Source organism: Thermobia domestica, chromosome 1 (assembly GCF_964235325.1).
Source record: "Thermobia domestica chromosome 1, izTheDome1.hap1.1, whole genome shotgun sequence".
In the NCBI taxonomy this organism is placed as follows: Eukaryota; Metazoa; Arthropoda; class Insecta; order Zygentoma; family Lepismatidae; genus Thermobia; species Thermobia domestica.
In genome coordinates this window covers 227819455-227891543 of record NC_137454.1, presented here as the reverse complement: position 1 = coordinate 227891543, position 72089 = coordinate 227819455, and the positions used below count along the sequence as shown (strand labels likewise).

Below are 72089 nucleotides of genomic sequence, written 5' to 3'. Positions count from 1 at the left end.
TTTAGTAGAGATGTGTTTTTTTAATACTTACAGAGAAATGGAAAATTAATTGATTCAGTTACAAGAAAATAAACTTATTTCGGTCTAATATCAAGTCATTTCACAACAAAATTTTATTCAGTTTTCCAGTAGTTCATCTCCAACATTCTAAGGCTCGCAGTACGTAATAGGTGCTACAGTTCACATCCTCAAAATATATTTGGCCATATATTAAACAAACAATGCAAGAAGATGCATAATTCGGTCTCTTTTCTTTTTCTGGGATATAGTTCTGTTATTAGCAGGGTTGTTTGCATCTACTTTAGTAAATATGAATATTATTTCTTTTTAATTCCTACAGGAAAATGGAAAATTGATTCAGTTGAAAAAAAAAAAAAAAAAAAACAGTTTGACATTGAAACTGAAACGAAAACGAACATAAAACGAAGTTTCTTCGGTCTAATATCAAGTCATTTCACAAAAAAAATTTATTCGGTTTTCCAGTATTTCATCTCCAACGTGCTACGACTCATAGTACGTAAAATGTGCCACAGTTCACATCCTTAAGACATGTTTGATGGCCATATATTAAACAAATAGGGCTAATGCAACAGGATGCATAAGGGGGCCCTTAAGAAAGGGTCTTAGTCTCCTACATTAAAATTACTTTTTCGGCATCACCTTATCAGCTGATTTGTCTTCTATACGTGATTCTATACTATATGCCATAATATCATACATACTTCTATTTTCATATTTATATTGTCAATGTAAATAGCAGGAATACAAAATACAAATATCATAATTGAATGTTTTTGTAGAGTTTCAACTCAAATCAAAAGGTCAGATAATCGGGGAGGGAAAGGGATTTATAAGATTTTGTTTCAGTTTGGTACTCTTGAAGGTGATTGGCTACTGTGTTCACCGGTAGCCAATCAGCGTTCAGAACACCTGACGGCTTCGAAAAGTGAAAGTTCTGAGATCGAGACAGTAATCTGTATAAAATTCAATTCAAATTTTTAATCTGTCACTTTATAAGTATCAATAGGAATAGTAAGCAGCACAGAATGGCAGAATTTGTCAGTTCGAAATACGGGGGGAAAGTGCTCGCGTACGAAGGGTTCTTATACCGGATTAATAGACGTAGTAAAGAAAAGACATATTGGAAATGTACACGTGGGTGCAAAGCGACAGTTGTTGTTTTGGGTGACGATGTTTTATCAAAGAGTGGAGTACACTCTCATGAAACAGAAAGGAGCAAAATTGAAGCAAGATGCTTAATAGACAGGATGAAGTGTAAAGTGTCCGAGAATCCTGTAGATGCAGTTCCAAAAGTTTACAGGTAAGACTAAATTTTCTTTTTAAATGAGTAGTTATTTTATTGGTTAGTTCTATCTTCTAGTTAAAAATTAACTACTTTTTTCTTTCGTTTTTTAACATTACGTTAAGAGACACCAAATAGTTGATCTCGGTAAACTGAAGTCAGTTTCTTGAAGGTAGTGGCCTAGTATCTGTCATACAATGTCTAACATTCTTGCAACTGAGTCAACCAATTTTCCATGTATGATGAAACTTGTAGTGGTGGTGGTTGTTTTTACAGAAGCTTTTAGAAATACTAAAGAAATATTCCCTACAAAAATTCCTCCCTGCACATAATTCCCCGTCTCGAAAGAGTAGGCACAACGGGAAGTAGGCACAACGGGAATTACCGTTCTGCCTAGAGATAAGATAATTAAAAATATTTTCTTTAAAGTGCTGGAGGGTCTGTAGGCACAACGGGAATGAACCGTAAAAATCACACCATGCTCAGGTATCTCATTAGCTTTCAATTTTAATTGTATTTCAGTTTCAGTTTTACGTCCAACGTTTTGCCCGCTAGACTAAAGGGCATAATTGTATTTCAATTTGCAATTTTATTGCGTTTGTATTTTTGTGGTATTTCGATATGCATTTCTCATTAGTTTCATATCGTACCTCTTTTATTCAAATTGATTTTTAAACAACTCTGCACGTGTTAAAAATGTTTAATAAACCTATTTTTTGTTGTTCTCAACCGTATGTATAAAAGTAAAAGTATTCCTATCAGAAAAAAATTCAAAATAATAGGGTCTATTTAGAAATATTTTCCGGTATTAGATTCTACTTATATTTACCTCTTCTGCTTATCTTTTCAACCCTCCTAGGGAGTCACGACTCCCAGGTTGAGAAACCCTGCCTTACAGAATTATAGAAGAAAGAAGCCAGCCATGTTTCCCTTGCTGTAGTCTACTAGTTTAGTGACTTGCCAACAGTGTTGGGTAAGTTACTTGTAAAAATGTAACGCGTTACAAGTTACTTTACTTTCTCTTAAAATGTAACGCGTTAGTAACGCGTTACTTGCCCCCAGAAAGTAACTGTTACTTTACTTCGAAAGTAACGCGTTACTTTTAGGTCCGAAACTTTAAAAATGTGAAAAAAATTATGACTTCAATTTTCCGTACTACTATTACTACCGCTATTATTATTATTATTATTATTATTATTATTATTATTATTATTATTATTATTAATAATAATAATAATAACACTGTATATAAAAAGCAAGGTAGGCGGTTTGTATTTGAATACTAAAAAGATAGTTGATTGCCAACCTCGGTAGTCGTGAAGTCTGGGAGTCAAGGACATTGTTCACGAGCTTTTGAATTTGGGTTGAGGGTCTAGGTTGAGTATTCGGGCTCGAGCCGAACACTGTTAAAAGTTATAGGGCACTGGCCAAATATCTTCAAAACTGCTCGGCCCGGGTTTATAATTGTCAACGACTCGAGCAGCTCGGCTCACAACTCATTCTCTATCGACCAGAACAGAGAAGTAAGCCGAGCCAACAGCTCACCCAACCGACTCGGCTAGAGCCCTCGGCTCATTGAGCCGAACCGAGCAAATGGCTCATCCCTACAAAGCCGAGCCAGCTCGAGCCATCTCAGTTGAGCCGAGCCGAGCTGAGTTTGTTATAAAAAATCTTTTGTGGTCTCGTTATCGAGACGAGACGAGATGCAAGTAGTGTCCCATCTCGTGAGCAACACTAAAAGTATTCCATATTACTGTTTAGCTTACATTTCTCATGGCTTTCGTTTTCCAGTGTAATCAGGGCATGATTTCAAGACGACTTAAAACGAACGAGCCATTTATCAAACTCGACTGGACTCGAAACTCGACGCAAAAAAAAAAACTGAATCGGCTCGGAATTCGACTCGAGGATATTACCGTTGACTTGACTCGAAACTCGACTTGAATTCGAGTCGAGTCGAATTTTAGCTTGACTCGTGCTCATCCCTATGCGTTAGAAAAAATGGTTGCTTATAATTATTCTCCTAACTAATTATATAATAATAAAACAATGTTGTTATGTAAAATTAAAAATAAAGAATATAGAGAAACATTACACTACTCTATAATCAACGGGACTCTAGGATAAGCAAACTGATCTGAAAGAACTCCAATATTACATATCATCAGCAAACTATTGTCTAGTAATAAAGTAGATCTGCTCATCAAAACAGTTTATTCATATTAACCCCTTACTATATTACTGTAAATCGTTAATTATGGCACCCTAGTTGTTGATAAATATTTTCTGCCGGGGCACTTCAGACACTTTACTTTTAAATTCTGTCCACCATCATTCTCAACTCTTAAGAAAAAAGTATTCTTTCAAATGTTCGCATAGTAAAATATTTTCGTTCTCCATCTTTATAAAAATAACACGAATTAAAGTAAAATAGACTACCGGTATCATTGCACTCCTAGTTCACTCACTGAATGCATTGATTTTGAGCTGTCAAAATCTACAAAATCTTCCAGGTGCTTGCAATTAGTACACGTGATTTCCCAAAGGCTGTCCTCATCTTCAAAAAACAGCAAGTGGCACTACAAATTTATCTGTTTCTCTGTGTGTCTCTGACTGTCGGTCACTGACATACGTAGTTCATGCTCGATTGTTTCATTCTGAGAAATTCACTTACATCATGTGGTTCGGATTCCACGTTAATCAGTAGGTCCACGTCTCATATAGCCTCGCTGCTGAAAGGGACGCTAAACTAAAATCAACAACAACAAATTCACTTACCGGAAAGAAACATTTGTTTCCGAAAAAAAATATACATATATTGTAGTTACTCATCCGAAATGTAACGCGAAAAAAGTAACGCAAATAGGTACGTTACTTAAAAATTTGTAACGCGTTACCGTTACAGTTACTTTGGAAAAAATGTAACGCGTTACTAGGAAACGTTACTTAAAAAGTAACGCGTTACAAGTAACGCGTTACTTGCGTTACGTTACTTCCCAACACTGCTTGCCAACAATGTTAGTAACAGATGGAATCTGCTTTCTGGAAGATCACCTAGCCAACATGTTCAGTTACAGTTTTTTGCTTCTTTTATTCCAAAGGGATTCACTCGTGTTTCGCGTACAGTCCTTCTAGTAATTTAACCCTTATCCGGGCAAGCTATTTTTGTAACGTAGACTGCAACTGGGGCCAACTCTATTAGCCTTACCAACTCAATATGTTCATAACTTTAACTTCGACCAAAGATAGAAGAATTCAGAATTTTATGACATCGAAATTGTATTGCTCCCTTTTGTTCACGCAACGGTTTGATAGTATTTGTAATGCCACGCTATCTATAGTGATCATTATGACCGGCGATAGGTGACACTTACTAAAGCCCTTGAGTCGCCACTAGAAACATTGTTCTAGAAAAATATACTTCAACGCATCCAGATTCGTTGAACGAGTTGACCTTACCCCCCCCCCCAGAAAGTCGACGTAACCCAAGATTTTCCAGACCTTTGCATATGAAGGTAATAGATTTAAAATTGTAATATAAGAAAACAACTATTTCTGCACAAACACTACTTAAACATGTAAACAACAACTGGATTCTAATTTATTATGGTTTATATTTTCTTCAAAATAGATGTGTCAAACAATCAATAACAACAAACAAATTATTCTTTGCGTTAACGAAGATTTTACATATGATGGTATAATTGCATTATCATAATCGATCTTCAATTTGCTAAGATGCTGGTCGTGACAATAGTTGATTTTATTTTATTGAACTTCTCTCGTTGATTACAACTGTTTTAGGTAGTAATATACTCCAGGAGAATCCGGCTGTATTATACAGTGGGTGGCTTTAAGACCATAAAATATATTGTAGGAATCAAATAATAGAAACAGTGGATTATATATATGCATATCATTCAGCTAGTCTTTGTAATTAATTATGAATTATAATTGCGCTGGTTAGATTGTAGCCTAATATATATTATTTAGATTATTTGTTTACTCACTTCTATGATTCTCTTATTTATGTATTCATTTTTTCATACCTAGCTCCATTATTTATTTATTTATTTATTTCATATGAAATATTTATTATTTTATTTTATACTTATTCATAAACGTCGCCTTTCATACCTCATTTATGGCTATAAAATCGCACCAAGCAATTAAACTCATCTTCATTTCTTCCAAAAAATTCATTAAAATCCACATTAAAGTCGTACCATCGATCCACAATATTGAGTGTTGATTCTCCTGTTATCGATTACCTTAACGATCATTACACATAAACTATGAGTAACGCCGGATACAAACATCTACGCATTTAATGAACTGATTATCGAAATTTTAATATTTGGATTACTAAAACACAATTAAACGTTCCAGATTTGATAACTGATTTTACACAAGAATTTAGATTTGGCTTCAAGATGATTTAACACATTATACAGAACATTTGGGAGAATTTAGCTGTGGCAGGATAATCCTGCCGGAGATGCTTAGTTACTCATGCATCATTATTACTTCTATTTATACCAACAAATACTGAAGTACATTTTGCTTTAATTATCTTAAATACTTATTCACAGTTCTGTTCGTTTTCTGGCTGCAAGAAACTTCTCAAAATCAAGGCAATTTGATCGAAAATTAAGTCGTTAAATTTCCTTTCCTTGTAGGAGACTTCACATATATTATCAATTACAACTTCTTCTTTTTAACAAATATACATTGGCACCAAAATTATTACACAATGCCAATCACTATTCTGTAACCTTCGGTGCAGGTTCAGATTACCTCAACTAATACAAAATATATTTAAACTAACAAATAACATTGAAACACAAATAATAAACATAACTGTACAGGTCAAATATGCATATAAGCACCATTAAACATCAGTGACCTGAAAAATTGGGATGTAAAAGCGAAAGCTGGAGCATCACAAAATATTTATGGTTATTAAGAAATTCGAAGAAAAATATGAAGCTACTGGGTCTGGGAGGCCCCGGTTGCCCGGATGGAAACTGATAAGAATATCACTAGCAATTTGGGACATTGGATATAATAACAAAAAAAAAAAAAAAATCAACTAGAGTCTTTGTATTTTAAGTGTGCCCTCGGAAAATAGGTGAAACATATTTCGACCCCACCCCCCGCCAACGTTTTACGGAGGAAACCTTTCCTTTGCTTTGGGGGAAAACGTCTGTCCGCATCCAACTATTGAAGAATCTCGACCGCAGCAACTTATTCCTTCTCTTTTGAGGGAGATACGGAAAAAAAAAACATCGACAGCAGCGCAGCAGGGGCACAGTTGAAATAGAAAGGCTTTACCTATGACCTTATTCTAAAATTACCACCAGCTAAATGCTCAATATTAGAAAAAACAGCTACAGTTTATTAATGTTTTTGTTACAGTAGGTAAAACGGCGATATTGCAAGTATCTAAAGGTAACATGACCACTTACAACCCAATGTTAGAAAAAAAGAAAACATAATCGGGAACACAATAAAGAAGTCTATAGCAAATACTACTCAATAAGCCACTAACTGTAATCTACACCCAGTGAGCATTAAAAATATAAGCCTACTTTGTGGATTCACACATCGCAGATTAAAATATATGTATATATATATATATATATATATATATATATATATATATATATATATATATATATATATATATATATATATATACAACAATGCGCAGCCGTCTTCATACTTAGTCCAGCAACTAGCATAAAATGTCCTGATTCACAGTTTTCATGAAATCATATCTTGCGTTCCACACACTAAGTTAGGGATCTTTTGTCTTGTTCTTAATAAAACTTCCCATAATCATCACAGAAATGTTTTACTCGTATATGCCCACTGGTTCGTTAACGACCCACCCCGAAAATCCGGGAAAATAAATGTTTTGGAGCAAATAAAGCATATTTCTTTTATGTAGGCCATATTTGAAATGTTCACTCAAAATATGAACGAAATTGCGAACAAAAAATACTTATGGGCACATGTGGGCTAATAGTGCCTCTTCTTTGTAATAAGCTGATTTTGGGTCTCACACAGCTTCATTGACGAACATTTTTTTTCAGCTTGTCTGCCTGATCCAGCCGTATTTTATCCCATCTTTATCAACCGTAGAACATGGGAAATATTTTAATATACATAATCCTAGAAAGTTGAGTACCTCTGAGCCCGAAAGATTACACAGAACAGAAGGCAAAACAGGAATTCAAGTTTCCTTTACGTATGAGATTAGATAGTTATGTAAATTGCCAGCAGAGCTGTAGGCGAAACACGAATAGACCAAACAGGAAGACAGGCCTATCCTTCGGAGGTATTGATATGCTTATGGCAATAATTCATTAATAATTTGTTCTGTTTGACACAGTCTATTATTATAGTCTTACTGTACTATTCAGGCATAGGAGTAAAACATATATGGAAGAAAAACAATCATATTTAAAAGGGACAAAATAAAAATTAAGTTATATTTGAAGGGTAAGGGGAAAAAACAAGGAATGTCCATGTATGTGCTTTTTCGGGTGCTTTGCCCTATCTGTTGGTGACTCTTGGTTCTATTTGACTATATATGCCATGCATGCGTAGATGTAGAAATGTCCATATAAAATGGGCAAAATATTTAACTAACCCTATTCTTCTTACGCGGTTTGCAATATTAAAACGCCGTTTTCTCGAAAATGCAGTTTTGTGACATTCCTTCTTTTTTTCCCTTACCCTTCATTTCATAATAAAAGGTATTTGCTTGCAATAGTAATTGAAACATGACAAGTTGTACAGAAAAAATATCCACTCAAACATGTTATCTTTTTTATGCATTTTGTTGTTCATGTGAACACACAGTATGAAGAACGTACTGTATCTGTTGTTCCAAAAACAAGATAAGATTTAAAATATAAATCTATTCAAGAAACAAATAGATATTTTTAACCGTAAGTAATTGTTTTCTATGATTACTAGTTCAGGGGACAGAGAAACCTAAAAGTGAATTGACAGCATAGCGTTAGAAAGTTAAACATCACAATATACGCGCTATCAAGTAAAATCAAGGTGAAAAAAAAATTAAAAACAAAGAAAAGAAAATACTAAACTTCCTTATACGTATTTCACATTACTTTCCATAAAATTACTGGTAAATTCACCTTTGGCTATGTTGTTAGCCTTTGAGTTCGATTCCCGCTGGGAGATTATGTGGATATGATTACATGTGGAACTGTAGATCTACGTCTCATATGACCTCGATACTGAAAGGGAAGTTAAACCTCAAAATCAAGCAACCAAGATCTGTTGGTAGTTACTGAACTAATTACCAACATATAATTTATTTGGGCTCTTGTATTTTAGTGTTCCTTTTCTGTACCAAGACTGTCTGAATAATGGGCCTACAGTTTAACATGGAATCCGAATTTTCTCGTATTTACTCCCACAATCTAGTGATAGTGTATCTTCAGCACAAAATGCAAAACGTAAATCGTTTAACACAAGGGAGCTCTGTCCACAGAGTTCTGCTTCTATCAATAATCATATGCCATTGTTTAATCGTAGCTATACAGGGTGTTTCAAAACAACACCGACAACGTTTGTAAAATGATTTCTGAAACCAAGATAAGACAAAAAGTATAGACCAACCTGTGTGCACAAATGCTTCCTTTCGGAGTTATAGGCTGCCGAAAACATGGGAAAATGAACTTTAAAGGTCCACAGTCCAAAACTATGGGCCCTACCGTAGTCGGGTACTTACGGTACTTACGTAACAATTTATATAGAGGCAGTTTGGATACGAACATGTCATTTAAAGTACTCGACAACTACCTCTATAAAAATGTTGGGGAAGTACCGCAGGGTTCTGAAACGTGGATATTTGAATAATTCCTCAATGAAATCTTGACCTGCCTACCGTAAGGTCCCATAGTTTTGGAACTATGGACCTTTAAAGTTGATTTTCTCATGTTTTCGGCAGCCTATAACTCCGAAAGGAAGCATTTGTGCACCCTGGTTGATCTATACTTCTCATCTTACGTTGGTGCCAGGAATCAGCTCCCAAACGTTGTCGGTGTTGTTTTGAAACATCCTGTATATATATTTCTTGCTTCTCATGCGGAAGGTCCGTTCCTATTACAATAGCTTCAAGTTTTAAACTCAAGGAAACGGGAAGGAGTCTTGGCGTTGAAAAGGGATTTTAAACAGGAATCAATCACAAATGATAGTTATTTTATTTTTGCATTAATTGTGTTAAGTTCTGATATCTATAAAACATAATCGACTTTGCGGTTAAAGTGAAGGTTTAATTTCAATAGAAACTCGGAGTAAAGCATTTTATTTTAGATGCTAATCAGCTCTCCCCGCTTTGGTACACGTGATCAAAGGTCCAATTCTCGGTGGGAGATCACTGAACGCATTAGGGTGGTTCGGATTTCTGCGTAAACTGTAGGTCCACGTTTGATATAGCCTTGGTGCTAAAAACTCACACAAACAAACATACAAACATTTTAGATGTTGATTAATCGGCTACAGGATTTGGAAGAAAACTATCAGAGTTTCTATTCAACATAGCATACGACACTTTACCCAATGATATTACTGAAAGAAATACTCGCATGTTCGGTAATTTTGTTTACTTTGATTAACGAAGTTATAATGTGTTGAAAGCTAAGACTTATCTTTATTACTATTATTACTATTTTTTTCTTCTTTTAATAACAACAACCATAGCAAATACTGCACTTGTGAAACTTTCACTCGTCGGTGAATGTTCTTCCTGAATAGTGAAGCCAACATCTTATGCTTTGATGGAAATCATATTCACTTTCACGATTTGTGCTGCGTCATTTCTTTTTAAGTGTTTGAATTGCCAACTGGAACAACAATTTAAGAATGAAGTACTGGAATAATAATGATAGACTGATATTAAAAAAAAAAAGAAAAAAAATCAGAACAAGTACTTTGAAAAATATTTGTTTATATATGTGGACCGTCTTACAGAAAGTAGATGCCTGTTTCAAGTGTACTTTGAATTGCGAAAACCTCTTTAATTAATATGAGCAATTCGAAAATGACTCATACACATTATTTTTTTCTTAAGTCTGCAAATTACATTTTAAATGTTAATGTACATAAAATGTGTATAGTAATCTGGTATTATGTCATGTTTTGGACCATAATGGCGAATATAGAACGAATAAATTACAGTTAAATGTGGGATCCTAATCACATAAACTCTCACTGGGAATTGAGTCTGATCTTCTGGACAGAAGGAGAGACCAAAAGAACGATAAAAAGTAGCGATGTATACTGATGAGCTAAAGTAAAGAAAAAAGCAAAAGTGAACATGACTGTGCATATGGGATGAAATATCCTTGATACAAGAAAAGAACACTAAAATAATCGATACAGAACATATACAGATAAACAAACGAGAAATGTTGAAAAGTAAAAATTTCATATACACAGGGAACAAGTGTGTCTAGAAAGAAAAGGGAAGGGGATATGACCAAAAAAAAAAAAAAAGTCTCCTGTTAGTTGAACTTAGTACTTTATACGGCATTGTATGGAGTGAAGACTGGTTTTTAAAGGCGAGATGTGTGACATTCCACAATCCTCAAGGTATGGAATACGAGACTGGGTGTTTCAAAACAACAGCGACATTTGGGAGGTGATTCCTGACACTAAGATAAGACAAAAATTATAGATCAACCTGGGTGCACAAATGCTTTCTTTCGGAGTTATAGGCTGTTGAAAACATGAAAAAATGAACTTTAAAGATCCATAGCTCCAACACTATGGGACCTACCGTAGTCGGGTCAAGACTTCACTTAGGAACTAATATGTGCCCTATCCAAAAACACATGTTTCAGATTCGTGCGGTACTCACGCAACAATTTTTATAGAGGGAGTTTGGCTAAGGGCATATAGTTTGAAGTACTCACCAACTACCTCTGTAAAAACTGCTGCAGAAGTACCCCAGGATTCTGAAACATGGATATTTGGATAGGGCACATACTAGTTCTTAAGTGAAGTTTTGACCCGATTACAGTAGGCCCCATAGTTTTGGAGCTATGGAACTTCTTAGTTATGGAGTTATGGAAGTTCATTTATTCTTGTTTTCGGCAGCCTATAACTCCAAAAGGAAGCGTTTGTGCTCCTAGGTTGGTCTATACTTTTTGTCTTATCTTGGTGTCAGGAATCACGTCCAAACGTTGTCGGTGTTGTTTTGAAACACCCTGAAACATCCTAAGAAGTAGTTCGCTCATGCCTAGTGACTTTAGTCTTAATCCCATGGCATGAGCGAACTACTTCACTAATACGCATGGAAAATTTTAGTTCTCCGTCTTAGAAAGAGCGCACAATAGTTTTAGTATTAGTTCAATTTCTTCATTTTACCCCAACAAAAGAAATTATTCTTTTCTAGTGTACCTTTTAAAAACTTTTGTTAATAAGTTTCCTCCTTTTTAGAGCAATTTTATAAAAGAATAGTTTTAAAATGCTGTTTGTAGGTTTACTCTACTCTCTTACTTTCTTCTCCTAATTATCATGTTCTCAAATAATAATTTTACCAGTTATTACTTTTTGCTTTTGGTTTCCATAAAGTTACAATCTTTCTCTCTCTAATTTCGAACCTATGGTCATTGTTTTCCTCCAGTTAATTTTCTTCACTCAATATCCACATTTCTAATATTTATTTCTGTTACAATGTTGTCAACAGAACGAATATCTCTAGTAATGAGTCCAGTTGATGTAATCTGTGAAATTATTACCTTTTGCTGTAGGGTATAATGTAATTACATGAATTATTTTCATGATCAAAATACAACTTTTATGCTAAACTTAAAAGTGAATTTATTACTTATTGGAGTTTAAGTTTTTGTTTTAAAGAATCCATGGGTAAAAATCATGAACATCTGCAAATGACGAACTCGAGGAAATTAAATTTTCAAAAGTCAAAATTCTGCTGCAGATCCTTAATGTGTTTAGCAATCTCTGATGATTGGTAAACATTCTAAATGGTTTAAATAGCTATTATTTCGTATCTTAGTTTCAACAAAAATAGGACCTCATGGTTTTATACTTTGTTCATAATTTATGTTTTGTGTATAAATTATTCGTAATTTTGTTTTGGGGAAAACAAAAATGTGTTTCTAACATGTTTTAACTTCGAAAACCATACAAACTAAAATTTATTAGACTATACAGGTGGTTCCAGAGGAAATGTTGAAGTGAAAACATGGTAGTATATACGACGTGAGACAAGTGCAAATTGGTTAAAGACACAGATAGAGGTGGGCCATCATTTACGTGTGTTTATAAGGCCTATGTTTTTTGTGTAGATATTGAAAGACTTTGTGATATTCTTAACTTTCAAAATATGATTGTACCGTACGTGTGTTTTGGTAAAAGCAAAGGTGTATGTTTTCATTTTATTAAATTTGTGTGAGCTATAAAGTGCGGAGAAAGCATATCAGTTTCTCTACGTTGATTTTTAATTACGAGGTTCAGCATGCATCAAGATTAAATTTACTTTGTGTACTTATGTTAGAATCATAGATGAATTTACGTATTAAGCAGTTAGTACTCGACTTAAGGTTCTTGAGGTCTTATTTGATTTATTGTGCATCGCATACGATCCCAACAAAGGTATTTCCAATAGCTTTTGGCCTGATACTGAAATATCAGGCAATCGTAACAAGCTATTTTTCATATACCGTATTGCGATCTACGGGAGAAATAATGTATGAGTTTTAATCGTTTAGCGGCGTTAGTTCGTTGGAGACAGTTAATCGCTAATCATCCCCATAATTAGCGAATACTACTTACCTATCCTTATCCCTAACTACTAAAGTAACAGGAACATTGTCGTAAGCAATAAGCGCTAGTCATACCATTGCAAAAACTAACACGGATTCTTCATGAACACAATTACATGACATCATACCGTGCAAATAACAAGAGATATTACATAATAGTACAGACTATAAATACGGTACGCGTATCTTTTACATGTGTATTATAATTAGGTATTGTGTGAGAAAAGCAAAACTGTATTTTAGAATTTCTATGGTGGTAATGAACTTACAGAATTAGTAATACGAGGTATAGTTCAATACAAAATAAACAATAATTACTTTTCCTTAAAATAGAATATTTCCTAGGTTATTTAATTGTTTCATTTGATATGTAATATATACATTAAATTAACTGTTCTTTAAAACTTATATTAATACAGTTCATTATTTTACACTTAACGTTGCGTTTATAAGTGAACTTTCCTTCCTTTTGTGATTACTTTATGAATGAAGTGTAATTAATCACAGTATGATTTTTCTTTACATAAAATTAAATTTATCTGTACATTCCAGACCTGTACATTAACTCATCCGTTATGAAGTTATTCCGAAAAATTCTATTATATAAAATTGAATTTACAGTGTAAATAGGCAATAGATAATCTTCAAAAGCAAAAGTGGAATGAGTTTTGTACTATTTTCCCTGGTAACTATTTCTTAGTATGTCAATTACACTTTAAAAAAATAGGCAATCATATGCACATTGCAAAACTGAATAAATTAAAATGTCCAGTTCTTAAACTTCAACAATGATTTCAGATTCTAAACAAATAGTTTAGCGTACTATCAACATGTTGCTCACATGGTGAACAGATTTTGTAAAACATTAGGATGGGTTTTGTGCTCCTAATGTATGGAATATTTTTGAATTTTTATTAGTAAAAAAGTAAGGATTTTCTTCTGTTGGACAACTAAAACGGATGAATTCTTTTTCCCAGACTTTGGTCTTGTTGCCTACTGGTTCCAACAAATTATTCCACAAGGAATTAGCGGCTGCAATTAGAAGAAAAAAAATAAATTAGACTCCTTGAATAACTCTTAAGTAGGCTCACATAAAGTTGTTCACGAGACGAGACAACTGCGAAACAAGATGGAGCTTTTTTTTTTTTAAATAGTAAAAGAGATACACTTTCCGAGACCAGATTTCGCTTTCACAACAACATTTCGAGATAAGACAGCTTCAAATTTTGTCTCATAAGCAAACCTAAAGGTGTATATGCTATAATAGCTAAATAAACAAAGAAACAGAACATGTAGTTGCTCTCGAAATTCTACTTTCTACCTCAGAATGCCATTTTGAATTTAAAACATTGCATAGTAGAAATCTAGTTTTCCACAAAAGCAAGGAAAATCTTAGAATTTAAATTCACTCAAGGATAAAAAGGAAAATTGTCTGTATACATGTAATATTCGAGGGAAATTTAAAAGTTTGAGTACATAATTTTGTTTTAAGATGATTTACATATAACTAGATTGTATGATTTGAAACATATTCAACATTTTGTCATTTTATTGGTTTAAAGTAAAAACTTAATCATTAAAATTATTTGCATACTGCTAATCAAAAACATTATTCTTCTTTAATAATATTTTAAAGGTGAACTTTCACATATAATATTGGTACTAATTTACACTGGAATCAGATCAACAATCTACAATAATAATTAGTAATACCAACAGGTACGAAACTAGAAGGAGTTTGGCCAGGGTATAGGTATTTTTATAGGTACGACTCCGGCATAATATTAGTGAAATTGAATTAAAGTTCCAATCAAAATGATTGAGGCTTGTTCTAATCGCCGACTCCTGAATACATTATACCTCACTTCCTAAGTATATTTTGTCGGAGCATCGTTTTTCAGTTTAATGTAACACTTATTACTGTTTGGAATGTTAAAGCTAGTTTTGTCATACTTTATAGTTGCTAAATATAGTGTGGAACTCTGATGGGCCTGAAGAGAAATGTTGGAGAGAAAAATATATGTATTTTCAACGTCAAAATTATTCCACATCAACGGAATTTTTATAAAAAGGGAAATGTTCTTAATTTCTTTCCTGTGGAACCGCACATGATTATAAATAGACCAAATAGATAACAATTTCGTTCTTGTAGGTGTAGGTATATGGATACTGTTTATACGACATAATTCCGTAGATAATTTCGTAAATAAAACATGAATTTCTATAAACTTCAGGTCTATGAAAAAAAAAAAAAACTTCCTATGCCTCAATTATTGTGTTCCTACAAGTTTCTTTCTTTCTTTCTTTTTTTCTTTTTTGCTGCAAAGAGGGTTAATTTCATTATTTCCTTACTCGTTAACCCCCTCCTAGTATATAGGTTTATATCGTCAACTATTTGACGAACGGACGAAAATCTCATTTTTTCAGACATAAAGAAAGAAATATAATTCCATAGAAGAGAAAAAAGTACAATAATTGATCAATAATTCCACATAATTATTATCTGGAATAGGTGACGAGTTATTCAATTGCTTTTTCTGACCACGTTATTATTATTTCTTTCTTTATGTTTGAAAATAGAGATACGACTCTTAGCCAAATAGTTGACAATATGTATTCACGAGGTACACTTCCTTCATCTTACTTTATGATTGAAAATGTGTAGTAATTTAAGTAAACGCGTACTTAATAAAGAGGTATAACAACATTCCAGGAACTTTTTGATTGCCCGTCGTGTATTCATGAGATATTAAATAAAGTGATTTATTAACTTTAAGTTCCTACGAAATTTCTCTTTAGGATGATTGAGACCCAGATAAGGACTAATAGTATGCTTAATCGCCTTCCAAGCGGGGACCTTCGGAGCACATCTTTGCTCCACCGCTCCTGCTATTGCTGGAAACACCGACAAAAGTCCTCGTCTGGTATCTTCCGAAGTTCTTCCAGCAAGTTAGTTTTGATATCTTCTATAGTGCCGCAACGTGTACCTTTGAAGCCCATTTTTTTTAGCTATTTAGATTTAAAATCCGATAGTGCTAAACTATTTTTAAGGATATCAAAGTCTCAGAAGCAGATTTCAGCAATTTATACATGAACTGGATGTTTGCCCGTTGCTCGAACTTCGACATTGTGCAAATGGCGTCTTCCTGTTCTGCCTAATGACCCTCCAGTACTTTGTAACACATTTTCTATCTAATCTTATCTTTAGGTAGAACAGGAATTGCTGTTCTGCCTAATTCAGTTTCTCAGAAAGGCAGAAATCTTTAGATTTAAGGGAAATTTAATACTAATTATTTTCTCGTCAATTGCACTTGCTTTCAGGACTTCTGAATTTTCTTATATCATTTCGTTTTCTCTGAAATTAAATTAACAACCATAGAAAATCATTATTTTACTACGAGTATATTTACACACTTTGTTACGTATTCAAAGCATTAACGTTGTAGGGGGAGGAAGTACTTGAAACATATTACTTACACGTGACGATAACTTACTGATTGCAAAGTTTTTAACTTCTATTTACAGCACTAAGGCTATATGAGACAGTTACTAAAGTGGAATCCAAACTAATATTTGAGGTAGAATCTAAATCTTGTATCCAAGGCAGTTATACCTACTGGGGATCCATCCAAAGATTACGTATACTAGCCACTCAGGCAAGAAAGAAATATAATGTTTCAAAACGTATGACTATTACCTATACATTACAGAAGGGTTAGGGAAATATATAATATACCATTGCATTTCCTGGATTAAATTTCTAGGATTATAACAATTTATGTTCTAGTGCCATTAGATATTTGTAATACCCGAACAAAAACTTAAATATAAACGTGTTCACCAAAGGATCCAATCCTTACAGAGTCGATTGGAATCAGGTCATTTGGATTTGATTTCGTATGTAGATGCTGTCGCATACTGCTTACGTTTAGAACAATGAAGGTTGTGTGTAAGCAGGTATGTCAAAACATGTGTCAATTTAATGTGTACATTAGTACGATTCTTAAAGTTTCAAGGTTCTGTTATGCTTCGAATTGACAAGATATACGTGAATCCTTTAAAAAATTAAAACTGTGGTTCCTGATGCGATATTTTAATTTGTTATTGTAGTGCAAGCTTTGTTCTTGTAAAGCTTTCTGTTGAAGATATTTGAAAGTATTTATCTGAAATAAATTAAGTAATGACTTTACTCGATTTAATTGAAGAGTTTTGCTTTTCACATTATACTGGAGACTTCCACTAGATTTGTTATACTAAAAATTATTTTTAGGGATGTTTAATCATATAAAACATTTCGTTTCACTCATGAGTTCAATGTAACTAACAAAACTGGACGTTCAATTTATGCAACTCATTCATGCGTTCAAATTTAATTTAAAAATTCTGGAATGATATTTGAAAATCAATTGAAAATATATACTAATAAATTTCCCTCAAATTTAAATTTTCCTCAATTTTGCGAGAATTAGGCAGAACAGGAATTCCTATTCTGCCTAAAGATAAGATTAGATAAAAATTGTGTTATAAAGTGCTAGAGGGTCAGATTAGGCAGAACAGGAAGGAATCGCGCCAACTGATCACCACACAAGTGCTAGAGGGTTAGATTAGGCAGAACAGGAAGGAATCGCGCCAACTGATCACCACACAAGTGCTAGAGGGTCAGATTAGGCAGAACAGGAAGGAATCGCGCCAACTGATCACCACACAAGCGCTAGAGGGTCAGATTAGGCAGAACAGGAAGGAATCGCGCCAACTGATCACCACACAAGTGCTAGAGGGTCAGATTAGGCAGAACAGGAAGGAATCGCGCCAACTGATCACCACACAATCCTCCGTTCAGTTATACTACTCGTATTCTGCTTGTTATGACCTGTTCATACTCGTTAAGTTCATAACTAGGCAACCTAAAAAAATGTACAGTACAAGATTCATTGTGATTGCATAACAAATGCCAAAACTTTATCATTCCGGGAATTTTTTGACTGTTCTCATACATTGCATTCAAAAGAAATTAAGGTGATAGTTTTCAAAAAGAGATTAACATGACAATTTTCGAAATAAATTTTACTATTGTAAAAATATCTTGTAATAAAAGGTTCATGATGTTTTTTCCTTGCATTTCGAAATCTACGGAGCTACTATATAAATATTATGATTTCATATGTGCTAATTAGTGTAACTACGTATTAACAAGTTATTACAAAATTGCTGCATATGCTCTGTGATTTTATTTTAACGAACAGTGTTCCACAAGGTTATGTCTTAACACAGCTTTATTAATATATTATTTTTTTTCTAATCCTAGTTTATAAATAAATAAATAAACTCTACAGTAACAACCAGTTTAGTATTCGATAATTGGTGAAGAAACTTGTTCAACTCATACATACCGCAAGCGTTGCCTCTTTGGCTGAGGTGGAAGCAATCAGGAGAGAAAAATGAAAGATCTTCGTTTTCTTCGTCTGGTGCTGAAGTAGTGAAAGGTTGAAATACAACAGTGAAATTGTCGTGAGTGTCGTACCTTCCGCTTTCAGCCTAAGAAAAATATAAACATGTTAACTTCATAGTAATTATAAGAACAAGAACATTACATTTTGAAATATTGTTTTGTTAAGCCTACATTCTCTGATTGGGGAAAAGTAAAATCTTAAGTAATGTCCTTAATATTAGGAACCTCTTTATATTGGCATTCTTCTGTTTCATACATTCTTCTTTGCAAATTTATACTGAACGATTTACCAGTGGCTATTCAGAATTCTGTAAGCAGGGTTGAAACACTCAATCGCACATTCTGTGTTTTGTATATATATTATATATCTTAATATAGTCAATGTTAATTTTTCTATATGTTTCTCAAAGGGGATGGCTTAAACCTCAAAATTCTCTTTTGTATACGCTATTGGACTGGATTTTTTTTCAGCACAGAAGTTTTTAAAGACTAGATCTATCACTCTAAGCAAAAAGCGAACAACTACTCGGATTTTTTTAAAATCAAAGACTGAGCAACTCATTGGGATCGAACTCAAAATCACAAGTACAGACAACACGCGTATTACCACACAGCCACGAAGAGCAATGAAGGGAACTATTTTAAAAGAAATAGCAAGTGCCAAAATGTTTTATAATTATTATTTGGAAATTTGTCCATACTGTACTCCTAATATTAAACGTCTATGTATTGCGTGCAATGTTATTAAATTGTCAAGAAAGGACATTGCGATTATTTCTTCAACTTTTGTAATTGCTAATAATACCGTCAAGGACTAAGTTTTCGTGAAAACTCATGTAGTTCAGATCAGGCGCACACCCAAAATGTTTTGTTGGGGAGAGAGAGTTCAAAACCAACAGATTGGACGGGCTCCTAACGGTGTGGATTACTTTGTGAGTGCTCCTTTGGTGCAGATAAACACAACTATGCTATGTTAAAAGAGGTACGAAATCTTGCAGAAGAGGGTCTCACTCGGTTTCCTTCCCTGTCGGTGCGGCACTGATTCAAATCCATGTTAAACTGTGAACAAACTAATTTTAGTGCTAAACACGAACATTAAACTTCATCTTAATAAAACAACAACATAAAAATCAAAGAACAATTTACATGTATAACAGAGTTGTGACGTCTATGCAAACTTGGAAAGAGCCACTTCCCTTGAGTGAACAGAATAACATAAATAATACAACAATGAATTAAGAACAATACATAAGAAACAAAATAAAAATCCACACTAATCAATGTTGTCGATTTGATCTGGTGGTATCTTGGAACAAAAAAGTTGTGGTACCTTGGAAAGGTTAGTACTCTGAAATCATGTCCTTACATGTTTCCACTGGCACAAATCCCGGGGAGATGAGGTCATCTCCAGTCTTGGAACTGGAGGAACTGTCCCAATTAATTCTATTTGAAATGTGCTTTTTGAGGAGAAATGTGGTGATTTGTGTCTGATTGTCACAAAGGAAAGTAAGATGAAATTAATGTCCTCCCAAGAATAAGCCTCAAATTTGCCTGCCTCCCAACGTTGAAGACAACTCTACTTCCCTGATCCTCCAGAGCACTGTTTTTCAACTTCATAAATATTTTGGACATCGCTTAAGAAAAAAAAAAGATTGTGGGAACTGTCTTGCCCTTCCCTCCCAAATGTTGAGGACAGATTTGCACCGCTGCTACTTCCTACTAATCATGACTGGAACAAATGGCCCCTTCGCGATGCGCACTTTCTGAATATGATGCTCCTATGTTGAATTTCACTGGACCTTTAATTATGAACTATAGAAAAGTACCAAATTTTCGAAGGTGGTAAACAAGAACTAGAGAAATGATTAAAACTATATTAACGACTTGACCTTTGTGCAATTGGTCATGAATAAGTTTGGAGCGTGGTTAGTGTTTCATTTAGACTTACTAGGAGTTCTTATTTCTCCTTCATTTAGTACCATAGTCAAATTGTAATGAGTTCTGCATGCAGATAAGTTCTCGTTACCATTACCGTTTTACTCACCAGTTCCCGTTCGACCTTCCTGTAGTCATCGGCCAGCTTAAACACAAAGGGAAGTTTATCTTCTATGTTGCTTCCACACACGCAAGGACACATTACCGAGTGAAGAACAGCACACGTAAGTGGCTTTGTCTTCATTCGTCTCAACACTGTGACGTCTACAAAAAGAAAGTACTATTTAACCCTTTGAAAACTATGCATAAAACTACTATTCTGAAAAAAAAAAAATGGCTCATACCTAAATAAGATGATACTTAGAAACTATTTCTATGTAGAAAATATTGTTTCTAAATTTTCAGTATTGCTTTTCTACGTGGTTTCTCTTACTGGTTTAGGTAAGAGTAAATTATCTACACTTTTGTACTAGAAATGATACCAATATACAACGGTGCAACGTGTAACTAGAAGAAAATACGGTAAACTGAGAGAAAATATTAAAAAAAAAAAAAAAAAAAAAAGTGGTTTCGTGGCGTAACCACTGGGACACAAATGGTAAGTCAGCAGAATATTTAAAGTTCATTCAACGAACCTTCTGATCCTGATGTAAACATTGCAGAATGGTATTACTCCGCCAGTCATCGGATGATTGGCTATCGGTCAGTGCTTCTTTCAAGAAGCACGTGCTTGTAGCCAGCCCCGCACGCGGCCATATTGTAAACTGTAATGAGTCAAAGACACTTTCTGCGCATGCATATTCTCTTTTATTGCATTAACTCAATTTACTTCTTAGATACAGTGTTGTTTCTGTTATTTAATTGTAAGGAAATTGTATTTTTGGTAATGACCCTTGTAAGCAACAGAAACATTGAAAAGCAGCTTACTTACCAATGGACTATTTCCTTCTGCCGCATGGATGTTCCAAGGCTCTTTAACCAATAAAATGAAATAATCACCACGTGTATTTGTTTACATGAGGTACTGTACGTTCCTTGAATAAACTATAATTTTTAATTTGTCAATGAACTAAATCATCCTCTAGTCTCACAATGAAGGGTTTAATGACGAATACAAGCCTACTTAAGCATCAGTTTTACTTCAATAAGTTGAATGGTTTTTGAACAGCATAAATTCTTGGTTTACAAATTAACCATTTCCAATTTTTAACATTTATCTCCATTGAACAAAAATTGTAACAGACAACGACAAGCTGTTTTCTGCAATCTATTCAAGGCGTCAAGACAATATACCATCACAACCCGGAAAATTCTAGCTAAACCAGACGTGGTTAAATTTACTATTACTTCTGTTTTTCAGACTGATTTCCGTAGAGCAAAAACAATAAAAATATATCGAAATGAAGTTTTCTTTTACAATCAATTTAGCTTTCCAACAGTAGGTTTTATCTTCTCCTTTAACCATCTATTTAAACCGGAAGCGGTTGAAATTAACGATTTCAGGTTTCAACTATTATCATTATAGAACAAAAATAGTAATGCAAAACGTGTAATGGTTTTCTGATATAGATTCAGAGTCCAAGGAACAGGTTCAATCTTTGATCTTATTAATCTATTGTAACCAGTAGTTAGAAGTTTTAGTATCGAATTCCCATAATTTGAACGTCTACCGTAGTTTCAACCCATGTAATGAAATTCACTTGTTTAGTACAGAAATTTCCTCAATATCATTTTAGGCGAGATGAAACTAGCTAAGGCAGGAATTCCCATCTCGTCTAAAAAGGTGGAAACTCTTATCTTGGAAAATCAGTGGCAAATAAGTCAATAGGCGAGATCAGAGGACACTTTTGCCATTAATTACTTATTTTCTTTTCACCTGGAGCCATAAGGTGCCGGAAACGCATGTAGTAACATAATTTTGTTTTTAGTACTTAGCAAACTCTATGTGGTAGTAATGATTTTAGAATACTTCTCTCGAGAAGAATTTTGAATAAATAAGGGTGAATGTAATACTGCAAAAATACTGGCAACTCAGGTTGAACACGATCGGAGAAATTCTCCGAGGGGAATTTTCCCATGGCCACTTCCTGAAACTGCCATTAATATGTGATGTTCTCTTGTGATTGTGAATGTAGAAAATAGATCAACCTCATCATAATGTTAAACTATAAAAAAGTGAATTAAATAATTTCTACTTACCTGGAGTAGACACTAAATTAACCAGGGTTCGTGGGAGGTTTGCGTGAAGGTGATCCAAAGCTTCTTGAATATTTTCTTTATGCTTCTCGCTGCTGTGAACATCAGAGTCAAAACATGCCTCTCGACAGATATCGTTACCACCGATGTTCACAGTGATAAGCTAAGGAAATAAATACATGTTTGTGTTTAACAGAAGTTTAGATAATTATAACGAAACTTCAAGTCATTTTGACGTTGCACTTATCTAATTCCATGCAAAATACGATTTTTCAACTATACAAGTGCCTTTCATTAGGTATAAGTTTTGCATAGATAGATATAATATTTTTATTAATTGGAATATTATGATGCAATTTCATGTGAATATACTTTGATCTTTTGGATTCAAAAGGGTAATAAATGTTGTTTCCTATTGTTCACAGGTAAACCTAATGGACACTGAAGTAGACATCAGAACCCGATGGCAGTCGGTAATGGAATTCCTGTTCAAAACCGGTGCTGACTTTCCAGATCAAGCCAGAAAATTATGGCCTCCTATTTCTGGGATTAGTGCTTTGTCATTCTCATAGACTTCTTGGAACTTGGCTCTACAATTCAGAAGGAACATTATTGTTTGCTACTGGATAAGGCATGACGTGCTTTTCAGACCGACCAGAGCTGAAAGGTAAGGTCATCAAACTCCATCATGATAATCCTAAGGGCTACACAGCCTTGATGGCACTGAAGAAAATCATGAAAATGGGATGAGTAGTCGTTTCTCAGTCTTCCTGTAGCCCGGACTTGGCTCCGCATTTTCTCCTGTTTAGTCTTCTGAGGTGAAATATTCGACAGTGACAATGTCCTTGTTTCTTGTGTGAAACAACAGTGTAAAAGTCAGCCACCTGATTTTTATCAAAGAGCATTTAAGGCATGGAAAGAACGTTGAAGAAGATGCGTCACAACATTGAATGATACGGTCTTGAGCCAAAGGATCAAAGTACGGTATGTTGACTTAAAATTTCATCATCATATTGTAACTAATAAGAATATTATAACCATCTCTGCAAAACTTATTGAACGTCCTTGTGTAAGGCACTAGTAGTACATATAAAGTTGTATGTTTTCTTTTTTTTTAGGAGACCATGGTCTAAGATAACTTTTCCATTGAGAATTTAGAGGGAAAATAATCATCAATAGTTTGAATAAGATAATTAGAAGCAGAAAACTAGAGGTTCATGATGCATAAACATTACCTGGACATTTACAGTGTTACAACAAATACTCAACCTGTAAATTATCATCTCTAATACAGAACAGATTACTATAGGCTTCTTGGAACAGTCTAACATGGGTTCATTTTTTCGCAACACTTTCTAATAAGGTAAGCAATTATAAGATGAAAATCAAGTTTCATGTTTAAAAGGAAACTATAACTTTTTTTGAAATCTATTTTGGTCTAGGAATTAATTCGTGCGGTTGGTACGCACACATTGAAGCTGTAGTACAAACACAAAATACATAAATACCTTAAGAAAAATATTGTCCATCGCTAGCCACCACTTTCGCCCATCTGTCAGGCAATGTACGGATTCCGTGGCGAAAGAAGTCCTCATCCTTGGAAGCGATCCAGTCAGAGACCCATGTTTCGATATCTTCTCAAGAAGTAAACCGCTGTCCAATCAAATCGTTGTTCATGCAATCGAACAAGTAGTAGTCCGAAGGAGCAACGTCTGGTGAATACGGCGGGTGGGGTAAAACTTCCCATCCGACATTTTCTAAATAGGTTTTGACCGGTTTTGCGACATGTGGGCGAGCGTTATCATGTTGAACAATAAGTTTATGTCTGTTCTCCCATTCTGGTCGTGTTCTGGCCAGAGCTTGCTTCAAACGCATTAATTGTCGTCGATAACGTTCTCCATTCATAGTTTCACCCGGTTGCAGCAGCTCATAGTACACCACACCTTTCATATCCCACCATATGCACAGCATAACCTTTGCACAGTGAATATCTCGTTTTGGTTGTGATGGACCTGGTTCACCTGGTTTCACCCAGGCCTTTTTTCGTTTAGGGTTCTCGTAATGGATCCACTTCTCATCACCCGTAATAATTCGATGCAGAAACCCCTTTCTGCTCTGTCGTTGAAGCAGCAATTCGCAAATGGTTTTTCGTCTTTCAACGTCTCTGTCTTTCAATTCATGTGGAACCCAATGTGACATCTTTTGAATCATTCCCATGGCTTTCAAGCGTTTGGAGACTGTTGTTTGATCAACGCCTAATGCTGCTGCAAGTTGTTCCTGCATTTGACACGAATCCTGCTCGAGCAATGCTGTCAATTCTTCGTCTTGACATTTTTTTGGCTGTCCAGCTCGCTCTTGGTCTGCCAAGCCGAAATCACCACTTCTAAACCGTGCAAACCACTTCTGACACGTTCGCTCAGCTAGAGCATGGTCACCATACACTTCCACCAAAATACGATGACTTTCAGTCGCACTTTTCTGCATGTTAAAGTAATGCAGCAGGACACCCCGCAAAAACACTTTATCAGGCACAAATTGCGCCATGTTCACTTAACTACAAACTGGTGTTGTTGACGCTTTAATCCACTGCCCTATACTACGAACGATACGCGATGACAGGGGTTTGCAACACATGTGTGGATACACGGAACTGTGGGACGCTCCGTTCGTTGCGCCATCTCTTGTCCACCCGCACGAATTAATTCCTAGACCAAATACTATATATCCTATATGATTATATTATGAATGCAGAACTGCTGATATTAATTTAATATAAATATGATGGCACAACCCATATCCAGAATTTGTTCTGCAACTGTGTGGTAGGTTATTTTCATTACCTATTATTTCCATTATGAACAATATATTTTTGATTTTTTGATTCCTGTGGCGTATCAGAATAAAGTGTTAAGATGCACCAATAATTTGCAACTTCCATTCTGACAAACATTGGTTTTAAATTTTAATTTGCTTTATCAAACATTGTTAGTCATCAAGTCTAGAAGGCTTAGGTGGGCAGGTCATGTAGCCAGAACGGAAAAAGGTAGGAAGGCTTTCAAAGTATTAACTGGAAATTCAATCGGAAAACGACCATTAGGAAGACTTAGGAGCAGATGGGAGGACAATATTAACAGGTTGACTGCCGTGAGTATATACTCACATTACTTGCCACGGTTGCCGTGAGTACCAAATTAGGAACTCGCCACTTATTCCCTTTCTTTTACGTAGATCTATGTCGGTACTCAATTTCGTGTGTTTTATCATGTGTTTGTACAAGTAAAAATCACTCTTTAAAACAGTAGCTTTAGCGTTCAAATATCTTTATTTTAAAGAAAGTGATTGCATTATAGATATAAGAGTTTACTGTCCGTATACTACTGCTCGAATTGAGGTTTATAATGTGGATTTCAGCATGCTCAATTTCGCCTGACCCCACAATTGCGAAAAATGCAGACTTTGGTGAAATATGCAAGTTGATGACGTAATTATGCCTGAGTAACATCTTTGGTGATATATGCAAGTTGATGACGTAATTATACCCGAGTTCGTACTTTATATCTGAACTCGCTAGAGCTCGCTGGGGGCTCCGCCCCCAGGCCCCCGGTCAGGCCTTTGCCATGAGGTGTCATGTTCTAGAAAACTATTCCTTCAGGAATTCACTTCCCTTTACAGCAGACACCTGTTACCAACACATACTTCAATTCAACCGGTATTATCCTTTCCATGTAACTTTGAAAAGCAAACACACAATTTATTAGAAAGAACTCTATTACTACTTCTACTCTGGCAATCATGTGCATGGTTTATTATGTACACTTTGCGCACACCTATACATGTTAGAGACAATAACAGAATTTATATTCTCAAACATAAACAGCGGACACTGTCTTCCAATAGCCTACCTATTAAACCTTGCATTTTGCGAGAACACTCACTGTTTACAAATATGATTTTTACAACCTTTCAAATATTTATTCGTAGCTTTTTTTAATAATATATTTTGCAGTGTAATTTAGTACAAGGTATTATAATAGTGTCCTTGTAGTTAATTGTACATATTACCTGCAGGAAAAGTAATTCATATCCGTGATATAAGGGTGGGAATATATTTCAGTCTTCCTGCACATTTATTCTTGTATTTACAATGAAGACTACAATTTACTACATAATTTACAAATATGAATATTGTTGGAGATTGTTTAAATTTTTTTCATAGCATTTGAGTGAACACTACTTTTGTACTATAATGTAGTACAGTGAATTATAATATAAACCTTGGGCATAGTTGTACATATTACCTACAGCAAGACTTCTTGAAAAGTTTCATATATACTGCACAAATTCTTGCAGTCTCCCTGTATATTTATTCATGTATTTTCAATGAAGACTACAATTTGTAGGTGATTTACAAATATGATTATTGTTGGAGGCTTTTTAAACATTTGTTGGTAACATTTGAGAGAACACTACTTTTGCACTGTAATATAGAAAAGTCCCTTATAATGGAACCCTTCAGCATAGTAGTACATATTACCTGCAGCAAGACTTTTTGAAATATTTCATATTTACTGGACAATTTTTTGCAGCCTACCTGTATCTCTCGTCTTGTATTTTTATGAAGAATAAATTTGTTCGAATTTACAAATATGAATTTTGTTAAGGCTTTTTAAACATTAGTTCATAACATTTGATTGAACACCAGTTTTTGCACAGTAACGTAGTACAGTGTATTACAATGCTGTCCTTTGGTACAAAAGTAATAATTGGGCAGCAGGACTTGTTGAAATGATTATTTATACTGGACAATTGCATACAGTCTTCCTGCATCTTTACTCTTATATTTTCAATGAAGACGTTTATTTACTAGGTAATTTAGAATATGAATATTATTGGAGGCTTTTAAAAAATTTGTTTATAGCAACTTAAACAACACCACTTTCTACATTGTAGTAGAACATTGTACTAGAATCGTGTCTTTCTAATTTCTTATTACAATCAAATAACAAGACATCATTTCCATTATCATTCTAAAAAAACACATATATAACACGATTACTATTCCGATTTTAGAGGTGTAACTCGCTAGAGCTCGCTGGGGGCTCCGCCCCCAGGCCCCCGGTCAGGCCTTTGCCATGAGGTGTCATGTTCTAGAAAACTATTCCTTCAGGAATTCACTTCCCTTTACAGCAGACACCTGTTACCAACACATACTTCAATTCAACCGGTATTATCCTTTCCATGTAACTTTGAAAAGCAAACACACAATTTATTAGAAAGAACTCTATTACTACTTCTACTCTGGCAATCATGTGCATGGTTTATTATGTACACTTTGCGCACACCTATACATGTTAGAGACAATAACAGAATTTATATTCTCAAACATAAACAGCGGACACTGTCTTCCAATAGCCTACCTATTAAACCTTGCATTTTGCGAGAACACTCACTGTTTACAAATATGATTTTTACAACCTTTCAAATATTTATTCGTAGCTTTTTTTAATAATATATTTTGCAGTGTAATTTAGTACAAGGTATTATAATAGTGTCCTTGTAGTTAATTGTACATATTACCTGCAGGAAAAGTAATTCATATCCGTGATATAAGGGTGGGAATATATTTCAGTCTTCCTGCACATTTATTCTTGTATTTACAATGAAGACTACAATTTACTACATAATTTACAAATATGAATATTGTTGGAGATTGTTTAAATTTTTTTCATAGCATTTGAGTGAACACTACTTTTGTACTATAATGTAGTACAGTGAATTATAATATAAACCTTGGGCATAGTTGTACATATTACCTACAGCAAGACTTCTTGAAAAGTTTCATATATACTGCACAAATTCTTGCAGTCTCCCTGTATATTTATTCATGTATTTTCAATGAAGACTACAATTTGTAGGTGATTTACAAATATGATTATTGTTGGAGGCTTTTTAAACATTTGTTGGTAACATTTGAGAGAACACTACTTTTGCACTGTAATATAGAAAAGTCCCTTATAATGGAACCCTTCAGCATAGTAGTACATATTACCTGCAGCAAGACTTTTTGAAATATTTCATATTTACTGGACAATTTTTTGCAGCCTACCTGTATCTCTCGTCTTGTATTTTTATGAAGAATAAATTTGTTCGAATTTACAAATATGAATTTTGTTAAGGCTTTTTAAACATTAGTTCATAACATTTGATTGAACACCAGTTTTTGCACAGTAACGTAGTACAGTGTATTACAATGCTGTCCTTTGGTACAAAAGTAATAATTGGGCAGCAGGACTTGTTGAAATGATTATTTATACTGGACAATTGCATACAGTCTTCCTGCATCTTTACTCTTATATTTTCAATGAAGACGTTTATTTACTAGGTAATTTAGAATATGAATATTATTGGAGGCTTTTAAAAAATTTGTTTATAGCAACTTAAACAACACCACTTTCTACATTGTAGTAGAACATTGTACTAGAATCGTGTCTTTCTAATTTCTTATTACAATCAAATAACAAGACATCATTTCCATTATCATTCTAAAAAAACACATATATAACACGATTACTATTCCGATTTTAGAGGTGTAATTCCACAGACGCGGGCCCGCTACGTACCAGTACTGTGTGAGCAGTAAGCAGGAAGTCCAAAATCTAAGGAATTGAGTAGTGAAGGGGAACGACGTGAGCCTACTATACAAAAGACCTGGGTTCGATCCCCGACAAATTTTTCTCTCACTTTTTCTTTCTTTGAAAGTTTATTTTTATAGCATAGGTGATTGAAAATAAGCTTGACTTTATTATATACGGCATTTCATTCCAACCGGACCCGCAACTAAAACTATTAAATCGAAAGGGCACTTTTCCACGTATCTTATATATTAAAATTATGTACGCTGCCGACGAGACAATTTTCAAAAGGTGCCCATTTGTTTGTGTGTATGAGCGTGTGTGTGCAGTAGCGTACGCAGGAATTTATTTCGGGAGGGGCCAAACACAATATCAGTGTATTTTATATTGAAATTCCTAAACTTGTCCCAAAAATTAGGCTAAATTTACTCAAAAGTTGGAATTTCGACTGCGGTCCGGACCTCCAGGACCCACCCCCTGCGTACGTCCCTGTGTGTGTGTGTATTTTCTTAAAATTAATATTTTATACTTTCCATTTGTGGTATTCACTTCAGACTTGGTATACGCATGTATCTTAACTAGGAACATAAAAGGGGAGAGAGATATTTTGCAATCGTTTCCGGTTTGAAGCAGACACTGTTGTTGCGAGACAAAATGTATTGCTGTCTTGTATGGACACTAAATCGTGAAAATGATGCCCAATGTTTCTTTCAGACTCTTTTTGGGGGACACTGCCTCCTCAGAGAGCCCCTGGAAAGATCAAAATAATACGTTTATAATATAATAACAAATAGAATGTTATCAGCAGTGCCCCCGGGGTAATACTCCCCTCCCCCGAACATTGCTTCCGTTAGAAACACTGGGGATCTCCATTTCCAAAGCTACATATGTTTGATTATAAATACTTCAGTATCGTCTCGAAACTTTACACGAACATACTGCTAGTTTCGAGACCATCTCAACAGTTAGCGTATAAATATATCCTTTCCGTCTATGTCTGTAATAACGAAAATATTTTGTTCACGCAATGCCAACAGAAACTATTTGGTAAAATGAAGCAACGTGATAAGAAAAAAAACGCAAGATAAAACAAGGTCTGCGGGGATCCGAACTCAGACCTGCTACTCAGAAAGCAAACACTTTACCGCGGAGCTAACTTACTACGTTGAATTCTGTTTGTTCTATTCTCCTCAATATACCACATAAGAATCCAAATGAAGGCAATTCAAAAATATGGCAATTTTGAATTCAAGATGGCGACTTCTCCAATGATTTGTTTCTTCACTTAAACTGAACTAAGTCCTTAATAACATAGCGAAACCTGGCTTACCTACCAAGAGCACAACTTACAATTTTCATGGTTACAAATATTAGAGCCGCCATTTTGAATCGAAGATGACGACTTTTCTAACATGTCGGATTTTTCCCCACACATGCGTTGTACTCTACACACTTGAACGCAATTTCGTAATTCCACCATATCTACAAGTTGTGTAGAATTAGACGCCCCCTTATGACATTTCTAGCACTTCCTTACACCGAACATGACTATTTTTTTCAAGTTTAAGGGCGGATTCCCAAACTACGCATCAGAATAAACATCACCTCGAAATTTCAACATCCTAGATACAGCCATTACAAATTTCACATTTTTTCGATTTGCGCCGCGAAATGAAAACGAATTTTAAAGCTCTTTTTTCTCTCATAAACTATGTGCCTAGCTTCACTGCCTGACAAAATATGACATTTCTATGGTGTGCGGAACTACTCTGAAAACCAGCATTTCGAAACGACGAAAAATTTCGACACTTCATTTACATGGAAAATGTCGCCTTTTTTGTGATATCGGAATTTTCCCATTACTCACATCCCATGACGAACAAGTATGCAAAATTTGGTGTTTGTATGTTTTGTGGAAGTATGCAAACAATTAAGTGTGTTTCCGACTTTAGAGGTATATAATTCCACAGACGCGAGCTCGCTACGTATCAGTACTATGTGAGCAGTAAGTAGGAAATCCGAAATCTAAGGAATTGAGTAGTGGAGGGGAACGACGTGAGCCTACTGTACAAAAGACCTGGGTTCGATCCCCGACCAATTTTTCTCTCACTTTTTCTTTCTTTGAAATTTTATTTTTATAGCATAGGTGATTGAAAATAAGCTTGACTTTATTATATACGGCATTTCATTCCAACCGGACCCGCAACTAAAACTATTAAATCGAAAGGGCACTTTTCCACGTATTTTATATATTAAAATTATGTACGCTGCCGACGAGACAATTTTCAAAAGGTGCCAATTTGTGTGTGTGTATGAGCGTGTGTGTGCAGTAGCGTGCGCAGGAATTTATTTCGGGAGGGGCCAAACACAATATCAGTGTATTTTATATTGAAATTCCTAAACTTGTCCCAAAAATTAGGCTAAATTTACTCAAAAGTTGGAATTTCGACTGCGGTCCGCACCTCCAGGACCCACCCCCTGCGTACGTCCCTGTGTGTGTGTGTATTTCCTTAAAATTAATATTTTATACTTTCCATTTGGGGTATTCACTTCAGATTTGGTATACGCATGTATCTTAACTAGGAACATAAAAGGGGAGAGAGATATTTTGCAATCGTTTCCGGTTTGAAGCAGACACTGTTGTTGCGAGACAAAATGTATTGTTGTCTTGTATGGACACTAAATCGTGAAAATGATGCCCAATGTTTCTTTCAGACTCTTTTTGGGGGACACTGCCTCCTCAGAGAGCCCCTGGCAAGATCAAAATAATACGTTTATAATATAATAACAAATAGAATGTTATCAGCAGTGCCCCCGGGGTAATACTCCCCTCCCCCGAACATTGCTTCCGATAGAAACACTGGGGATCTCCATTTCCAAAGCTACATATGTTTGATTATAAATACTTCAGTATCGTCTCGAAACTTTACACGAACATACTGCTAGTTTCGAGACCATCTCAACAGTTAGCGTATAAATATATCCTTTCCGTCTATGTCTGTAATAACGAAAATATTTTGTTCACGCAATGCCAACAGAAACTATTTGGTAAAATGAAGCAACGTGATAAGAAAAAAAAACGCAAGATAAAACAAGGTCTGCGGAGATTCGAACTCAGACCAGCTACTCAGAAAGCAAACACTTTACCGCGGAGCTAACTTACTACGTTGAATTCTGTTTGTTCTATTCTCCTCAATATACCACATAAGAATCCAAATGAAGGCAATTAAATAATATGGCAATTTTGAATTCAAGATGGTGACTTCTCCAATGATTTGTTTCTTCACTTAAACTGAACTAAGTCCTTAATAACATAGCGAAACCTGGCTTACCTACCAAGAGCACAACTTACAATTTTCATGGTTACAAATATTAGAGCCGCCATTTTGAATCGAAGATGACGACTTTTCCAACATGTCGAATTTTTCCCCACACATGCGTTGTACTCTACACACTTGAACGCAATTTCGTAATTCCACCATATCTACAAGTTGTGTAGAATTAGACGCATCCTTATGACATTTCTAGCACTTCCTTACACCGAACATTACTATTTTTTTCAAGTTTAAGGGCGGATTCGCAAACTACGCATCAGAATAAACATCACCTCGAAATTTCAACATCCTAGATACAGCCATTACAAATTTCACATTTTTTCGATTTGCGCCGCGAAATGAAAACGAATTTTAAAGCTCTTTTTTCTCTCATAAACTATGTGCCTAGCTTCACTGCCTGACAAAATATGACGTTTCTATGGTGTGCGGAACTACTCTGAAAACCAGCATTTCGAAACGACGAAAAATTTCGACACTTCATTTACATGAAAAATGTCGCCTTTTTCGTGATATCGGAATTTTCCCATTACTCACATCCCATGACGAACAAGTATGCAAAATTTGGTGTTTGTATGTTTTGTGGAAGTATGCAAACAATTAAGTGTGTTTCCGACTTTAGAGGTATATAATTCCACAGACGCGGGCCCGCTACGTACCAGTACTATGTGAGCAGTAAGTAGGAAGTCCAAGATCTAAGGAATTTAGTGGAGGGGAACGACGTGAGCATACTCTACAAAAGACCTGGGTTCGATCCCCAACAAATTTTTCTCTCACTTTTTCTTTCTTTGAAAGTTTATTTTTATAGCATAGGTGATTGAAAGTAACCTTGACTTTATTATATACGGCATTTCATTCCAACCGGACCCGCAACTAAAACTATTAAATCAAAAGGGCACTTTTCCACGTATCTTATATATTAAAATTATGTACGCTGCCGACGAGACAATTTTCAAAAGGTGCCCATTTGTGTGTGTGTATGAGCGTGTGTGTGCAGTAGCGTACGCAGGAATTTATTTCGGGAGGGGCCAAACACAATATCAGTGTATTTTATATTGAAATTCCTAAACATGTCCCAAAAATTAGGCTAAATTTACTCAAAAGTCGGAATTTCGAGGGTGGTCCGGACCCCCATGACCCACCCCTTGCGTACGTCCCTGTGTGTGTGTGTATTTCCTTAAAATTAATATTTTATACTTTCCATTTGTGGTATTCACTTCAGACTTGGTATACGCATGTATCTTAACTAGGAACATAAAAGGGGAGAGAGATATTTTGCAATCGTTTCCGGTTTGAAGCAGACACTGTTGTTGCGAGACAAAATGTATTGTTGTCTTGTATGGACACTAAATCGTGAAAATGATGCCCAATGTTTCTTTCAGACTCTTTTTGGGGGACACTGCCTCCTCAGAGAGCCCCAGGCAAGATCAAAATAATACGTTTATAATATAATAACAAATAGAATGTTATCAGCAGTGCCCCCGGGGTAATACTCCCCTCCCCCGAACATTGCTTCCGTTAGAAACACTGGGGATCTCCATTTCCAAAGCTACATATGGTTGATTATAAATACTTCAGTATCGTCTCGAAACTTTACACGAACATACTGCTAGTTTCGAGACCATCTCAACAGTTAGCGTATAAATATATCCTTTCCGTCTATGTCTGTAATAACGAAAATATTTTGTTCACGCAATGCCAACAGAAACTATTTGGTAATATGAAGCAACGTGATAAGAAAAAAAAACGCAAGATAAAACAAGGTCTGCGGGGATTCGAACTCAGACCTGCTACTCAGAAAGCAAACACTTTACCGCGGAGCTAACTTACTATGTTGAATTCTGTTTGTTCTATTCTCCTCAATATACCACATAAGAATCCAAATGAAGGCAATTCAAAAATATGGCAATTTTGAATTCAAGATGGTGACTTCTCCAATGATTTGTTTCTTCACTTAAACTGAACTAAGTCCTTAATAACATAGCGAAACCTGGCTTACCTACCAAGAGCACAACTTACAATTTTCATGGTTACAAATATTAGAGCCGCCATTTTGAATCGAAGATGACGACTTTTCCAACATGTCGGATTTTTCCCCACACATGCGTTGTACTCTACACACTTGAACGCAATTTCGTAATTCCACCATATCTACAAGTTGTGTAGAATTAGACGCCCCCTTATGACATTTCTAGCACTTCCTTACACCGAACATGACTATTTTTTTCAAGTTTAAGGGCGGATTCGCAAACTACGCATCAGAATAAACATCACCTCGAAATTTCAACATCCTAGATACAGCCATTACAAATTTCACATTTTTTCGATTTGCGCCGCGAAACGAAAACGAATTTTAAAGCTCTTTTTTCTCTCATAAACTATGTGCCTAGCTTCACTGCCTGACAAAATATGACGTTTCTATGGTGTGCGGAACTACTCTGAAAACCAGTATTTCGAAACGACGAAAAATTTCGACACTTCATTTACATGGAAAATGTCGCCTTTTTCGTGATATTGGAATTTTCCCATTACTCACATCCCATGACGAACAAGTATGCAAAATTTGGTGTTTGTATGTTTTGTGGAAGTATGCAAACAATTAAGTGTGTTTCCGACTTTAGAGGTATATAATTCCAGAGACGCGGGCCCGCTACCTACCAGTACTATGTGAGCAGTAAGTAGGAAGTTCAAAATCTAAGGAATTGAGTAGTGGAGGGGAACGACGTCATAACGTGTTTGGTTGCTGGAGTGTGTGGACGTGTGCTGCGCGCTCTCTGTGATTGATTCACTTCGTAGTGTTTGGTTGTCAAATACCTCGCTTTCTACGTGTGAGTGTTTTTTTTCCCATTGTTTGATATAGTGAAGCTTCTATTAATTTTTTTCAAGTGTTTTTTTTTTTGCTTTTCTTAAGTTTTCGTTTTCTTCCTTTTGAATACTGTGCTCCATTTAAAGATGTCAACTCTCAAACGAGTAAACACTCTGAAGTTTGATTTTGGCCCTGTCTCTGAGCGCCCTACGTCTCTTGTAATTCATGAGTGGTTGCATAACACCTTCGCCTTTACTGTTGATCAAGTGTTGAGTATCGAAATGGACATGTATCGTAAATGTATTTTTGTCAAATTGGTCTCTTTACATTTATGTGAAAAAATCCTTCGTGATACAAATGGTGTTGTAAAGTTTCGCGATTCAGAAAGTTCATATGACATAAAAGTAACTTGGGCAAATGTTAGCATTCTAACAGTGGAACTGCATGTTACTCCCTTGGAGTTGTCACATAATGACTTCAGGGATGTCTTTGAGAAATACGGCAAGATATATAGTATACAGGATGAACTTTATTCAGCCGACCATGTCTACCCTATACGAACAGGTACTAAGTTGATCAAAATGGAACTGAAACATGCCATCCCTTCGTTCATAAGTATTCAGAACAGTAGATATTGTGTTACCTATCCCGGTCAACAAAAGACATGCTTACGCTGCAATTCTCTCCAACATCTACACTCCGCATGTCCACTCCGTCCTCCCCCACAGGCTGTTTCTGGTACCTTGAGTTATGCTGGACGAGTATCTGTTCCAAAGCCCTCCAATTTGACATCACCCCCGGATTTTGTTCCGAAATTTTCCAACCTTGCCCCACCTATTCTGCCACGAGGAAGTGAAGCAAGTTTACCTGCAGTGTCTCCAAAGGTTTCAGTGTCCGAAAGTTGTGTTTCCCATGTTAGTGAGCATAATACCGTAACACCTGTGTCATCTGATATCAACAATACCAGTGATTTTCCACCCCTCATGTCTCAATGTGCTGCTGATCGTGACAAAACCTTTTCATGTGATAATGAGGCTGATGAGCGCCCCTCTCTGAACAAACAACCAGGTGATATTCCGGAGGCAAAACCGCAACCTCAACGTTCAACTCCCTCTCCACTTGGCACCCCTTCAAATATGGTTACTTCCTTACCCTCTTGTCCAGAAGATGATTCCAGTACCATGATTACCGATGAAAGTGCAACCCCCATTCAACCAATCTTAGGAACTCTCAGTGCTTCGTCTCTGTCTTCCCCCGTTCTCAGTCTTCCAGCAGATGATCAAGTGCAGGCCTACCCGTCTCCACGAGAAACAGTAAGAAGTGCACCCAGTTCCCCCGACCACACTAAACGTAAACGCACCAAACGACAAGAACTGAGTAAAGCCCTCTCTCAGAGAAGTGATCAACAGTCTGAACATAGCGTTTCTACATGTTCCTCCGATAAAAAGTAAGTACTCTAACCTTAGGTTAGTTGTGTACAGTATACGCTTCGTGTCTGTTTCCTGTTTGTCAATTTCTTGACAACATTGAACGTTGTATGACATTTCCGTTTCCAGTAATAGTGCAGTTTGTAGGATATTTCTATTCAGCATATCGATTCTTCCTGATTTCATTAGCTTGTGTAAAATATGATGTCCTTACAAACCGATTTACATTTTTCTACAATGTTTTTCTTGTTCATCATCATGTCTATTAAAATAGCTACTATCAATATTAACAACCTGCAGTCACCTACGAAAGAATTTTCGTTACGTGATTTTCTAAGTCAGTCGCATATAGATGTCGCGCTACTACAGGAAGTTGGCTTAGAAAGGCTAAATCTCGGTGCAGCTTATACAGTTTATAATAATTACACCACCAATGGCACAGGTACTGCAATAGTGGTCAAGAGTGACGTAAACTTCACACCTGAAATATTTCACCCAACCGGCAGAATAATGACTGGCACGTTAGGAAGCATAAAGCTCGTAAATCTGTATTCACCATCCGGATCACAACATCGTGTCGAAAGGAATGAATTTTATGTACATGATGTTCCATCTGCCTTCTCCTCAAACACTGACCATTTTTTACTGGCTGGAGATTTCAACGCCGTACTCCGTCCTGAAGACCAATCTCCTGGTTTTAACTACTGTCCTACCTTAAATGAACTGGTTAAAGGGTTTCACTTACAAGACAGCTGGCCATTGAAACGTCCACATGAACGTGGATATACTTACGTTCGGAATAATTCAGCTTCAAGACTTGACCGTATCTATTTGTCTCCCAGCCTAGCTAAAAAGATTATAGACGTAGAAGTAACTCCTACCATCTTTTCTGATCATCACGCATACGCCATATCTTTGAAAATTCCTGATGTCAAAATTGAACGTGGTAGAGGATACTGGCACTTCAACACTTCCCTTCTCGCTGACACTAATTACTGTGAAGCTTTTACAGCTAAATGGCACTATTGGGTGACACAACGACGACATTTTCGAACGCTCAGCGAATGGTGGCATCAATATCTGAAACCTCGTGTTTCTAGTTTTTCCAGATGGTATTCGTCAGAGAAGAGTCGAGATGATCGTAACCTGTACAATTTTTATTACAGATGTTTATGTGATGCTCAACATTCAGCACTTTCTGATCGTACGCTTCTATGTACTGTTAATAAATTTAAAGCAAAACTTTTAACCATGACCAGAAACAGAATGAAAGGTGTACTTATCAGAAGTAAATCTCCTATATTCGACCTCGAAGAAGAGCCATCCCTACATCATGTTATACAGGAGTATAAGCGTGGTGCGAGTAAATTAGTAGCACGCATTCAAGATGACGAAGGGAACACATTTTCCTCTTTCTCTGAAATCAAAACAGCGTTTTACACCTACTATAGTTCCCTATTTGGTGACTGCGGCGAAGCAAACACCCAACAACAGATTTTCCACAACCTTTCTCCAGTGCTCGATTATGATTCAGCTAGAGCGATGGACACCCCGATTTCGAAAGAAGAGGTAGAATCTGCTGTGATGAATGCCCCTTCTAACAAATCTCCTGGTCTAGATGGACTTCCAGCAGAATGGTACCAACGCTTCTTCCCTTTGATAGGAGACACATTAACAGACATAGTCAATGAATATTTCAGTGATGCGCCTGTGCAAAAGTATAAATCTCCAGGAGTGACAGTCCTTATTCCCAAAGTAAATACTGCGACTTTAGTTACTGATTACCGACCCATCACACTAATGAACTCTGACTATAAAATTCTGGCCCGCTGCTTGAATAACAGACTACAACCATATTTGGAATCCTTGGCAGGGCCATACCAATTTGCAAGTGTAGGAGATAGGAAAATCTATCATCTTCTGCAAACGATTCGGGATGTAATTGCTAGTTGCCAAGCTTCCTCTAGCACTCCTGCGGTTTTATCTATTGATTTCCATCAGGCATTTGATAGAGTAAATCATGCCTATTTATGGGCGCTTCTACAAAAGTTTGGCATAGGAGAGAAATTCATCAGATGGATTCGTGTACTCTATGATGAAGCACAAACAAAACTTAAAATAAACGGATTTTTGAGTGAGCCCATAAAAATCAAACGCAGTGTCCGACAAGGCTGTCCTCTGAGCATGACCCTTTTTATTATTTCCCTTAGTCCTCTACTCTGGCACATTGCAGCACATATACAAGGGATTTCTTTTCATAATAATGGATTAAAAGTTTGCAGTTATGCGGATGATGTGACGGTGTTCTTACGTGACCAAGAGGATCTTCATTCTGTAGAAGCATGCATTGAAGATTATGTGAATATGTCTGGCACACTGGTAAATCGTGCAAAGACTAAAATACTGCCACTTGTACAGAACTCTTTTATCACACAAATACGAACGGTCGACCAATTAAAAATCCTTGGGATAACCTTCACGCCTCTCCTTGCTGAAACCATACAGTTAAATTACAACCAGTTAGTTAATACTGTGCGACATGTTCTCCCACTTCACAGATCCCGTCAACTCAGTTTACGGTCCAGGGTGTATTTTCTAAATGTTTTCGCATTTTCCAAACTATGGTATCTAGCCCAGATCCTACCTATGCCCTCACACATTGCGAAACGTCTTACCAGTGTTGGGAATTGGTTTCTTTGGCACGGTCACGTCTTCAGAGTCAAATACCCATATACATGTCTACCCACCGGACATGGAGGTTTGGGTCTTGTTCATATTGAATGTAAAGCTACTGCTTTATTCAAGTTTCGATCATTAGAAAATATTCAACACAATGTAAATTGGGTCAGCCATGGTATCTTAGCTGATTGTATCGAACGTATAGGTAAAAACTTGCCTCTCCATATTAATTCCATCCCTTGTTGCTACTGGTATTTCAGAGACGTGGTTGCTGATTATATTTATATGAGTGCTGAACAACAAGCATCAATAACTTCAGTGAAGTGCTTTTATATATTGCTCCTCAACCAGCTGAACCTTGAGCCTCCTCGTATGGAACTGAAACATCCAAACAACAATTGGTCCCAGATTTGGGGCAATGTGTTTGCTCGCCACATTCCACGATCTGTTCAATCGACTTGGTACACTGTTGTCAATGAGCTTCTCCCCACGAATGCCAAAAAGCACCGTCTCAAATTTAGTGACACTACTAGTTGTGTCACATGTGGTAATGAAGATGATATTGTGCATCGCTTAATTCAATGTGGATCTGCAGCGACAATATGGCTCAAATTCCAAACAGCTGTCAGCAAAATCTGCCGTACAGTTCCTACTCTTACCACAGTTCGCATATTCGTTCTACCGGACTTTCACTTTTATCCAACCACTAAACTCAATTCAATTACCTGGTTAGCAGCTCATACGATTGAATACATACTACAATCCTCAAAACTACGCTTTGTAAAAGACTATCAAGATTTCTTGTGCGCTCAATACAGACACTTTCCGCCCGCTAGAAAGAAAAAGCTATTTGCGAACTACCTGGACATTGTACTTACTGAATATATTTGAAGTTCAAAAATAGCATGGTAAAATTCTACTTCTCTCCATCAAATCACGATTTTAGCACTCTTGTAACCTATTTGTCGATATCTGTGTGACAATTCTCTACTGTAGAAATGCTGCAAATATTATTTGCATATTCATCCTGTAATCATGTTATACTCCTGCTGTTATAGTATATTGTATTCCATATGTAATTACTCTGTAATCCTTAAAGAACAATAAAAAAGTGAAAAAAAAATATATATATATATAAAAAAAACGTGAGCCTACTGTACAAAAGACCTGGGTTCGATCCCCGACAAATTTTTCTCTCACTTTTTCTTTCTTTGAAAGTTTATTTTTATAGCATAGGTGATTGAAAATAAGCTTGACTTTATTATATACGGCATTTCATTCCAACCGGACCCGCAACTAAAACTATTAAATCGAAAGGGCACTTTTCCACGTATCTTATATATTAAAATTATGTACGCTGCCGACGAGACAATTTTCGAAAGGTGCCCATTTGTGTGTGTGTATGAGCGTGTGTGTGCAGTAGCGTGCGCAGGAATTTATTTCGGGAGGGGCCAAACACAATATCAGTGTATTTTATATTGAAATTCCTAAACTTGTCCCAAAAATTAGGCTAAATTTACTCAAAAGTTGGAATTTCGACTGCGGTCCGCACCTCCAGGACCCACCCCCTGCGTACGTCCCTGTGTGTGTGTGTATTTCCTTAAAATTAATATTTTATACTTTCCATTTGGGGTATTCACTTCAGATTTGGTATACGCATGTATTTTAACTAGGAACATAAAAGGGGAGAGAGATATTTTGCAATCGTTTCCGGTTTGAAGCAGACACTGTTGTTGCGAGACAAAATGTATTGTTGTCTTGTATGGACACTAAATCGTGAAAATGATGCCCAATGTTTCTTTCAGACTCTTTTTGGGGGACACTGCCTCCTCAGAGAGCCCCTGGAAAGATCAAAATAATACGTTTATAATATAATAACAAATAGAATGTTATCAGCAGTGCCCCCGGGGTAATACTCCCCTCCCCCGAACATTGCTTCCGATAGAAACACTGGGGATCTCCATTTCCAAAGCTACATATGTTTGATTATAAATACTTCAGTATCGTCTCGAAACTTTACACGAACATACTGCTAGTTTCGAGACCATCTCAACAGTTAGCGTATAAATATATCCTTTCCGTCTATGTCTGTAATAACGAAAATATTTTGTTCACGCAATGCCAACAGAAACTATTTGGTAAAATGAAGTAACGTGATAAGAAAAAAAACGCAAGATAAAACAAGGTCTGCGGGGATTCGAACTCAGACCTGCTACTCAGAAAGCAAACACTTTACCGCGGAGCTAACTTACTACGTTGAATTCTGTTTGTTCTATTCTCCTCAATATACCACATAAGAATCCAAATGAAGGCAATTCAAAAATATGGCAGTTTTGAATTCAAGATGGCGACTTCTCCAATGATTTGTTTCTTCACTTAAACTGAACTAAGTCCTTAATAACATAGCGAAACCTGGCTTACCTACCAAGAGCACAACTTACAATTTTCATGGTTACAAATATTAGAGCCGATATTTTGAATCGAAGATGACGACTTTTCCAACAATTCGGATTTTTCCCCACACATGCGTTGTACTCTACACACTTGAACGCAATTTCGTAATTCCACCATATCTACAAGTTGTGTAGAATTAGACGCCCCCTTATGACATTTCTAGCACTTCCTTACACCGAACATGACTATTTTTTTCAAGTTTAAGGGCGGATTCGCAAACTACGCATCAGAATAAACATCACCTCGAAATTTCAACATCCTAGATACAGCCATTACAAATTTCACATTTTTTCGATTTGCGCCGCGAAACGAAAACGAATTTTAAAGCTCTTTTTTCTCTCATAAACTATGTGCCTAGCTTCACTGCCTGACAAAATATGACGTTTCTATGGTGTGCGGAACTACTCTAAAAACCAGCATTTCGAAACGACGAAAAATTTCGACACTTCATTTACATGGAAAATGTCGCCTTTTTCGTGATATCGGAATTTTCCCATTACTCACATCCCATGACGAACAAGTATGCAAAATTTGGTGTTTGTATGTTTTGTGGAAGTATGCAAACAATTAAGTGTGTATCCGACTTTAGAGGTATATAATTCCAGAGACGCGGGCCCGCTACGTGACAGTACTATGTGAGAAGTAAGTAGGAAGTCCAAAATCTAAGGAATTTAGTGGAGGGGAACGACGTGAGCCTACTGTACAAAAGACCTGGGTTCGATCCCCGACAAATTTTTCTCTTACTTTTTCTTTCTTTGAAAGTTTATTTTTATAGCATAGGTGATTGAAAGTAACCTTGACTTTATTATATACGGCATTTCATTCCAACCGGACCCGCAATTAAACTATTAAATCGAAAGGGCACTTTTCCACGTATCTTATATATTAAAATTATGTACGCTGCCGACGAGACAATTTTCAAAAGGTGCCCATTTGTGTGTGTGTATGAGCGTGTGTGTGCAGTAGCGTACGCAGGAATTTATTTCGGGAGGGGCCAAACACAATATCAGTGTATTTTATATTGAAATTCCTAAACTTGTCCCCAAAATTAGGCTAAATTTACTCAAAAGTTGGAATTTCGAGGGTGGTCCGGACCCCCAGGACCCACCCCCTGAGTACGTCCCTTTGTGTGTGTGTATTTCCTTAAAATTAATATTTTATACTTTCCATTTGGGGTATTCACTTCTGATTTGGTATACGCATGTATCTTAACTAGGAACATAAAAGGGGAGAGAGATATTTTGCAATCGTTTCCGGTTTGAAGCAGACACTGTTGTTGCGAGACAAAATGTATTGTTGTCTTGTTTGGACACTAAATCGTGAAAATGATGCCCAATGTTTCTTTCAGACTCTTTTTGGGGGACACTGCCTCCTCAGAGAGCCCCTGGAAAGATCGAAATAATACGTTTATAATATAATAACAAATAGAATGTTATCAGCAGTGCCCCCGGGGTAATACTCCCCTCCCCCGAACATTGCTTCCGTTAGAAACACTGGGGATCTCCATTTCCAAAGCTACATATGTTTGATTATAAATACTTCAGTATCGTCTCGAAACTTTACACGAACATACTGCTAGTTTCGAGACCATCTCAACAGTTAGCGTATAAATATATCCTTTCCGTCTATGTCTGTAATAACGAAAATATTTTGTTCACGCAATACCAACAGAAACTATTTGGTAAAATGAAGCAACGTGATAAGAAAAAAAACGCAAGATAAAACAAGGTCTGCGGGGATTCGAACTCAGACCTACTACTCAGAAAGCAAACACTTTACCGCGGAGCTAACTTACTACGTTGAATTCTGTTTGTTCTATTCTCCTCAATATACCACATAAGAATCCAAATGAAGGCAATTCAAAAATATGGCAGTTTTGAATTCAAGATGGCGACTTCTCCAATGATTTGTTTCTTCACTTAAACTGAACTAAGTTCTTAATAACATAGCGAAACCTGGCTTACCTACCAAGAGCACAACTTACAATTTTCATGGTTACAAATATTAGAGCCGCCATTTTGAATCGAAGATGACGACTTTTCCAACATGTCGGATTTTTCCCCACACATGCGTTGTACTCTACACACTTGAACGCAATTTCGTAATTCCACCATATCTACAAGTTGTGTAGAATTAGACGCCCCCTTATGACATTTCTAGCACTTCCTTACACCGAACATGACTATTTTTTTCAAGTTTAAGGGCGGATTCGCAAACTACGCATCAGAATAAACATCACCTCGAAATTTCAACATCCTAGATACAGCCATTACAAATTTCACATTTTTTCGATTTGCGCCCCGAAACGAAAACGAATTTTAAAGCTCTTTTTTTCTCTCATAAACTATGTGCCTAGCTTCACTGCCTGACAAAATATGACGTTTCTATGGTGTGCGGAATTACTCTAAAAACCAGCATTTCGAAACGACGAAAAATTTCGACACTTCATTTACATGGAAAATGTCGCCTTTTTCGTGATATCGGAATTTTCCCATTACTCACATCCCATGACGAACAAGTATGCAAAATTTGGTGTTTGTATGTTTTGTGGAAGTATGCAAACAATTAAGTGTGTTTCCGACTTTAGAGGTATATAATTCTGGCGAGTGTTCAGTGCCAGATTTCCCAAAATTAAGACTTTGGTTCATGGGCTTCTGTAGAGTTTTGTCCAGAGGGTCAAAAAACTGTAAAGTATGCACTATTCTACAGAATCCTCACATAAAATGGAAAATTGCATAAAATCAGCAGTATTTCCATTTCCTTGTCCCTCCCTGGGGATTCATTCTTTGGCTGGATATGCAAGTTAATGACGTAATTATGCCTGAGTACCAAATTTGCTACTCATGGGAAAAGAGCAAATTTTTATCTCGGTTGCCATGAATACCAAAGATGGTACTGGGGCATAATTACATCATCAACTTGCATATCTCATCAAAGTCTGCACTTTCTGCAGTTGGGGGGTCGAACGAAACTGATAATGTAAAATCAGTAATGTGGCTTCGGGGGCAATGCGCACGATAATGCCTTGGCACTCTACCTGTGAAGATGGATCTCAAAGAAATAGGAATACAAAGTAGAAATTGGATCCAGTTGACAGAAGTCAATGGAGAGCTTTTGTGAATGCGGCATTGAACCTCCGTGCTCCATAGGCCATAGAGATAGTCAGTTTGTTAGTTTTTACATATTACGTGTTTAAGTTTGGAGCCATGACTCTTCATAAAATAATGCTAAGTGCTTACTCTGTCACTCAGATTCCGAAGTTATTGGATACATTAGATTGCACAAAATCAAAACAGTTATACGTAGAAAGATACCGTAAGGCGCATGAAAATACACTAAAATATTCTTGTCAATTGAAAATACAGTTATTAAATGATTCTTCATGCAGCATTCTTGTAAGTATAATGCTTTAATCTCTTTGATTTAGATATATTTTCTATTTCAGTTCTTTTTGTTCTTCTGTTTATTGTTTGTTACATAATATCAATCATGTTAGTTATGTGGTAATTATGTGCATAATTACATCTTCTATGAAAGAGTATTATGGTATGTTATAATGTAGGTCGGGACTTCAAAATTATCTTTTGATTCGTAATATGTTTTGTGTGTTCATTGATACGAGTTTTCATATCTGCAAGACAAATTCACTTGAGGATACGTACTTGAGGATACGTACTTCTGAGGATAGTAATAGGCATAACCGTCATCTTTAATCTGAATCAATATTTTTTAAATTTGAAGTGGTTCTTGAGGCAACTGAAGACTTTGAGGCAAAAACCCACCAAATCCAAAAAGTGAAAATGTGAAGGAGATTTTTGTTGTTTCTTCCGGAAAATAAGTTAATGGGGCAAATGGTCCCTTTTCAAAAAATGGTCCCCTTGTTTGAAAGGGCCATTTTAAAGAAATGAAACTCTGCCGATGCAAAGATGCCCATTATGCCCATTAAGACTTTTTCTCAGGATCGCAATATCTACAACATATCACGGCTTCAGTCTTTTTTTTTTTTTTTGCCGAAATTCAGAATATCTTCAAAAAAGTGGCCCTGCAGTGGCCAAACGATCAGTAATTGGTGGTTATGCCCGTTAAGACTTTCTCAGGATCACAATATCTACAACATATCACGGTTTCAGTCATTTTTTAAAACCGTAATTCAAAATATCACTATCTTCGGCTGTTTTCAAAAAAGTGGCCCTGTAGTGACCAAACGGTCAGGGATTTGTGGTTGTGCCCATCGAGACCTTTTCTCAGGAACACCATATCTACAACATATGACGGTTTTAAGCAGTTTCACCGAAATCCAATTTCCGTAAGAATCGTGCGCGGTCCTTTGTCATTTGGAAGGGGGTATTGGCCCTGCAACCCTTTTCTCGGTAAAACGACAAAACTCGTATTTCCTACTTTGAAGTCATCTTTGCATCGGCAGAGTTTTGTTTCTTTAAAGTGGCCCTTTTAAACAAGGGGACTAATTTTTGAAAAGGGGAACTTTGTTCCCTTAACTTATTTTTCGGAAGAAACAAAAAAATACGTGTCGATTTATTTTTGGTTTAGTATATAGGTGCCAAGTTTGAAGAAAATCGGATGAAGAGAAATCCTTGTGAAGCTATCTCCTTTACATTTTTACTTTTTGGACTTAATGAGTTTTGCCCCAAAGTCTTCAATTCTAGCCCGATTACAAACTGTTTGGATAGTACTATTTTAAGCACATCGATGTTTATTTCGGGAGTATTTCAGATAAGCGTAATATGAGGAACAAAATCGTTAATTTAATTCACACTAATCATTGCTGACGGGCACCTTAAAAAAAGTCATATTATGTGAAGGAGTTGGGCTTACCGAAACTCTTTTATACAGGGTGACCTAATAAAACTTCCTACATTTTGATCGGCTGTAGCGTGGTCAGTGGAGGGGCGAGAGAGTTGGAGGTTGTCGCTTCTGCTCACCTCTCTCTCGACATTTTCAGTTGTCTTTATGACTTGATCAGGAGCTCATCGTGCGTGCGGAGTCAAAATATTTTTTCAAAAGCAGCTGTTATGCGATTATAAAAATGAAATGAAAATGATTTTTTTCAGTTTAACGTTCCACGGGGGAGACGAATGATTAAGGCAAGTGAATCATGGCGTGAGAATTAGTGGAATGGAATGTGGGAGGAAAAGGTACCCCGAGAAATCCCACCGACACGATATTCTCTACCATAAACTTACTTGGCTGGAATCGAACCAGGGACCTCACGCACCAGAGATTAGCGCTCTACCACTGAGCCATTAGGTGTGAGAAGAGAAACCCGAACGAAAGTCGTGACACATGTGACCCATAGATGATACGGCAACAGTGTCATCATTGGTATACAAAACGAAGTGAATAATTACCTTCCATGCTGTGTTTATATCAATATCAGAATCTTCCTTAATTTTGTCCACAAGTTGATGGGCTTGGCGTGGCAGATCATCATCTAGTGCTCCACTTTTAGCGACGTTGAACCATGAATCTTTGTCTTCTGGTTGTCCCTGTCCCTTGGAATATCCTTTCAAGTGAGGGTTGAACTCTTTCAAGATATTTGGCAGTGTCAGATGATTCTTCCAAGAGCCTTCTCCACCTGATTTTAAGAGATTTTGCATTATTTTGCAGTACAGAAGTTAGAATTATTAAATGTTTTTTTTTCTTTTTTTTATTACGAAATCAATACAGTATTGCAAGTGTAATAGTTGGATTGGAGGTTATTATTATCAAAATGTTATATGTTTTGGAAATAAATCAGTTTATACATACATAAGCAGTGTCTGAATTTAACCTCATAAAAATTATGAAATGATGAATGTGCTAGGGTAAGTAAAAAATTATACGCAATGTAGCTATTTTTTTTTTTTTTACATTGTTCATACTGACCTATGTCCTCGTTTATTGTTATGCTGTTGTGGTCATGCTATGAAAGTTTCATTCTAATTTCTTCATTTGTCTTCCTTTTGTTGCAGATAGATAATGGCCGCTCCATTAGAAGAAGAGGAACAACGGGAAGTGATCCTGTTTTTGTGGTCGGAAGTTGTATGAGGGGCCGCAATTCATCAAAGACTTTTGGCACAATGCGGGAACAGTGTCTTGCCGCAACGGAATCTATACAAATGGCTTGAAAAATTCAAAAATGGTCGTACAAGTGTTACGCACGAGGAAGGAGCCGGACGACCATTTACGACAACAAATTGTTCAATTCATAGTATCCGTGGACTAGCATTTCTTTCTCAGTCACTAATTGGTTCAAAAGTTTCGGAGGATTAGGTTCAAAATGAGCCGAAACTGCCTTAGATGTTTCAACTCGTTCCTTCTTCTAATCGCTACTCTGACAGTTCAGCATCTACTTTTGGTGAAAGCTTGCACACGTTCAGTATAGTACTGATAAAAAACCCAATAAGCTAAGGATCAGTCAGTGCAGTGGTACCATTCCAGATATCCGCGGCCAAAGAAGTTCCTTGTCCAGAAATCAACATGGAGGTAGTGGTTTTCAGTTTTCTGAGACAAAGATGGTATTCTGTAAGTGAATCATCTACCTTCGGAACTCTAGTATCACAGACAGGCTTTATGCTAACCTATTAGACGAACTGCACGAAGCAATTAATACGAAACGCGTAGAAAATTGCCCAAAGGGATAATAATTTTCCACGACAATTGCCCAGCGCACACGTTCCACGTTGTGACTGCCAAATGGAAGACCGTAGGATTCCAATTGGTCCAACTTTCTTTCTATTTGCCTGATCTGCCTCCCTCCCTCTGATTATAATTTGTTCTTAAACTTGAAGAAACATCTGAAGGGACACCATTTTGAGGATGTTCCTGACGTCCAATATGCAAGGAAGACTTGGTTTATGGCTCAACCAAATGGATTTTATTGACAAGGGTTTAGGAAACTTCCATCATTTTGCACTTAATTCTTCAGTCTCAGACGGAATATGTTGAATAAGTGTAATTTCATCCCTCTAGCTCTACCCCTTTTTAATAACATAACATCAGGTTTACAGTAACACCTTGTACATGGAAAATCAACTTATCCTTATGAAAATTTGACTCTGTGCATACAAGGGCTTCCTTAAAGCGCATCTTTTTTTGTCTCATATTACAATTTCAGATCATCTATTTATTGCAAATTAAATAACCTATATTAACTTTACTTACATAACTAATCATTTTATATAATCTTTTAGTCTACACACATCATCTATAATCTTATTTGTCATTTCCTTATGTAATTAATCATCATCCGTTTATTTTACTTATTTATTTAGTTTCTGCTGGGTTTCTTGACAACAACCTTAATCACCTAACTCACTTAAAGTAAAAAAAAGAAAAGAAAGTAAGAAAGAAGTGCTCCTACCAATACTCCAAGAAAGTCCTCTGAAGTTGGTAAGAACGCCTAATACATCTTTGGCTCCTGCTCCGTTTCCTGAAGTCAGGCTATCTCCCATTGCTCCAACAATATCAATATCTCCTGGCTGTAGACGATGGACGCTGGTCGGCGGTGGCACAGAACGGAAATGCTTCGTTGGACACATGAACTTAGATGGTACATTACTCTGTCTGAACTAAAGAAAAAACAAAATTTCAGTTTTATATTTACATACGTAGGTCTATTTTTCTGGAGCATGTTTAACAAATATGCATATTGACATAAGTCAAGCTATATAGTGCATCATGATCTCACGTTTAGATTTGCTAATGTTTCCTGTTCGAAAATGACAGTATCCAGAAATAACAGAATTTCGACTAGAAAACTTTTCAACACATCAGTGATGTAGCAGTACCTGGTCACCATTCCTTTCATACGTGTTAGATACGAGCGAAATCCACAATTGCAATCATCATGGTGCTGTATACAGCAGCTGAATTCGCCGAAACAAAGGATATCACGACATTCGGCCTACCAAGAGCAAAGTTCTCTACACTTATGTGGATGCAGAGGGAGCTGCAGTAATATCCACCGTGAAAAGATCAGCAATACTCCAAACGACATCGAAAGTACGTGCGGACAGTATCTGGTTCTTGTGCGAGCTTCCATGAAGTATCCGTATGATCACAATAAGTGTGGAGGATGTCAGCTCTCTTGCCAGTTGTGTAACGGGCAATTGGAATCCTTGACATCAGTATAATTTTTCAACCACTGATTTATTGTTTGTATCATTGTGGCAACATTGTTGCCAACTCGCAGAAATGGAAAGTTCATAATATCACTAAGTCACTATTCTCCAGCGATCAAAGACGGAGTTCAGTTGCTATAGTTTCCTACATTCGCTAACGAGTTATACGGGTGTTTCAAAACAACACCGACGTTGATTGGGAGGTGATTCCTGACACCAAGATAAGACAAAAAGTATAGACCAACTTGGGTGCACAAATGCTTCCTTTTGGAGTTATGGACTGCTGAAAACACAAAAAAATGAGCTTTAAAGGCCCATAGTTCTAAAACTATTTGACCTACCGCAGTCGGGCCAAGACTTCACTTAGGAACTAGTATGTGACCTATCCAAATATCCAAGTTTCAGAATCCTGCGGTACTTCCACAACAATTTTTATAGAAGTAGTTGCTGGGTACTTCACATTATATTCCTGTATAAAAACTCCCTCTATAAAAATTGTTGCAGAAGTACCTTAGGATTCTGAAATATGTATTTTTGGATAGCACACATATTATTTCCTAAGTGAAATCTTGACCCGACTACGGTAGATCCCATAGTTTTGGAGCTATGGACCTTTAAAGTTCATTATTTCATGTTTTCGACACCCTATAACTGCGAAAGGAAGCATTTGTGCATCCAGGTTGGGTTATATTTTTCTTACCTTGGTGTCAGGAATCATCTCCCAAACATTCCGGTGTTGTTTTGAAACACCCTATATACTGTAATCGTCTGGGCGCGGATAAATTCTCAGCCCGGTCCCCTTTGCACATGTCAATCCTGAAATCATTCATTGCCTTTGAAACATTGATTTTAAGTTTAAGTGCCAGCTGTGATGATCGTAGCATTAACGTTGTGTTTCAATTTACAGGTTGTTGAATGAACCATGCTGTAGTCAAATGTGGAATTCACCGAAGAGAAATTTCAAGGTATCATGAAATTCTTCCTGCAACAGAAGTCGCCTAAGGAAATCCAATATTTCATGCTACATATATTGGATGTACAATTGCCCTTCATACTCCTCTGAGAAGAAACAGTGCTCAAACTTTAATTATGGCAATTTTTCAACAGAAGATGGTGAAAAGTGTGCGAGGCTAGTGTCAGTGTCAACTCTGGAAAAAAGATGGATCAGGTTCATTATCTGATTTTGAACAACAGAGGAATTTCACTTGAAGAGAAAGCTGAGATCTTGCACATATCCAAAGAATGCGTATGGTCAATAATTGATGATCAATTGGACATAAACAAGCTTTCCGCGAAATAAGTGTCCAAACGTTTAAACGCCGATGAGAAACGCAAATGTGTGACATATTTTCAGTTGATTTTGCGAACCCTAAGGACAATTTTTCGAACCGGCTTATTATCCAGGATGAAAGTTGGTTTCACTAATTTGATCCCGAGACCAAACAGGAATCATGTGAGTGGCGCCACTCAAGATCTCCAAGGCCAGAGAAATTCAAAGCACAGAGTTCACCTGGCAAAGTGCTTGCCTCAATATTCTTTAATAGGGATGGAGGTTTGTTATCAGACTACTTTCCAAAAGGAAAATCATAATAGCAGAGTATTACTACAGTCTTCTGGGTAAATTGAAGGACGCTATTAAAGAAAAGCGCCGGGAAAAGTTGAGATCAGGTACATTGCTTCCTTTCACAAAAGTGGAAGAACGACAAACTTTCTTGGATACCTAGGGTTTTAGACCATTGACCACCCACCTTACTCGCCAGACTTTGCACCTTCTGATTATTGTCTCTTCCGTAGGCTAAAAAAAATTCTGAAAAGACAAAAATTTAACAATGATGACAAGATAAGAAGATGCAGAATAAGGAAATTTTTCTTTTTTTAAAACAGGTTAAAGAAGCTGGAGCTATGATGTACCTAATGAATTTACCTTCGGGAAGAATACCGTATGTTGAATAGCCTGAAACTTTTGTGCTTGTAGCTAAAGTCCCTCTGAGTCAGGCTGAGAACTTATTAACGTCCAAATCCTCGTAAAATCAAGCAAACACAGCTCTCAACACTTCTCTAACTACAGCTCTCAGCTTTTACCGGGAATGGAACCCAGATCTTCCATATCAGTTTACCAAAATTGTTTTCGTCTTTTCGTTGAGAATCAGTAGGATCATTTTAGATTTTGCCAGTGGAGAGGTGACAAGGATAGCCACTAACATTTATTAGTATATTTGTATACAATTTATTAAAAAAGCATATGCTTCTCAAACTCAAGGGAAAATTGAAGGGTGTGAGGCAAGAACATGGTAACCCACAATTTTACTATTTTAAAAAATTAGAGGTTTTCTGCTGCACAATTCATTTTCAAAGTCGGAAAGCTGATCTTTCACATAAGACTACATATGTAGGATTAAACGGACAAGGTTAAACGAATAGAAGCGGTATGCGTTGCTCTCTATCGGGTCCTGCAAAAGGCAGCAATTGCAAAATTGTGGGTTACCATGTTCGGATAGGTGCTGATTTCCACGGGTGCTGACTGCCACAGCCAATTATTGGTGCTGACTGCCACAACTGTCGCTGATTGCAAATATGAAGGTGCTGACTGCCACGACGGCGCGCTGACTGCCACGAGCCTGTGAGAAACTGTATTTGGAAAGAGAGGAATTAGTCCCTCATACTAAATTTATGATTATTAATTAATTTAGTAGGGATTAATTTAGTAATTATCACACCAAATCTATGTGGCATCCTATAAGTTACAAAGTTGCTCACTAAGTGGAACGACATACACTTGGATGTTTATAAAGGGATTGTCTTTTCTGTTTTATGTACAATTTGCACATTTCATTGTTTATATTAATTGTTTTACTGTATTATTTAATGGATATGATGGTCTGAAGCCAGCTGACAAGGGAAGTTTGGGAGAAGCACTCGCCTGCAGAGAAATAAGCATGTCATTTGAAGGACCAATTCATGCTGATTACAACAGGTAATAAAACTCTTGTACGTTGAGAACTGTTCGAGATATTCAGCTTAGAAATTTATATGAGAAAATGAGTTGATGCACGTTTCAACTCGTTAAGTATTCTCACCCATGGCGAAGCCTGGTGGTTTGAACTTGCTATTGCTTGATCACTGGGGTCCATTCACAGACAATTTGTCTATTACAAGTTGCATGACGGATGGCAAAGACCTAATGGTTGAGAAGATACCAAAGAATTGCACACGATTTGTGCAACCATTTGATGTGTTTTGATTCCGATCAGTGTTGGGTAAGTTACTTGTAAAAATGTAACGCGTTACAAGTTACTTTACTTTCTCTTAAAATGTAACGCGTTACTTGCCCCCAAAAAGTAACTGTTACTTTACTTCGAAAGTAACGCGTTACTAACGCGTTACCTTTAGGTCCGAAACTTTAAAAATGTGAAAAAAAATATGACTTCAATTTTTCGTACTACTATTACTACCGCTATTATTATTATTATTATTATTATTATTATTATTATTATTATTATTATTATTATTATTATTATTATTATTATTATTATTACTGCATGTTCTGAATCGCTTTATGTAAATCAATGACAAATTTTTACTTGATATATGAACATTTTTATATAATGTAACATGGATAAAATGCCATACTGCGTTACTCGTAGGGATGGACACGAGCGAGTTCGAGCGAGTTTCCTTTCACACTCGATTCGACAAGAAACAGACATCTTTGAGCTCGACCCGAGAACTTGACACGAAAAATTTCCTCCAACTCGACTCGAATTGGGGTCGAATTTCGAGTCGACTAGAGCCAAATCCGGTGTGTAGTTTCGAGTACATTCTTCAAGTATATTACATAGACAGTATAATTATTATCAATGACACTACTACTACTACTACTACTACTACTTAATAATAATAATAATAATAATAATAATAATAATAATAATAATAATAATAATAATAACATTGTATATAAAAAGAAAGATAGGCGGTTTGTATTTGAATACTAAAAAACTAGTTGATTGCCAACCTCGGTAGTCATGAAGTTCTAGGAGTCAAGGACATTGTTCACGAGCTTCTGAATTTAGGTTGAGGGTCTAGGTTGAGTATTCGGGCTTGAGCCAAACACTGTTAAAAGTTATAGTGCACTGGCCAAATATCTTCAAAACTGCTCGGCCCGGGTTTAGAATTGTCAACTACTCGAGCAGCTCGGCTCACAGCTCATTCACTATCGACCCGAACCGAGAAGTGAGCCGAGCCAACAGCTCACCCAACCGACTCCGTTAGAGTCCTCGGCTCAGTTGAACCGAATCGAGCAAATGGCTCATCCCTACCAAGCCAGCTCGAGCCGATGGTTCACCCCAAATGAGCCGGCCGGAGCCATCTTCTCAGTTGAGCCGAGCCGAGCTGAGCTTGTTATAAAATTCTTTTCTGGTCTCGCTATCGAGACGCGACGAGATGCAAGCAGTGTCCTCTCTCGTGAGCAACACTAAAAGTATTCCATATTACTGTTTAGCTTACATTTCTCATGGCTTTCGTTGTCCAGTGTAATCAGGCCATGATTTCAAGACGAGTTAAAACGAACGAGCCATTTATCAAACTCGACTGGACTCGAAACTCGACGCGAAAAACTGAATCGGCTCGGAACTCGACTCAAGGATATTACCTTTGAGTTGACTCGAAACTCGACTTGAATTCGAGTCGAGTTGAGTTTTAGCTTGACTCGTGCTCATCCCTATGCGTTAGAAAAAAATGGTTGTTTATTATTATTCTGCTAAACTAATTATATAATAATAATAAGGTTGTTATGTAAAATTAAAATTAAAGAATATAGAGAAACATTACACTACTCTATAATCAACGGGACTCTAGGATAAGCAAACTGATCTGAAAGAACTCCAATATTACATACCATCAGCAAACTATTTTCTAGTAATAAAGTAGGCCTGCTCATCAGAACACAGTTTATTCATATTAATCTCTTACTGTAAATCGTTAATTACGGCACCCTAGTTGTTGATAAATATTTTCCGCCGGGGCACTTCAGGCACTTTACTTTTAAGTTCTGTCCACCATCATTCTTAGCTTTTAAGAAAAAAGTATTCTTTGAAATGGTCGAACGGTAAAATATTTTCGTTCTCCATCTTTATAAAAAACAACACCAATCAAAGTAAAATAGGCTACCGGTATCATTGCACTCCTAGTTCACTCACTGAATGTATTGATTTGGAGCTGTCAAAATCTACGACAAAATCTTCCAGGTGCTTGCATTCAGTACACGTGATTTCCCTAAGGCTGTCCTCATCTTCAAGAAGCAGCAAGTGGCACTACGAACTTATGTTTCTCTGTGTGTTTGTAACTGTCGGTCACTGACATACGTAGTTCATGCTCGATTATTTCATTCTGAGAAATTCACTTACAGGAAAGAAACATTTGTTTCCGAAAAAAATATACATATATTGTAGTTATTCATCCGAAATGTAACGCGAAGAAAGTAACGCAAACTAGGTACGTTACTTCAAAATTTGTAACGCGTTACCGTTACAGTTACTTTGGAAAAAATGTAACGCGTTACTAGGAAACTTTACTTAAAATGTAACGCGTTACTTGCGTTACGTTACTTCCCAACACTGATTCCGATCAATCAAAGATTATGGCAGGAGATTTGTACCTAGTATGAATCTTCTTCATCTGGACGTTATAATGTACCAACGAAACAATCAAATAAAGTTCGTGCCCATACGAATCACTTCCGATCACCGCGATATATTGGATTGTTTCAGTTTGCGTTCTCCAAGGCAGGTTACGAACAAATTATAGGCCTATAACTTTTGAATCACTTGTGGAATTTGCTTTTTGCTTTGGTTCTGCGAACTGTTCTCTTGACGGATGCAACACAATTGCACATATAAAATGTTCATAGTGCAAGGGAGTATTTTGCCTGTGTCATTTCTTCATAAAACAGAAGAACAACAGTGATCAATTTTCATGTCTAACCTATGATTATTGTGAACAATGTAATGACTAATTGTATCTAACAAACCCGTTAGTTATTGCGAAACACTTTTTTTCTGTTACTCCCGATAGCTTTCAATTCGTATGTCAATATTCGTTACTAATTACGTTGTACTTAACGCGTATAAATGCGTATATCCTCATTTTCTCATATAAACTTCCAAGTTAAATATCTCGAACCGTTCTCAACCGTACAGGAATTTTATTAGCTTGTTATAATCAGCATGAATTGCGACTTCAGATGGCATGCTTAGTTTCTCTGCAGGCGAGTGCTTTATCCTGAACTTCCCTTGTGAGGTACAGCCAGCAGTGCTTTTTTGATGGAACTTTCAAGAGCTGCTCGAAACAATTTGCACAGCTGTACAAAGTTCATGCTGACATAGGGAGTTCAAGTGAGAATACATAAAAAGTACCAATTTTGTACGCACCGCTCCCTGACAAAACTGAAAGTACACTCATGTCCAAAATTATTGTCGCATATCTATAGCTGTCTTGTAAGAATATGATTTGATAATTTTGAAGAGTATTTTTAATACTTATATTATGTGTATAATCAGGGAATTTATATTTGTGATAAATTTCATAGAAAAAGTATTATAAATACGAAAATCATAATGAGTAAAATAAAATGTAACTAAATGGACAAGAAAATTTTATTTTCGTTTTATTGTTCTTATTTACTGCTCTTTTGACATGAAATTTAATACATACTTGTCTTTGGCGATTATACACATACTAACATTATAAGGAATACCGGGCGAATTCGTTATCAAATTATATTACTAGAACAACATATTTATAATCATGTGACAATAATTTTGGACATGAGTGTACATACAGAGACCTGTTCACACCCTTCAACTGTTTCCCCGTGCAATACCCAAATGAAATGAAATGAAATGAAATCTCTAGTTTTACGTCCCACGGTTATGCCGGTTAGGCTAAAGGAGACAGTGATGATGAGAGATGAGTGAAATGAAGAAAGTGGGAGGAAACGGGAGTACCCCGAGAAAACCCACGAGCACGATGTTTGTCCAACACAAAGTTCACTTGGCGGAGGCTGGGATCGAACCCGGGACCACAAGCACCAGAGGTGAACGCTCTACCACGGAGCCACCCCAAATGATGCGTTTGATAAGAAATATTACGTAATTCCGTAATTTGTTATCGTGGTACCGAAAACTATAAAAGTATCAAAATTACGACTTCGAAAATATAAAGATATTATTTACTTCTTTACAATGATGAAAAATATATCAATGTTAGAATTATAATTGTGTATTTTATGTTTAAAACATATGCCTTTATCCTAAGCAGAAGATACGGATTTTCTTTTTAAATGAAAATCAATTACACACCAATATCATTATTCAAAGGGATTTTTCTGTCACAACATTGGTCAGGCTTTTGAAAGTTAAGCTTTTTTCTCTAGACGAAGATTTGTAGGTGACAAAAGTTCTTTAAACTTCTTAAGACATATAACCTCTAAAAAATTATAAAAAGAATTATACAGTAGAAAGTCATAGCATATCACACACACACACACACACACACACATATATATATATATATATATATATATATATATATATATATATATATATATATATATATATATATATTTAATCATACAGTTTGCGACAAGATGCAATGATTTATTTTGTATAAATAGCGCATAAAACTACTGTGGGCATGAATTGCTACTTTTCTAATTCTTTTCTAACTAATAATTGCTTCTTCAGTGCAACGTATTTGGAAACTGCTACCATCTAGTGGATAGTAGGCAAACTATCAGTCTTGTATCATTTCTGTTTTAACACAACAGATGGGAGAACCTGTAACATTTCACTTTTAATAAACTTTTAATAATTCGAAAAATAAACTACTTACAAATTTCTCAGAGTGTGTTTCTTCGGAATTCAACGGATTTGACTGAAGAATTTTTATGAAGCTATCAGGTAGGAAACTAAACTTCTTCCGTTGAACAGTTCCTCGAAGACTAAATGTAAGGAGTATTAAAATATACATTGGAGCCATTTTGCTTTCTGGAATCACCTGTAACAAGAACAGAAAATCTAACATATAATATTTATTAAGAAACATATATGTAATAAAGCTGTTAGTTCTAGTTACAACGAAAGAAGTGTACAACTCCTCTACAGTTTTCTGTTACAATATAATCTAGATTAGTACGGAATTAAAAAAAAAAAAAAAAGTCATAGCGAGAGGAGGAGCCCTGAATGAACCTCTCTCTCCCGATCTAGGCAGTAAAAATAAAATCCGAGAACACATTTCGACATAGTCCCTTTGAATCTAAGTAGTAGACTCAATTAAAGGCGTGTCTTAATTAGTTGGATGATTGTTTCTGTGTATTGTATCCATTGTTGGACTCAGATGTTTCTCTAAAGGGTTGATAACAGTGGCGTCTCTTGAGTGACGTCATTTTAGAAAATATTTAAATTTTATTGGTGCAAGCTAAGGTAAGAAAGCTTATTATAAATTATTAATTACTGTATGCAGCTTTCTGAAACTCTATGAAGCTTTTCCCCCATTAGTTTGCACCGATAACACTTAACCCTTGCACTACCTATGCATTTTTTGTAACTCGGACTACCAAGGGGGAGGGGGAGTCATTTTGCACCCATCTGTTAAAATTAAATATATCTCGCAAAAGAAACAAATTAGAAACTCTCGCAAATATCTGCAATAAGTTCAGTACATGGAATAAGACTAACATCTGTTTATTATACTGCCATCTAGAAGTGACACTTCTAAATGTGTCACATTTCCTATCAATGAGGAGAGCGGTACTTTCTGCCCACTAACTTAAAATGGCAAATTTATGAGACACACTAACACAGTGTTTGAAGTGAACCGTACAGGGGATAAGACTATCCGCGAAATTAAGAAAAGGCGGGATACAGCTATTTATTATATTGCCATCTAGGGGTGATAGTTCTAAATCTCAGTCACATCTTCTACTAACAAGGGGAGGGGGTTATTTTGTGCCCACCAACTTAGAATAGCAAATTTTATGAGACACACTAACGTTGAATTTGCATCATCGTAATGTATATGCTTTAGCTAAACATGCTGAGCAATAACATTTGTTTTTTTACAATTTTAAAGAAATGATTAGAAGAGTAAATAAAAAAAAACTGTGGTGGCCACAAAGTACCTCGTTGGTAGTGCAAGGGATAAATTTTTACTGATGTGACTTCCCTCAACAGCCGCCATTAATTAAAATACACTCAAGCGGGGAATTAACGATGTTGAATACCTGCGCCATCTTTGTTTTTATAGCCTATTAATTTATATAGGGAACTACATTTTTCCTGTTTCCTTTAAAAGGAACTCAAATTCTAATTATTCGATTTGACTGATTCCAACTTCAAATTTATTTTAAATGTTCTTTACTTCGTGAAAATTAATTTTAATTATACATAAAGTTAATATTTACTAATCAAATGTAATTTTAATTTCTGCATAACAGAAATTTATTTTGAGAAATCAAAAGATATTTACCTAGACTTAAAGTATATCTCAATGAAGAAAAACACATCATTAAAGCTCAACGAAAACAGAAAAATAATTTCCCACATAAATCAATGGGTTATAAAATAAAGACAGCATAGGTGTTCAACGCCATTAACTAAGAGATGTGGAGTCAATTTCGAAAAGCAATCAACTTATATCCCTTCCCGAAAGAAAAGTACATGAAACAGTTCGGCGAAGTTTTCTGCGGATAAATACTCCCGCAAAAATATACTTCGTAAGACTGAAAATTTTTAAACAAAAAAGAAGAATTTACGTCATCAGAAATAAAAAAAAAGAAAGAGGTGAGATTCGTTTTAGGTAGTGAAACTACGGTAGACTTACAAATTACGAGGGAGGATCAAAGACTAAGGTTAAAGGTCGATATTTCTGGAGTTTCACCTGTTATAGAGGAATGAGGAGAGTGCGGCAATACTCCTCATGCCGTAAACGTCCCCAACACCAAGTGGACCACTTGCCGGTAAATGTCGATCGTCGATATAGCGACGCGTTGAAGGATTGCAGCTGATGTGCCACTGGCGGCAGGGTTTCGTCAAGTCGGAACAGATATCTAGAGTCGGGGTGCTGAAGTTACCACTGGGCAAAAGCGAAGACTTTATTTTGGACCGAGCTCCTTCGATTTGCCGCGGAGAATAATAATAATAATAATAAGTAAAAAAAAAAAACGAACCATCACTAGTCATGCACATGCGGTTTTTATTATAAATTATTGTTTCCTGACGTACCGTTCTTAAAGTGAGCTCTAGGGATCAAGAGTAACCCCTGCTTCTACATCATAAAGTGAAAAATCTTGAGATGAGTCCGTAGAATTGTATGAATTTAGATGGCAACTGTCACCGATCGTTATTAAGTAAATATGGGAGAACTATGAAATAAAGTAAATAGACACACGTCATTTTGTTATAAAATTAGATGTTGAACGCATTTTATCTGATCCCAAACGGTTATCGCCGAATATGCAAGGTTAAACGAGCCCTAATTAGCCAAATTAAAAGGACCTTAACGATTTATGCTTTTTTTTCAATGTCTCCGTATCGAAGTCGGAAAAAACACGCGCCTAGTAATCATAACGTTGATGGTTCGAGCCCACCCCAGGGTAGCTTTTTAAAAACTTCTTTTAGTGTTCAGTTAGACTCACCTTAATGTAAACAAATCACGCATATAGGCTATTTAACATATATTGGGGGGAGTAATTTTGTGGTTCATTGGCGTTTTGTCGCGTCTCTGCCACTGGTGGGCCGCTGATTGTATAATTTTCAAAACGGAAGTGGGGCCACCGCGGATTGTCGCTGCAGGGCCGCCAATTTTTGACGAGATGTTGCTAGTTGCCCAGCGGTGGTCCACTGACGTTTACGGCATGAGGTTAATACATGAAGTTGGCAACTGTGTAGAGTTTCAGCACCCGCCACCTACGGCGCTTGTTTAGGTAAAGACAAATGGCAACTAGTTTGGAAATCTGATCTCGCGAAGAAGCTCGCTCAGTTATTCGATTTCTGTGGGCGAAACATGTAACCGCGGCTAAAACTCACCGGCAGTTAATAGAGGTTTACGGAGAAGCTGTAATGTCTCATCAGTACGTCGTAGAATGGAGTCGAAAGTTTGTAGCTGGTATAGAAAACGTTAGCACAAGACCACTACGCTGTTGAAACAGTTTCGCTGGGACATCATCAACCAACCTCCCTACAGCCCGGACCACTCTCCAAACGACTTTCCCTGTTACCTCACTTGAAGGAACACCTAGGAGGTCGTCGCTTCGCTTCAGACTAGGAGGTGAAATACTTTATAACAACGTCGCTGAACACGCTATTACAGGATTTTTACTAGGAGGGAATCTTCAAACTCATCCCACGATACAACAAGTGCCTCAACCGACAAGGAAACTATGCCGAAAAATACTCTAATCTATGTATTGTCTGTTGGCTGTATTGGTTGTATGAAATAATATATACACGTTTCACTGCAGGCTTTGTAACTTTACTTTCTGATCACTCCTCGTATATGAATTCAACACTAAAAACCGGAAGTAGTAGATCCAAAATTCTCGGTTGCATTAGCTGGATAATATTAGAAATCTAAAATGTTCTTCCAAATCCATATCAAAATAACAATTTTTAGATTTGATTGAGTTGAGAGTTTAACATCCCTTTCAACAGCGAGGGGATATGGGACGGCACATATATATTAACGTGGAATCCGAACCACAAGAGCTTCCGCCGGGAATCGAACCCGGGTCTCCCATGCCAAAGACGCGTACGCTAACCGCTTAACCACGAAGAAGCTCAATTTCTAGGTTTGCCTTACAATTATTTTTATATAGAAATAATATTGAAACTATATGTTGTACTAATTTTCACTACTTCCGGTTTCAGTAGAAGAGAAGTTAATATCATATGGGTTTAGGATCCTGTCACAAATGTCTTTTTCGTACAGCTTTACTATACGGATCCATAATATACAATAAGTAGTAGTAGTAGACCTAATAATAGTAGTAGGAAGGGGTTAGAAGCCCCGTAGGGGTTGGTTGGGTTTTGTTCTCGACAAAAAATGGGCCAATTAAAGATGCCCAAATTTTTATGTAAGTTTTACAATCTGTGGATCCGAATAGTAAAACTGCACCGTCTTTTTCCCAAGTAGTACAAATCGTTGGGCCTCCGTTACAGAAGGGTGGGTTTGGTTAGCAAATTGTTGGAGAAAGGTATTGTTGGACATTAGCTGTTGGCTCAATATATTCAAAACAGAGGAAATTCATTACAATTCTACTCAAATTCTACGGTACTCGGAAGTCAGAATCTGAATCGATTGAAACCAGGGTTGGTAACAAAGGTTAAAATTACAGTTTGTCAGAATAGTGTGAAACACGGTGACATTAATTAATTAATACTACCAATATGGCATTTCATTGCACTTTATTTTCAGTCATTAGGTTTTTTTTAATACCTACGTTTTCTACTGTAAGTATACTCCGTGTAGGTTCGTATTGATGGCGGCAACAAGAAATTGAATATCTGTATTGTTACAATTTCCCAGGACAACTGGATATCTTGGATAACAACCACTGATCCAAATGATAAGCCTAACGCTCAACTTGGGTCATTCAAACTCCTTATTACCCGTCTTGGTATTATTACAATTACCACAGATGCCTTCATTATCTCCTGAGATATTTAATTGAGTATCCCTTACTAACTATAACTGTGCGGATAACTCAATTCACTAAATTACACAACCGGGCTTAATCACAGAAACTTCGATATCTGAATCCGTATCATGCACAAACAAAATACAACACAAATTGCTGATACCAATTATTACTTCTTCTTCTTCTTAAAGGTCATGCAGCATTTTCAAAAGCGTTTTCCCGCTACTCACTAGTTTCAATTCCCTATATATCTAGACACTTTCGAAATCCGTCCTTACGTCCACACAGTTAGCAAAAATGTTTAAATGTCCTCATCAAGGAACCTGTCCTTACTATTGGCAATACTGAATATACAAAATTCGAAGTGAACTGACAAAGGCACGTGAAGTTGCACAAGGTTGGCCTTTCACGAAACTTGATAAACGAGAGACACATCAAGGCATAGCGTTTAGAAGAGGAAGTGTGAGATTTACTTTGATTTAGCACTATTTTTGAGCTTCATCGCAGAGATATGAAAAATGTATTCTTTTTTTTTTTCCTTTTTTTAAATACTATACCATTCGCATTTTGTAACATCTAAATGCTGACACGTCATTTGGGGAGGGTCCGGAGGCAATTGCTTCTCCTCTAAGAAACACATTTATTCATTTTAACAAATTGTAGCGTCTATACTTAAAAAAAAAAAAAAAAAAAAAAAAACCCTTGAAACTCTTGTGTCAATTGACAATGTTACTCCCTCCTTGGCAAAATCTGAAGTGCTACTACTGTTCTGACAGAAAAGGCACAAAATAATAATAAAAAATAATGTTATTATGGATACTATTAATACATAAATGAAGTATCATTTATTTCTTTTGTAGTCAATGTCAAGGCAGCCATTTCCATCGATGCGTATCTAGGTCTATTCACTCATTAACGTCCGGGGACTTACTATATTTCTCAAAGCTATTAGTCTTGTAATATTTGTTTGTAAATCGTAAATTGTAATGAGGTAGAAACACCAGAATAATAGTAAAAGCCATTTCTAACTACTAATGCTAAATACCTCTAATATGACATAATTCCATTTTATATACATGAAACTGTAAAATATTTGATTTTAAAAAGTCACACTATTATTACAAAACTAATAGTTTCGAAAATGAAATGAAATCTTTCAGTTTAACGGTCCACGTCCTTTAGGCTAAGGTAGACGTTAATTAAGGCGGAGGAATTGGTGGATTGAGAAATTGGGAGGAAACGGGAATACCCCGAGAAAACAACGCACATGATGCTGTCCACTACAAACTTACTTCACTGGGTATAGAATCAGGAACCCCACGCATCAAAGCTGAGCTCTTTACCACTGAGCCACCGTCCCTCCACTAATAGTTTTGAGAAATAGGCCTAAAACATACTATTCTATGAAACGTGAAATGTGAACAGAAAACTATTTGTCTCGAAAGCAGACAATAAGAAGTTTTTTTTTTTTTTTTTAATACGTATCATAAAAGAAAAGTAAATTGCAATGGATTTGGCAAGAGTAGTGTACCGTATCTCATGAATCCCTGAAGTTAGAGAGATAAAACTTAGTACGTAAATTCCTCACAACAGAAACAACTTCAGCATTTTCGAAAACCCCATTCAATTTCTTTAATATTCAAATTTCGACTTTTTGTTTAGAGAGTGCGCAATGTGAGGATTTGCTTAAGTTAGAGGTGTCAAATTCTGTATATAAACTATTAATTTAAAAAAAGGGAATACATGTTTCAGCTTTTTCGAAAATTCCGTTCCTTAAGTAAAGAATGGAGACCGTTTCTATAACATTCAAATTTATGTTTCTTTACTCAGAAAATGCAAAATGTGTAATTTTGCGTAAGTTGGTGATGTGAAATTCGGTATATTAACCCTTAATTAAAAATAAGGAAGTACATGATTGCATTGTCCAAAGAGGGAAAAGGGTCAATCTTTGTAATATTAATATTTCCGTTCCTTTGAATTCGCTCTTTTAACTTTTCATTAAAAATCAGGGAACACTTGTTTCATCGTTTTCGACAATTCCACTACTGCATAGGGAAATTCCTACGATATTTAAAATTCTGGTTTCCTTTTCATTAAACTTCATATCTCCCGTGCGAAGAACGGACACTTCTTGTCGTAATACAATGGCATAATTTATTGTGCGCTATTCTGCAATACTACAAATCCTGTATTAGAACGTAGATATTTGTTGTCATAAGTGAGGTGTAAAACTTGAGTTTGTGTTTGAATGGTGAACAGTTTATAGAAATCAGTTTTTACATGTTTATTTGAAGCAGTAATATTCTATTTGAAAAAGAAGCATTGTTATATATTTTCTTGCATGGTATAGTCAACTACAAAAGAAGGTATTGCATGAATCATCACTTTCCGAGAATTATTTCAGCTTACCTATTTCGAAACTTCACGCTACGTTACCCACGCTTATCCTGAAAGGAAAATAACATTTATTGCTTCGAAGTCCCCTTAACAATATTCTGCCTACGCTACTGACAATATATTTTTTTCCTAATGAGCACGTTGCTAAATCGAAGAAAGCAAAGTGGTGTCGCCTTACGTTTAATTAATTTAGATGTGATTAGTGACTTGTGTAACTTAATTTTAGGGTTTATACCAATTTTATGTGAGAATTTCTGTTACCGGTACTTAATTCTGTTTTTTCAGTAACCTTTTTCTTTGTAACTTTATAACATTTCAGTGTAAGACGTTTCTAGTCGTATAATTATGTTTTCACTATTTCGATATGTGCAATATTCTTATTTTAATAAATCCAAATTTTATGCCATTCACTGCGAGTACTACTAACATACTTTTGCATTGGGCGAGTCTTGAATTCAAGATTTGCCTACATTTACTATTGGTTTACTCTGTGTGAAGTCCATTACCAGAGATTATTGAGCGGATCTCGAAAAGGCAAAAGTTGATGTCACTCTGTAACCCTAAAGGAATCTCTCTCTGCATTGCGGAAAGTATTTACCGAAGTTGCCAAAGTCAGTTCATGGTAGGTTCATCGACAGCTAGATAGAGAGAAGATGGTCTACCGGATAAAAAGAAAGCTTTTTACAGCATAAGGATATCGAAGTGATCTTTCATACATTCTGCTCCCAGGAACTATTCACCACTAACCTTTGTCCATTTTCAAAACTAATGTATTCATTGCGAAACGGATGTTTTCAATCCAAAAGTATCCTTGGAAGTGATATTTTAACTGGAAGTGTAGTATATCCTTGGAAGTGTAGTATATCCAGTGTCTAAAACATACTACACGATAACACTTCTCAGATTCTTTTCATAATGAGATACACAGATTACAACGATGTGCAGAAGTGGATGGGAATTATGACGAAAGCTGACAGGAATATGTAACTCGAAAACTGAAGACTGCAGGAATTTGGAAAATTGACACATAATTTTGGTACGCACCTTGTATCAAAGGTTTCTTCGATACATGTTTTTAAGGGGCACTGCACCCCTGGAGCTCGGAGACTGCCCTCCCCCCGGAGGAGACCAAAATAATACGTCTATAATATAATAATAATAAATAGAATAGTACCAGTAGGCCCCTCGGAATACTAAGTGTGCTCCCTCGGAACATTGTTTAACTGCCTTGTATATTTTATCGTTGGACAGTTTGTTTTCACTATACTGTAACGCTATTGAAAAATACAATTGAACAATTAGTTGATTTGTTCTGGTAAAATGCAAATATTTGTTATACTTACATTTCAAATGATTCAGATCAAATAGGCAAATTGCTATAAAATAGTGGCACCCAACCTTGTTTACCTGGTGCTGCTCCCTTTGTAAAACCTGTTGCATACGTACTTCACGCCCATATTCCTTGCTGCTCCTTGATCTGATCCCTTTTGCAATTTGAGATAGAGGGCACGGTAGCTCAGTTGTAGAGCGTTTACCTTTGGTGCGTGAGATGGTTCGATCTCCGGCCAAGTAAATTTGTGGTGATCAACATCGTGTCCGAGGGTTTTCTCGTAGTACTCCCGTTTCCTCCCACATTTCATTTCACCCATTCTTCCATCATCATTCACTTGCTACAATCATCCCTTAGCCTTAAGGACATAGTCATAGGGCATTAAAGTGAAAGATTTCACTTCATTTTTCATTTTTGTAATTTGAGATGCAGCGTTGAATTATTTTTAAGTGGAATTTCTTTCCTGCACCCTTTTAAGGATGCAACCTTGAAGCAAAGTGATGTCATAAAAGCCTAGCTCGAGGTAGAGATTTGCACGGACTGGAATTTTTAGCCCGAACCCGACCCGGCCTGTAAATTTATAATGAGAAAGCCCGACCCGAGTTCAAAATATGTTTTAGCATTTAGGCCCGAGCCCGGCCCGAGCTTATGTGATAATCAAATAAGCCCGAATTACAGAAACTTAATAATTAACGCAACATTATATTTTTATTTACACCAATTAGAGGTTCAATTTTGCAGTTGTGCTTTTTAAAAGTTCTCCAGAAAGAATGGTCCAATAAATATCACTGTACAGTATATTTACTAAGTTAGGCCCGAGAAATATGGTTGTATATTTAAAAGTTTACTGCCCGAGCCAGGCCCGGGCCCGAAGTGATATATGCTTTGTAGCCCGAGCCCGGCCCGTGGGTAGGGTCTGGCTTAGGCCTACGGGCTCGGAGCAGACCTCTAGCTCGAAGTAGGTACTAGCTGTTAGAAAATTCATTTCAATCGATTCAGCCATTTTTCAATGATCCGATCACAAACGAAATGAAATATTTAAGTTTAACGTCTCACGATTATACCTTTTAAATTAAGGGAGACGACGATTAAACAAATGAATGGTTATGAAGGATTTGGTGGAATGATAAAGTGAGAGGAAACGGGAGTACTCTGAGAAAACCCATGTACACGATATTGTCCACCACAAATTACTTGGCCGGGGATCGAACCAGCGACCCAAAAATCCGATCGCAAACAAGATCAGTTTCATTTTTATATATTAGATTACGAAAGTAGTTTATTTCATTTAGTAGCTCATAACCCCCAGCTTGAGGATAACTGCTTTAAAATAAAAGACAAACTGGATCGCTACTCAACCAACAAATGAAATTGAAAGTTTGTCCTGAACAGTTTCATTTGTTATGTGTTTTAAAGCTTTGGAGGTAAGTTTACTCCTTGCCAGCAAAGCTACACCATTAGCAAGGCACGTGTCAGCTGTGAGGAGAGTTACTAGACTTACAAAATCAAAAAGCAGGACACTTTCTCCCTTACCACGAAAATCTTCCGCAATTGTCTATATTTATTTGTAGAAACCTTGTTGTAGTATTATATTAAAAATATATTAATTTTCTAAAGAATAACTAAGGTAATATATTGAATTATTTATTTCGTTTAGTGTCCTTTTCAGCTGTGAAGTCATATAAGACGTGGACCTAGAGTTTAACGTGGGATCCGAATCACAAGAGTTTCCGCGAGAATCGAATCCGGGTCTCCCTCGCCAAAGGCTAGCGGCTTAGCCACGAAGGAGTTCAACAAAACTAATATAAATCAGTGAGATAGGCAAAGATTTTTTTCTGGTTTTAGCCCTTCTCCTTTAAGAAGATATTACGAAAAATAAAGTTTTATCATATTAGTACACATTCACAAAAATGGCGTGTAGTCGGAATCGATTTGAATTTAATTTTGGTGAATTTTTCTCCTCGCTTAGTGAATTTTGCTATACACTGCTGATATAGAAAGAAATTTGTATATACTTGTGACTCATTAAATTGAAGCAGATTTAGTGATATTTTGTGTCATTTTTGAGCTGCATCCATTAGAGTCTTCTCTAGTGTCGTATTTACGATTTGTTTTGGAAGGGACTTTGCTAACTTTATTCCTGGAAATGTGAAAATTCTGCAAGTAATGTGAAACTTCATTTACTTTAATACAGTAAATATAATTTCAAGGGGGGCTTAAGCCCGAAAGCCCCCCTTAAATACGCCACTGGATTTGTCACTTATAAACTTGCTATACATTGTAACATACAAACCTGTTTCAGATTCTTTTTCACCACGTTGTCCATCATTTGTAAAATTTTGCTTTCACTATATCAACATTGAGTCTATAGTTGAGACTATAGTGTCTCTTGACAAAGATTTTACTCTTAAAAACATTCTCTCCCATTCAGCATTGCAATTGGATATAAAAAAAAATGTAAGGGGCTATACACTTTTTTTCGTTTGATAAAAGAACTTGCTTTAGCTTATCAGACGTTATTTCCGTAGCAAACCAAGATTCTTCATAGAATTCAGCCATGTTAAGATTTTCAATATTTAACGAGAAATGTTTTTAAGGTTGAAAGGAGAACGAAATGCGTTCAATTGACTTATAAAGGAGGACATCAATTTTGGTCTTTCGAAACCTGACGGTCAGGCTAAAAGCTTGATATCTGGCAACCTTATCTGTCAGCCATGTCAATGTTACCAAAACAAGGTCCCTAAATATGAGTATCACTTTCCATGACGTCGGATAGAAACTGTCTTTTTTTTTTCTGAGTCTCGGACAATTCAAATGACCAGACTGTGCTGTCTTGCTTCAAATCTAGAATTTTACGAAATACAGAAGCCCCGCAGGTTGAAACAGATAATAATAAAAACCTAGCGGACGTGTTTGCAATATATATATATATATATATATATATATATATATATATATATATATATATATATATATATATATATATATATATATATATATATATATATATATATAATGAAATCTTTAAGTTTTACGTCACACGCTTATGCCAGTTAGGTTAAAGGAGACGGTGATTATGAGAAATGAATGAAATGGTGGAATGAAGAAAGTGGGAGGACACAGGAGAGCCCCGAGAAAACCCACGGGCACGGTGTTTGTCCACCACAAAGTCCACACGGCGCGAGCTGGGATTGAACCAGGGATATACAGTATATTAATGTAATAGTTTTCCATAAATTTACGAAAATCTTTAAACTCATGTTGCATGTGTAGGTTTGTTTCATTGGAGCTTAACTTCGTTTTGACCAACGAGGCTATATGAAACATGAACCTACAGCTTAACGCGGTATCCAAACTACATTATCTTCCACAAGGAATAGAATCTGTGTTTGTAACAACGAAATTTTTAGTTTTAACGTTGACGGTTATGCTCTTTACATTAAAGAAGATGGGTAATTAATGGAATTGAATAATTATGAAAGAATTCGTGGAATGAGCGTTTGGAAGGAAATAGAACCTTCAGAAACCCCACGGACACGATATTATCCGTCACAAACTCACACAACCTGGGGTTGAAACACAAACCTCTCGCAACAGAGATTAGAGCTGTACTACTTAGCTACAGTTTTCCCTTTTAACGCCAAAGATCCGTACGTCGACTACATAGCCACTGAAGAATTGGATCATCTTCTAGAGAGAACACTATTATATAAACAGCCCTGAATTTGATTCTATAGCAAAAGTATAAGAGTTTAAGATCTAGAATCATCTTCATATTATATCTATAGCACTAATGTATTTTTTGCCACTTTAGTTACAAGTAATTTTGAATAAATTATTCAGTTAGTTATGCTAGGGAATTGAGAAACGGAAACTTACCAGTTTTCTATAGCCCGTACGAACCCTGATGTTTGTTTCTATCAAACAGGTCTCGACATCTGTAATAGGTTTACAAACGCTTTTCGGAAATTTACGAACATAAACATACAAATAGTACTTACCTGTCTGGTGAAAGTGAAGATTTCCGTGTTAGCAAAAGGTTAATGTACTTGAACATGATTTATTTTTGACGCAAGGGCAGAAATTAAGTTTCTAAACATTAAAGTCTTTAAAAGTTGCAGATGTTCACTCGAGTCGGCAACTGGACAAGGAAAGACAAATACAGTAATGAAAAGGTTTCACTTTCTATAACTGTGTAGCAGGTAACTGTATGTTATCTTTCATCGTTCATTTCTTCTTGAAACAACTGATATATCGCTAAATATATAAGAACCCAAGTCTTTATGATTTTTTTGGGCTGTATATCGTTGAGATCTCTTCGTCATTTGTACAAAGTACTTTCGGAAGATAGAGACAATTTTGTCTGCAGGAACATTAAATGTCCCGAGTAAATATGCATTGACATTTGGAGAATAGAATTTAAAAATTATGCTATTAAATGGAGATTTATTGGAAGGCCAATCGAATATCTTCATTGTTAACAGAAATAAGAATTGTTAACTAAGAAGAGACATACAAACTTTTACATATTGAAATGCAGAAGACAGTAGCAGGGGTGGACTGGCTATGTAAAAAGGGCGCGGTCACATACTCTGGGAGGACGCCGTCTATCCGAGGCTTTCGCTTATATGGAATATCCCCTCCTAATAAAAGGAAGTGCCTGGGGGCTTTCCCCGGAAAATTAGTACACAAAAAACAACAAAAGAATAAGTAGCTATTGCAGTTAATCACGATAGAATTATACAGATTCAATATTTTCATAAACAAACACAGAGACTTTGAGTACTAAATATATTAGGTCTATATAAATCTGCACACTTTAACTGAGACTACAAGAATCACATCAGTTGTTTAAATTCTTCGGCTACATTTGTTAACAGCCAATTATAACTGAAGATTTGAGTTAAGCTAGGGGCTTATGCTATTTTTCATACTTCTGTCCTTTCAAAGCTATGTTCATCATAACATTAATTTATTTTTCATCTATTTTTAAAATCATTGATAAAAAGTATACATGAAACATTTATTACAAATTAACAAAAGTAAATTTAGAATTATATACCTACCTAGCGAAACAAAACTGGAAAATGAAAGTAAAGTCACTGCTTTATGCTTGAAGGAGCCTTCGCATCTCCTTGCTTTTCTCACACATTTTGTCAATAATAAGATTGTTATCTATTTTTGGTCAGAGTGTTTCTTTCTGAGTTCATCAAGAACAATAATTCCAGATGTTCATATGTAAGTCTTGAACGGAGTCTTGTTTTTATGTATATGAGCTTTGAAAATGCTCGCTCACAGGACACTTATGTTGTCGGTAATGTAAGGAGATACTTATAAACTTTGAATAATTCTGTGTAGAGTCTTGAGTACATATTGTACTGCAGAATCACATCGAAGGCGCACTTAAAGCAAGATGTACTGCTGCTTTGCACTTCACTCCATCACATTTCATAGACCTTAAATCCACAATATCGTCAGTCGGCCCCAAATATTCCTCCTCATCCTCCATG

General features: G+C 36.2%; 1 protein-coding gene across 1 annotated transcript; it reads right to left on the bottom strand.

Annotated features, from left to right (window-relative positions):
• Window positions 1-13385: 13385 nt before the first annotated feature.
• On the bottom strand, window positions 13386-70577 carry LOC145694468 (phospholipase B1, membrane-associated-like). Its single transcript, XM_081770766.1, has 8 exons — window positions 70459-70577; window positions 58049-58213; window positions 49402-49609; window positions 47408-47634; window positions 22715-22874; window positions 20625-20779; window positions 18522-18666; window positions 13386-14163 (listed from the first exon to the last, which is right to left on the bottom strand). Exons 2-8 carry the CDS (start codon window positions 58193-58195, stop codon window positions 13997-13999), a joined length of 1209 nt encoding a protein of 402 aa, XP_081626892.1. The 5' UTR covers window positions 58196-58213; window positions 70459-70577; the 3' UTR covers window positions 13386-13996.
• Between the last annotated feature and the right edge of the window lie 1512 nt (window positions 70578-72089).

Coding starts and splice junctions, on each gene's coding strand:
- LOC145694468 (XM_081770766.1), bottom strand. CDS start 58,195: ATGGCTCCAATGTATATTTTAATACTCCTTACATTTAGTCTTCGAGGA. Junction 22,875..47,407: donor ATATAAACACAGCATGGAAG/GTAATTATTCAC, acceptor TTATTTCCTTAG/CTTATCACTGTGAACATCGG. Junction 14,164..18,521: donor CCAAAGAGGCAACGCTTGCG/GTATGTATGAGT, acceptor TTCTAATTGCAG/CCGCTAATTCCTTGTGGAAT.